Source organism: Macaca nemestrina, chromosome 15 (assembly GCF_043159975.1).
Source record: "Macaca nemestrina isolate mMacNem1 chromosome 15, mMacNem.hap1, whole genome shotgun sequence".
Taxonomy (NCBI): domain Eukaryota; kingdom Metazoa; phylum Chordata; class Mammalia; order Primates; family Cercopithecidae; genus Macaca; species Macaca nemestrina.
In genome coordinates, this window is record NC_092139.1 from 59,918,590 (window position 1) to 59,990,678 (window position 72,089).

The 72,089-nt window shown below is 38.8% G+C and overlaps 1 protein-coding gene, 1 non-coding gene and 2 pseudogenes across 2 annotated transcripts; 2 read left to right on the plus strand and 2 right to left on the minus strand.

Annotated features, from left to right (window-relative positions):
- Nucleotides 1-6,614: 6,614 nt before the first annotated feature.
- LOC139358357 (POTE ankyrin domain family member G-like) lies at nt 6,615-37,141 on the minus strand. Its single transcript, XM_071078907.1, has 11 exons — nt 36,186-37,141; nt 31,673-31,787; nt 31,340-31,513; nt 28,376-28,482; nt 26,908-27,045; nt 24,397-24,467; nt 18,494-18,564; nt 17,081-17,125; nt 15,882-16,048; nt 8,843-8,966; nt 6,615-8,187 (listed from the first exon to the last, which is right to left on the minus strand). The coding sequence occupies exons 1-11, from the start codon at nt 37,094-37,096 to the stop codon at nt 7,984-7,986; spliced, it is 2,127 nt and encodes a 708-aa protein (XP_070935008.1). The 5' UTR covers nt 37,097-37,141; the 3' UTR covers nt 6,615-7,983.
- LOC139358979 (U6 spliceosomal RNA) lies at nt 25,576-25,682 on the minus strand. Its single transcript, XR_011614479.1, has one exon. It is a non-coding gene; the product is annotated as a U6 spliceosomal RNA (small nuclear RNA).
- Nucleotides 37,142-41,042: 3,901 nt separating the features above from the next.
- LOC139358848 (cyclin-dependent kinase 2-associated protein 2 pseudogene) lies at nt 41,043-41,645 on the plus strand (annotated as a pseudogene).
- Nucleotides 41,646-53,640: 11,995 nt separating this feature from the next.
- LOC105466820 (unconventional myosin-Vb-like) lies at nt 53,641-55,500 on the plus strand (annotated as a pseudogene).
- Nucleotides 55,501-72,089: the final 16,589 nt, after the last annotated feature.

The following is a 72,089-nucleotide window of genomic DNA, read 5'->3' on the forward strand; positions in this document are numbered from 1 at the left end:
CTTCCTTGAGTGGGTGAGGTCAGTGGCTGTTCCACCTGTTCCAGCCACAACTTTGCAGACGTGGCTGCTTGCTCCTGGAGCTAGCTTGTCCTTACCTGGCATGCATAGGCCCCAGCTACCACCATGCTACTCTGAGTGAGCTTGTCCTGCCTCGGGTCAAATTCTAAATCTGGCCAGGGGCACAGAAGGCCGAGTCCACTGGGTGGAACTCCTGGCTGCTTTCTGCACTTGAACATAAAGTACTCCTCAAGATGGCCTGTGGTCTCCCTCTTTGCAACGAAGAAGCCCACAGTGCCATCTGAGCCCTGAGGAATGGACTAGAACTCTGAAGGCAGCGCACACCCTGCTCCTGATCCTGCTGCTACTTTTCTCTGTGTGGCTCCATTTGAAGCACAGTTGTTGCACTGCAGCTTGTGCATGCCAGGCAAGGCCAAGCTGGCTCAAAGAGCAACCAGCCATGTCTGCAGGGATCCGCCAGGAGCAGGTGGACCACTCGTCAACCTGACCCACTCAGGGAAGCCGGGAATGCGTGTTTGTACCATGCATTTCACTGCAAGTACCTTTCTCTGCAGTTGGTGACCTAGGTTTTCTTCTATAGGTTTTTTATGGTTTTAGGTTTTGCATTTAACTCTTTAATCCATCTTAATATAATTTTTGTATTAAGTGTAAGGGAATGGCCCAGTTTCAGTTTTCTGCATACGGCTAGCCAGTTTTCCCAACACCATTTATTGATAGGGAATCCTTTCCCCATTGCTTGTTTTTGTCAGGTTTGTTAAAGATCAGACAGTTTTAGTTGCATGGTGTCATTTCTGCGGTCTCTGTTCTGTTCCATTGGTCCATATATTTGGATTGATATGAGTACTACGCTCTTTTGGTTACTGCAGCCTTGTAGAATAGTTTGAAGTCAGGTACTGTGATGCCTCCAACTTTGTGCTTTTTGCTTAGGATTCTCTTGGCTGTGTGGGCTCTTTTCTGGTTCCATATGAAATTTAAAGCAGTTTTTCTAATTCTTTGAAGAAAGTCAGTGGTAGCGTGATGGGAATAGCACTGAATCTATAAATTACTTTAGGTGGTATGGCACTCAGGCACAGAAATGTCCTTGAGTAGGGCAATACCATTCAGGACATAGGCATGGACAAAGTCTTCATCACTAGAACACCAAAAGCAATGGCAACCAAAGCCAAAATTGACAAATGGGATCTAATTAAACTACTGTGTCTGCAGAGCAAAAGAAACAATCATCAGAGTGAACAGGCAACCCACAGGATGAGAGAAATTTATTGCAATCTCTCCATCTGACCAAGGGCTAATATACATAATCTACAAAGAACTTAAACAAATTTACAAGAGAAAAACAAAGAACCCCATCAAAAAGTGGGCAAAGATATCAACAGACACTTCCCAAAGAAGACATTTATGCAACCAACAAACATGTGAAGCAAAGCACATCACCACTGGTCGTTAGAGAAATGGAAAGCAAAATCACAATGAGATACAATCTTATGCCAGTTGGAATGGCCATCATTAAAAAATCGGGAAACAATAGATGTTGGAGAGGATGTGGAGAAAGAGGAACACTTTTACACTGTTGGTGGGAGTATAAATTAGTTCAACAATTGTGGAAGACAGTGTGATGATTCCTCAAGGATCTATAACTAGAAATAGCATTTGACCCAGCAATCCCATTACTGGGTATATACCCCCAAAAATATAAATCATTCTAATATAAAGACACATGCACACATATGTTTATTGAGGCACTGTTGACAACAGCACAGACTGGAACCAACCCAAATGCCCATCAAGGATAGACTTGATAAAGAAAATGTGGCATATATGCACCATGGTGTACTATGCAGCCACAATAATGGATGAGTTCATATCCTTTGCAGGGACATGGATGAAGCTGGAAACCATCATTCTCAGCAAACTAACACAAAAACAGAAAACCAAACATCACGCCTTCTCACTCATAAGTGGGAGTTGAACAATGGGAACACATGGACACAGGAAGGGGAACACCACACACCAGGGCCTGTCAGGGTGGGGAGCTAGGAGAGGGATAGCATTACCAGAAATTCATAATGTAGATCACGGACTGATGGATGCAGCAAGCCAGCATGTTCTGCACATACACCACAGAACTTAAAGTATAATTTTAAAAAAAGGAAATTTGCTTTTAAGTAAACTTTTAATCATAGAACTTTAAAAAAAAAATCCTTTTGAATCTTTTACTACCACATCATAGCTTGGACAAACTGCTGATATTTTAAAAGTAACACAAACATCAAACAGAAAGAACTAGACTTAGGAACCAAACTCAGGTTTCTGTAGTTAACAGGCAGAATCTTAACACTGGGTCACCAAGACTACTCCTTCAGCCTGGCCTTGGCTAGCAAAAGATGGCCTTGTTATGTAGGTGAGCCCGCTTATGTACAAACAAAAAAAATAAAAATAAAAAATATTTTCTGATAACTGGAATTTTTTTTTTTCATTTTTGCAGCCACAGGGCTTTTAGCCAATTCAGATGCCTTGCTCCCCACAATTTGGAACATTCCCTTGGATTTGACCAAGTCAGGAAGAGATGGGAGAAAAGTGAAACAACAACAATAAAACCCCAAACACAAACACACACAAAGCAAAACAAACAAATGCACCATTTATATGATTACTGAGTGTTCTCATGGTAAGGAGAAATTAAAAGTAGCTGGTGGATAATCTTAAATTTTAGTCATTAGAAAAAATTTTAAGACAAAAGTCTAATTCAGTTACTTACCTGGAAATAAGGCTCAGGCTGGTGATTGTTCTCTGCCGTCTTAGAAGCTGGAAAAAACTGACACTCACCTTTCCTGTCAGAAGCAAGCCGAAACTCAGGAAAGGAGGTGCCTGCTCTCCATCGCCATGGAAGCAGGAAAATTTGCCTTCGTTGTTGGAAATGAGTAAAACTTCAGAAAAGGACTTGTACAGCAAAATCAACTTTAGATCTCAACCAAATTTTGGGAGATCAGGAACTCTCTGCAGGGGAGAAGCTCCCCAACCTCAGCAAATTATCCTATTGGTTTGGGCAATAAAGATAGCCCAGGTTGGTATCAATCAATAATGAGATTTATCAAAGGTCAGGACCACCTTTGTAATCTCCTTCTTTTTTTTCTTTTCTTTGAGATGGAGTCTCGCTCAGTCACCCAGGATGGAGTGCAGTGGCACAATCCCAGCTCACTGCAAGCTCCAACTCCCAGGCTCAGGCCATTCTCCTGCCTCAGCCTCCCGAGTAGCTGGGACTACAGGCACCCGCCACCGTGCCCGGCTAGTTTTTTGTATTTTTAGTAGAGACGGGTTTTCATCGTCTTAGCCAGGATGGTCTTGATCTCCTGACCTCGAGATCTGCCCACCTCGGCCTCCCAAAGTGCTGGGATTACAGGCGTGAGCCACCGCGCCCGGCCCTCTTTCTTTTTTTATCTTTATTGCTATAGTTCGTTTGGTCAGGAACTAGGAGTGCAGCACTTGCTTTTTTCTGTTTTCCATTTGATTGAAATATTTTTCTCCATTCTTTTATTTTGAGCTTATGTATGGCACTGTATGCAAGATGGGTTTCTTGAAGACAGCATACTCAAATGGGTCTTGGTTCTTTATCCAGCTTGCCCCCGTGTCTTTCAATTGGAGCATTTAGCCCATTTCCATTTAAGGTTAATCATGGTATGTGCGGATTTGATCCTGTCGTCATGCTGTCAGCTGGTTATTTTGCAGACTTGTGTATGTGGTTGGTTTTTGGCATCACTGGACTGTGTACTTCAGTGCGTTTTTGTACTGGATGGTGATGGTTTTTTCTTTCCATATTTAGTGCTTCCTTCAGGAGCTCTTGTAAGATAGATCTGGTGATAATGAATTCCCTTAGCATTTGTTTGTCTGAAAAGGATCTTATTTCTCCTTCACTTATGATGCTTCATTTTGCTGGACATGAAATTCTGGGTTGAAATTTCTTTTCTTTAAGAAGTTGAATATCTTTTCTGGTTTGTCGGGTTTCAGCTGAGAGGTCTGCTAAGTCTGATGGAATTCCCTTTGTAGGTGACCTTGCCTTTCTCCCCAGCTGCCTTTAACATACTTTTTTTTTCATTTTGACCTTGGAAAATCTGATGACTGTGTGTCTTGGGGATGATCTTCTCATGACATATCTTACTGAGGTTCTCTGGATTTCCTGAATTTGATTGTTGGCTGTCTGGTTAGGTTGGGGATATTCTCATGAATGATATTCTGAAGTACGTTTTCCAAGTTGGTTCCATTCTCCTCATCCCTTTCAGGTACATTAATTCATCACAGATTTTGTCATTTATATCATCCCATATTTCTCGGATATTTTGTTCATTGCTTTTCATTCTTTTTTTCCCCCATTCTTGTCTGCGTATTTTATTTCAGAAAGCCAGTTTTCAAGATCTGAGATTCTTTCCTCTGCTTCATCTGTTCTGCTGGGTGGTTTTGCACATGAGATGGAGCTGGTGAGACCTCTGCCGTCCTTACTCTGTTTGCCTCTCCCAGGGCTCCAGCTTGGGCACACCTGCTTACAGGGCACTCTCGGGTGCCCACACACACTACAATAATTTTCATAATGCCATCACACACAATCACCATGTGACTGCATTATGAAAATTCTTGTAGTGTGGTTTACAGCTCTATAAGGTCAGTTATGTTTTTCTCTGTACTGCCTATTTTGTCTGTCGTCTCCTGCAGTGTTGTACAATGATTTTTAGCTTCCTTGTATTGGATGACAACGTACTTCTTTCACTCAGTGAACTTTATTCCTACCCATATCCTGAACTCTGCTTGTATCATTTCAGACATCTCAGCCTCAGCCCAGTTCTGAACACTTGCTGGAGAGCTGATGTGGTCATTTGGAGGGAAGGAGGCATGCTGACTTTCTGAGTTCTCAGTATTCTTGCACAGATCCTTTCTCATCTTTATGGGCTTATCCTCCTTCAGTCGTTGAGGTTGCTGACCTTTGGACAGGATATTTTTCTTTTATTATATCTGATGACCTCGAGGATTTGATTGTGGTGTAAGGTGGACTCAGCCAACTGGTTTTGTTTTTGGAGGATTTTAGGGGGCCAACATGCAGCTCCCAATTCCTGAACTGTGTGCTTTAACTCTGGGGAACGTGTATTGGGCCCCATCTTTGTTCTCTGGCTCCTCGAGGTTTGGAGTCCACTGCACTGAGGGGATCCAAGTGCGGCAGCTGCAGTGGAATGCTAGCGGATGCAGGAGTCCCTGCCTCCCTGAGAGCGTTGACAAGGGGGTGGAGGCAAGACAGCTGGGGTGTGGGCCAGGGGGCCCCTGCTGACTCTGTGTGCTGTTACACTGGAGGCAGTGCTGGTTTGGGGTGGACTGCTGGCCAGTGCACCTCTGGGTGCCTTCTCTGAGCACCCCCTCCCCCAAAGCAGCAGTGGTCGCTCAGGATATAAGAAGGTCCCTTTTTCTCTGCACAGCATTACCTCAAGGGTGAGATGTTGACAGGGATGGGGTTTTTGGCTCTGTTCCAACCACAGCTTCGTCTTCAGTGGCAGTTGGTGTGGGTTGGGGTGTGTGCTGCACTCCCATGTGCTATCAGGGCAAGTACAGAAAAACCCACCTGTGTAAACACACACAGCAAAGGGATGTGAGAAGTTTCCATATAAAGAGCTGCAGTATGGAGAGGTGATGTGCAGGCTGGTGCATGGCTGTAGGGGCCACCTTGCTGCAGCTCTCCACTAATCAGGCACGGTCCACTGGTACAGAAGCTATAGTGTGTGCACCCGAGAGTGTCCTGTAAGCAGGTGTGGCCTGGCTGGGGTCCTGGGAGAGGCAAGCTGACTAAGGGGTGCTGAGGTCAGACCAGCCTCACCTGATGTGCAAAACTGCCTAGCAGAGATCAGGTCTCAGAGAACTCTCTCAAAAGTGAACCCCAGCACAGCACAACTGCTCTACACAAACATGGCCAGACTTCTTTTTTAAGCAACTCCCCTTTTTAAAGAAGGTAACTCTTAGACCTGATCTGTGCTGGGCAATCTTGCACATGAGACAGGGCTGGTCTGACCGCAGCACTCCTTAAGTGCTGGGATAAAGTGTCTCATAAGAGCAAGCAGAGCTAGAGAGATAGCTGTCCCTGCCCTCTGGGCTGCATATCATCTGACTTGTTGCTCTACAACTTTGTCTCCTGGAGGCTCCACCCGAGAGAGATGTAAGTTAGCAGTTACTTAATATAATCACCCCAGGATGGAGGGTCTGTGCTGTGAGCCCAAGTCAGGGTTCCCTGTCTGGTGATGAACAGTGCAGGGTGTGTTGTACCTGTGGGAAATGGACTGGTGTGTTCCTTGGGTCAACTGCAGCTTGTTGGAGGTGTCGATATGGCACTTAGGGTCTTTGCTCCCTTGATATTCTGAGGGAAGCAAGGGCAGTTCCACTGCAGAGGCAGCGGCAGAGAGGATTTCAGTTGCTCCTGGAAGCTCAGTCCAGGGAATTGCCAAGTTGCTACAGGCTTGATAGTTCCAGTGGGGGGCTGGCTGGAGACCCTGCCAGGAGGGCCTACCCATTGAGGAGATATGGAAATGGGCACCCACATAACAGTCTGGCCACTTTTCTGTGGGGCTGCTGTGGTATGCTGGGGGTCCACTCCAGTCCCCAATGGCCTCCTATTTTCCAGTGCCTGAAGGTATCAGCAGTGAAGTCTGCAAAAAGGCAAAGATGATAGCCTGCCCCTTCCTCTGGGAGCTCTGCACCTCAGAGGTATGAACCAGTTGCCAATCTGTACACACCTGTAGGATGTGGCTGGAGGCAAGTTGAGAAGTCCTGAACAGTCAGGAGGAACAGGAACAGGGACTTGCTTAAAAAAGAAGTCTGGTCACATTTTTGTAGAGTGGCTATGCTGTGCTGGGGGTTCACTTCAGCCCCTGGTTGCCTCAGACACTCTGAAACTTGAAGACTGAAATGGCTAAGTTGTCCAAACGTCAAAGATGACATTCTGGTCCTTCCCCTGGAGCTCTGACTCAGGGAGGTCTGAAACCTCTGTCAGCCAGAGAACAGCAGTGAAGGTGGCTGGAGACCCTGGTTGAAAGCCTGCACCCAGTGTTTACAAATGTGGTCGGAGACTGACTTAAACAAGAGTCTGGCCACGTTTTTGGAGGGTGGCTGTGCTGCACTGAGACACCACTTCCACCCCTGGTCAGCTTGGGCTCTCCAAAGCCCATGGGCCAGAACGGCTAGGTGCCCAAACAGCAAAGGTGGTGGCCCTCCCCTCTCTCTGGGAACTCTGTCCCAGGAAGGTTTCAAATCTCCGTTGGCCAGGGAACACTGGTGGGGGTAGCTAGAGGCCTCAGGTGGGAGGTCCTGTCCAGTGATGAGGAACAGGATCAGGGCCTGCTTACAGAAGCAGTCTGGCCATGATTTGGTAAAGCAGCTGTGCCGTGCCACAGGATCTCTTCTGCCCTTGATGGGTTTGTAGTCTCCAAAGCCCACACACTAGAATGACTAAGTTGTCTGAACAGGAAAGATGGGGGCCTGCCCCATCTTGTCTCTCAGAATTTATCCTGTGTGATGCAGCTTAATGTTTAGGCTGTTAATTTTGCTGTCAACATTAGAGTTGTTCAGAAAGCATCTCACTGTTATCTTTTAGGTTAGATATATGAGAATTCATTTTTTCCTGTAAATAAACCTGTTCGTGTTTGTTCTCTGTAAAGAAGTCTGTTTCATCTATTTGACATTGATCACAGTCATGTAGGGCAGTAGTCAGTCTAAAACGACATGATAGGATTTCCATTTCCAGTGTTTCCTAGCTGTGTCTTACATTCTGCAGTTCAGAACTGAGCATTCTCAGCGGTCAAAATGCTAAGCTGTCCACTCTACTGAAATACTGATTTTTGCTAATGCTTCCTCATTCAATTTTACAGCCTTAAGAAGTTTATCATTATTCTCAGTTGTCAAAATGCTAAGCTGTCCACTGTACTTAAATGCTGATTTTTGTTAATGATCCTCCCTTAATTTTACAGCCTTTAGAATTTTATCTTTCTTTGCTTTCACACTTTGAATTTCCTCCAAAAGTTTCTTTTCCCTTAGCTGGCTCTGCTGTTTTATTCTGTCTACTTCCAGTCTCAGCATGGCAATTTCTTCCTGCAACATGCGATTTTCATGCAAGAGATCTTTTTCTTTCTTATTGGTAAGAGAAACCTAAGTAAACAAAGGGAACTTTTAATTAGCACTCAAGAGAATGACATATCATGATTTCTTCTGAAATTAAAGTATGACATTTATATTTGTATAAGGAAAGAATTCCCATAGTGGATATTTAACTGGAAAAAAGTTGGACAAAACTTCAAATGTAAAAATGTGTAAATTCCAAAAAGTTGAAATACTTATTTAAAGACCATGAAAAATAAGTCACTAGAGGATTTTTAGAATTTCAGAATTGGAAAAGCCTTTCTCTGAATTATAAAAAACCCAAATGCATAAAATATAAGATTAATATGCTTGAGTATATTTTTTAAATTGGGTTTATTCTCTGATATCTAATCTATCAACTACACCATTGTAAGAACCTTAGCTATGCATATATTTGGACAGAAGCAATTTCTTAAAGTTCTTTAAGTTCCTTTTTCTGAAGAAAGTTTTATCAATATACTACTTTTCTAATATTTTTACAGTCAGTTATAAGAATTGCATTTATTCATAACTGTTTAAGCATTGTACCCTTCCACAATGTACATGTAGGCATCTAAACATTGCACTTCTGTTTTAAAAATCCTGTGTACTTTCCAAAATACATAAAGTTGTCTTTTAAATAAATACACATATTAAAACATTTGAAAATGACTAAAGAAAATACCTCAGAATTCATTTTCTTTTCAGCCACTTCCATCTGCTCTTGTTTACCAGTCAGAATCTCTTCTTGTGATATTCCAGCATTCTGTTCTTCCGAAACTTGCTTCTGGGTATCATTTTGTTCATCACTAGAAGAAATTTTGATTTTCATGAAATACTGGAGGTGTCCCTAAAATGATCTACAGGGCAACATGGTGCCATCAGATGTCATTCACACAATGCATAACTGCACATTAATCCAAGACAAGGCAAAGGGGTCTCACATCTCTTAACCCAGTTCTCCCCAACCATGTTGGCACCAGGGACTGGTTTTGTGGAAGGTAATTTTTCTGTAGACCTGAGTTGGGGGATGGTTGCAGGATGACTCAAGCACATAACATTCATTGTGCATATTATTTCTATTATTACTTATATATAATGAAATAATTACATAGCTCACCATAATGTAGAATCAGTGGGAGCCTCAGCTTGTTTTCCTGCAACTAGATGGTCCCATCTGGGGGTGACAGTAGATGGTGACAGATCATAAAGCATTAGATTCTCATAAGGAGTGAACAACCTAGATACCCTGTGTAAGCAGCTTACAACAGGGTTTGAGTCACACTCCTATGACAATCCAATGCCACCACCGATCTGACAGGAAGAGGAGCTCAGGCAGTAATGTGAGTGACAGAGAGTGGCTTTAAACAGATGTAACTTTGCTTGCTCACCTGCCACTAGCCTCCTGCTCTGTGGTCCAGGTCCTAACAGTCCAGGGACTGGTACTGGTCCATGGCCTGGGGATTGGGAAGCCCTGTGTTAACCCATACTTTTTATATTTATTTTTGGGAAACACTTTTCACTTATATTCTTGATTCCTCTGTATTTTATAGACAACTTAGAAATTCCTTTTGGAACAAAACAGGGTCTAATATTGTGTTTTTAACATACAACTTTGAATTAATTTTATCTGTGTATGCGACAGAGATGTGAAATAAAGTAATCATTAATCACTTTTGATTTTACTTTTATTTCATGCATGTTAAGAATAAAACTGGGAAGTCCTAGGCAGAGCAATTGGGCAAGAGAAATAAAGGACATCCAAATTGGAAAAAAGAAAGTCAAATTATCTCTTCACCAATGATATGATCTTATCCCTAGAAAACCCTAAAGACTCCTACAAAACACTCCTAGACTTGATAAATGAATTCAGTAAAGTCTCAGAGGCTACAAAATGTACAAATACCAATGAGTAGTACCACTATACACTACCTACAACCAAGTTGCGAGTCACATCAAGAACCCAGTCCCTTTGACAATGGCTGCAAAAGAGTAAAATACCTAGGAAAATATGTAACGAAGGAGGTGAGTCAACTATAAAAGGATAACTGGAAAACACAACTGAAGAAAATCAGAGATGACACAAATAAATGAACATACATCCTATGTTCCTGGACTGAAAGCACTGATATTGTGAAAATGATCATAGTGCCCAAAGAAGTCTACAGATCCAATACAATTTCTATCCAAGTACCAATGTCATTCTTCACAGAGTTATTTTAAAAAGCTGCCATTCATGTAGAACCACAACAGAGCCTGAATGGCAGCACACACACCAAGCAAAAGGAACAAACATGTTGGCATCACATGACCTGAAAACTGTAATTATTTTTAATGAGGTAAAAATGCATAAGAATATTACTGTTATTGTACAGAGAAGACAGTGAACAAGAAAAGGAATTTAAAAAGAGAATATCACTACCATATACATATATTAACTGACAAAGAGACTAAAACCTCCTACTGGAGTTTATGTTAGGACTTGAACAAAAGCTTCTAGAAATACCAATAACAGAAACAAGGCAATTAATTTTAAGGAATAAATTATGCAAAGAAATATGTATTTTAAAAAATGTAAATAGATCTTCCTGAGAGCTATTATTAACCAATTCATCGTGACCACAATTTTAAAATGAGGTCTAAAATTCTGGAATATAAAATAGTTTCATTTTGAACATAGTTAATTGAAGGCAACTTTTAAACAGAAAATGTTCAGTTAAAGTTGAGTGTAACTTAGGAAAGAAATGACCTGTACCAATGGTAACAAGAAGCCACCCAGAGCCAGTTTGAAATCTAATCAACCAATCAATGACCACTGGTCTTGCTCACCAACCAATACAGATGTGAGCAGCTTGCTTCTGAAATACAGCCAAGCAGCAGCACCTGCTCCATCAGAATAGCCAGTGCCGGACCAGTATTCCTCTTACTATAGGAAGCAAAAAATTTCCAACTCTGTCTTTTTATTTCAAATACCAAAGGTTCATAATCCCTTGAAAAGAATTTGTAAGTCCATTAAATGTGCCACCCCATTTTTTTTTTTTTTTAAAGCAGGTGGCCAGGTGCAGTGGCTCATGCCTGTAATCCTAGCACTTTGAAGGGCCAAAGTGGGTGGATCACCTGAGGTAAAGAGTTCGAGACCAGCCTGCCCAACAAAGTGAAATTAGTAGTCTCTACTAAAAATACAGAAATTAGCCAGGTGTGGTGGCATGCTGCTGTAATCCCAGCTCCTCAGGAGACTAAGGCAGGAGAAATACATGAACCCAGGAGGCGGAGGGTGCAGTGAACTGAGACCCCACCACTGCACTCCAGCCTGGGCGATAGAATGAGACTCTATTTCAAAAATCAAATCAAATAAAATACTAGTAAAGTTTGCAATTCCTCTGACTCAGTTTACCATAATTACAATTATGATTACAAATAAAAGAATAAATAATGAATAACCACAATATTGGGCTTTTCTCCCTAAATAAAAAAATTAATATAAAGAATGTAGCTTATTATAAAAAGCCAAAACAATTATTAAAATGCATATAATTACCAGACAAAACTAATAGAATGACCCATGTCAAAATTTTAAAGTGAGAATCAATCAAACAACATACCCAGGATAAACTCCATTCACTCATTTAATAAGGATTAATTAGGTAGCTACATCCAATACGCTAGGCCTTTTTCTAGGCAGTGAGGATATAGTAGTGAAAAATAAAATCCTTATTCATGAGAGTGAGATAAACACACAATAACAACAGACAGAGAAGACAAAATATACAGTACGTTAGAGGAGAAAAAACTAAAGCAGGAAAATGAAATGTTTATGTGTTTGATGGGGAGGGTGGTGGGAAAGTTGGGATGGTCAGAAAAGTCTCTGCTGAGAAAGGGGATTTCTTTCTTTCTAATACAAAAAAACCTTTTATTTGTATATCAAAGACTCTAAGAAATGATGATATAAGGTTAAGAGTGTTGATGTCAAGATACAAATGGATTTGAAGTTAGAGATGATAAATCACTTTGTTTCATTGAACCTTCCCTTGGTTACATTAGAGAGCCTCCCTGGTACACTCCCAGTTGAATCTTAAGCATGATGCATCTGGGTAGTGCATGGTTCTTCCTCAGAAAGTGGTTGTTCCATAATGTGTTTCTTTTTACCCTTTTTCTACTTCTTAGCAGAAAGGAGGTTTTAAATAAAGAACTGAAGGACTGGAAAGAGTAAGCTAGGAGGATATCTGGGGAAAAAGCATTCCAGACACAGGGAACTTCCAAGTACAGAGGTGTGCTTGGAGTCTTTAAGCACTAGGGGTAGAGAAGGGATGGCAAGAAGTTCAGTGTGGCTAAAGCAGAGCAAGGGAGATAATTAGGAGGAAATTTGACACATACTCAGAGTGAAATGGGAGGCAATCAGAAGGGCTGGGGCACAGGACTGACACAATTTGACTTATATTTTAAGTACATCCACTGAGTTAAGAATTGATGAAAAGGGAAGTTTTTAAAAGCCAGGACTATCAATTACCAGTCTATGACACTCATGTAGACTGCAGATGAGGGTGGCTCAGATGTAGAAGATATGACTGGCTTCTGGACATATTCTTCAGATAGACCTGACAAGATTTACTGAGAGAATAGATGTAAGGTGTCAGAGATGGAGAGAGAGATGAGTCAAGAATGACAACGAGATTTTTGGCAGAGCAACTGGAAGAGTTGCCCTTAACCAAAGTAGGAAAGACTACATGAGGGGTAAATTTCAGGAAGGCCATCAGTAGCCCAATTTTGGGTCTGACAAGTGTGTGATACCCAATAGCTAACCAAATAGAGATATCAAGTAGGCAGGCTCATATGGAAATCTGGAATTAGGGAGAGAGATCTGAGCCAGAGACATACATTTGGAAATCACTAGCATATACACGGTAGAAAAAGTCACGAGGGGCTGGGTGCAGTGGCTCATGCCTGCAACCCCAACACTTTGTGAGGCCAAGGCAGAGAGATCACCTGAGGTCAGGAGTTTGAGACCAGGCTGGCCAACATAGGGAAATGCTGTGTCTACTAAAAATACAAAAATTAGCCGAGCATGGTGGCACCAACCTGTAATGCCAGCTACTCAGGAGGCTGAGGCAGGAGAATCACTTGAACCCAGGAGGTGGAGGTTGCAGTGAGCCGAGATCACACCACTGAACTCCAGCCGGGGTGACAGAGTGAAACTCTGTCTCAAAAAAAGAAAAAGTCATGAGAGAGAAGATTGAGGACTGAGCCCTCGGAAAAAACAATGTCCAAATGGAGAAAGATGAGGAGGAGCAAGCAAAAGAGGCCATGATGAATGGATTAGAAAGGCAGGAGGAAAAGCCTGAGGGACTGAGGTCCTGGAAGCCAAGTTGAAGATGCTGTTAGAGGGGAGATGTCCTCCATTGGCTCAAATTCTGCTAACAGATTAAATAAAATGAAGTGTACGAAAAATGCCTAGATTTATTACAGAAAAAAATTAGTGATAATCTTGAGGAAAAACAACGTTGGAAGAGTACTGAAACTGAAGACTTACTGGTGTGAGATCAAGAGTGAATGAAAAGATAATTGAGTTCATGAGTTCTTTTAAGGACATCATACTTAGACAGTTCTTTTAAGGACATCATACTTAGAAGTCATGGCTGAGAATGTTGTAATTTTCTTCCACAGTCATGGAAAATAATAGACAATTAATTTCTAATTTTATATAACAGGTGTAGTCTTCAAATTTTACATAACAATTATATATTTTAAAAGTTATAAAATTATAGACATGTGGCATTAAAAATGCCAGACTGAGGTGTTAAATCCTTAAAACTATAGAACTAAAAGTCACCTTAAACAATTCTAGATTCCATAAGCTGAATATCACTTTGTTCATGCTTATACATAAAGACCAAGAAACACTAAACGTTTCAAGGAGAGTATTTCTGGCTTGATAAAAATCAGCCAATTCTAGAACAGTTGATACTCATCAAATATACAAAGTAATTGATCACAGTAAACTACTGAGTTCTATTAACAGGAATAAAGTGGCAGAAATGCAGAAAATAGTCTTATGTTACAAATGAAATTTTAAAAATTATATGAAGTCACTGTGGAAAAATGTGGTGTGGTGAATACTGAAATATATCCTTTTCTAAAAGGAAGGATAATGTCACACATGCAGGACACTTTTATGAATAAGAGTTACTGCATTAGCAGCACCTTCCTTTTAGCACAAGGCCAGCACATTAGCACCTGTGGGCCAAATCCCACTGCCTGTTTTTGTAAGTCAAGTATCTTGGAACCCAGCCACGCTTATTCACTCTACAGTTCACAGAGTCAATTAGCTGGGTGTGATGTTGCACACCTGTGGTCCCAGCTAGCAGAGAGGCTGAGGTCGGAGGATCACTAGAGCCCAGAAAGTTGAGGCTGCAGTGAGCCATGATCACAAAACCGCACTCCAGCCTGGGCAACAGAGACCCTGTCTCAAAATTATATATACAGTCTGCAAAGCCTAAAATATTTACTAACTGACTCTTTGCAAAAAAATCTGACCAAATCCTGGTTTAGTAGATGAAAGATCCTTTGATACATTTTAATAAAAGTTTTACCCAATATACTGAAATGTTTATATTAAATATAGATCCCCATACAATCCCTTGGCAATACTCAGATTGAAGATCCAATATTTCAGCACTCAGGCACTGACAACAAAAATTTAATAACTAGCAATCAAGGTACAGTGTCAATGGAGCATGCAGCTTCCATTGGCAACACAGCAGATATTACAAGAATTCTAACAAAATTATCTTAAGATGTGTTATCAAAGTAAAGGTTTTAAATACATTTTAATTGTGAAATAATCTGTATACTCTAGATCTAACCTCATTTGTAAAAAATGGTTCCATACTACATTATTTTCTGGGAATGAAAATTGAGCTATTTCCTATTGGTAAGGATTTGCTTTTAATAATGATAAATTCCTACTGATAAGGATCCATCTTTTGATATAATGATGCTGTAATAAATGTTCTTATATGTAAGTATATACGTAACAAATCTATACAAGTATCCTTAATATACATATATATCCTTACTATGTTATATATGTGTGTGTGAATATGCTACTCAATTAATGTTCGAAATGCATTTACCAACAGTGTTCGACATGTCTTTTTCAATGAGACCATTTCCTTTGCAGCAACACAGATGGAGCTGGCGGCCACTATTCTAAGCAAACTAATGCAGAAACAGAAAATCAAATGCCACATATTCTTACTCATTTAGTGGAAACTAAACAATGAGAACTCATGGACACAAAGAGGAGAATAACAGGCAAAAGGGTCTACTTGAGGGTGGAGCATGGCTGGAGAGAGATGACCAAAAAACTACCTTTTGGGTATTTTGCTTATTATGTGGCTGATGAAATAATCTGTAGCCCAAACTTCCATGATACAGTTTACCTATATAACAAACTGCACATGTACCTCTGAAGCTAAAATAAAAGTTCACTAAAATGTAAAGAAATTCCTTTCCCCTCACATTTGCCAATACTCGTTATTTTTCAAATAAATAAATGACTGGAAAAAATGGTAACTCATTTTTTGCTGATTTTCATTTTTCTGATTACCAGGCAAGGCTGAATATCCTAGGAAAAATATAAAATTTTTAATCACGAATATTAGCCCAAATTAGGATTAGTTTGACAGCATATGGCTGTCTCCTATTAAATGTTGCCATAGGCTTACCTGTGATACTCTTCATTCTCAGTGTCAGGAAATTGCTGACTTTCAGGTGTTCTGCTCTTGCTTTGTGGAATTAATCCATCATCACCATTGCCAGCAGCGGCATCATTAGTCAGGTTTTCTGGTAATCCCATATTATTACTTCCGTGCTTCTTCATGTCTTCTTCAGCCTTGAGTGGAAGTTTGATATTAAGGATATTAAGGATATTCACTTTATTGAATAAAAAGAACCTTTTTAATTGATTTTATCAATTGACTCAGTTTGTCATTATTGTAGTCATTAAAAATATTTCACACTTAAGTTTGATCATATATACAGAACAATTACCCTCTAATTTTAAGATGTAATTATCATATCATTGTAAAATTTGCTTCATTTCTGTTTGACTGAATAAAATAGAATTTTTCAAAATTCAAAAAGGGCCCTCCTTCATTTTGTGCTTTTATTCCCAATGACTCTTCAGAATCTTATATATATATTTATCCCATTTGACTCGTGGGAACACACAAATAAAAAGACAAAGATGCAAAATGTGTCTTCTTCTGTCTTTACCACCTAGATCTCACATTAAGCAGTCAGATTTAGAGGATGAGACACTGTGGGGCTTCAGGAATAGAAAGGAAGATTGCCCTTTTCTGCACTGAGATATTCTTCTCCCCCACTGCCTTTGATCATTTTTTTTTCATTTGGTCCCTGGGATATCAAAAACATGATGGTTCTCACTGAAACATGGGAACCAAAGTTCACCACAACACAAGGAGCAGAGCAAAACTGCTGAGGTACAAGCGTGGATGCCCAGAAAATAAGATGCTCCCCAAATTTCACATTCCATAGCCATACAATTTTCTAGCTGGAAGATACACAGAATAAGAAATGATCTTCTTTAGCCACATTAACTATTGATAATCAGATTAAAACCAAGAAAGATAAAATGATTGATCCAAAGCTCCTAAAGTCACATGACCTAGCACTTTACGGCACCATTCAGGATTATTCCATAATAATGAAAGAATATCTCTGGGGTCTGTATCTCTTTAAAACTCAATCTACAGAATCCTTTCTGAGTTAAATATTAAATTTTTCACTGATGATTTATGCTACTTACATGATAGGATCATGTATGCCTATACTTACAACACTTTATTAAACAACATAATGTAAAAATCTAATTCAACAGAAACATTTGAATATAATGGTATACCTCTCTATCACAATCCTTGTTTATTTCCGGTTCTTGAGACATTTCCTGCAAATGAAAAAATAGAAGGTTAATTTGCTTGTTGTAATTCTGTGATGTTTCCTCTTTTGGAATGTGTGTTTTAAAAATAATTTTATTTTAAGTAATCAAGTATAGACAATGAAAAATTAGAAAATAATTAAAATTAAAATTTAACTGTTAAAATAATTAATTAAAATTAAAAATTAACTTTTTAATCTACGTTCAGCTACTGCCACATCACTGGCTTCTGACTAACATGAGAAAAATAATTCACCTTAGCCAACCGGAGAAGATAAACATGAACCAGCAAACTTAACTTTGTCACCATTTGTTTGGACTCCACTTAATTTGTTACGTGTTAAATCTGCCAAAAATTCATCAGCGGATGATTTGTAGTGTTGCAAAGTCTTCCTCACTTGAAAAGAGTTTACCTCACCAAACCCTAACCAGTGAGCCTCTACAGATTACTAACTGGATTGTAGGCATGCTTTCAATTATTAGGAGCTGAAATCAACACCAAACAGAAAGAAATGCAAATTCTTAAATTTTAATTGAAATTATATGTTGTAATACGATAGTGTTATGTATCTAGTTTATCTGCTTAAGTCCAGTTCTAATATATTCTAATGTGTACTAATGACAGTGGATAAAAATTTTAATAATCTGTACTGATTTTCTGCAACTGCAGTAAGTTCAAATGTTATTGTGTTTCTGCACTAACACCAAAGGTCCCATTCTGCAAGATACGATTCTTGTAATAGGCATTTGGGTTGCTTTTATGACCTGGTTCCCTCCCTGAAGAGAAACGCTGAGGTCAATGAGAGATCACAAGGCAGAATATATCTTTCACCTTGCTATCAGTGACTGCAATATAAAACTGCAGATTTTCAATCACTGGCCATGATTACTCTTCAACCACGAATCCAGCTCAGGGACCATCAGTGTTACATTGTTCATAATTCTATTGCTTAATAATATAATCCAATAATTGATGTTACTTTCTTTATCATGTCAGGGTGTTGTAAGAATAAAAGAACAAAGTTCTGGAATTTCTTTTGCCTCTATTCCAAAAGGAAAGATTACCTATAAGCTAATCAAAAAGGCAGATAAGAATATTTTAAATAAGAATATTGTAAAATAAGAGTACTTTAAAGTTTATAGTGGTTATGTTTTTTAAGTTAAGTTTCAAATGCTAACTTGGAATCTATTGATTCTTCTGTTAATGAGATTGCTGAATTTATTAAATTTTATGAATCTATTAAAAAGTTCTTAGAAAAAAGAATCTATTGATTCTCAAAACCTAGTCTGAAAGATAATTTCATTTGGACTGCCTAATATTATTAAAGCAAAGAAAACAGCATTAAATCAAACATTTAAATGTAAAATTTTCCATGCCTCTGGCTGGCTATTTTCACTGCCTTTAAGCCTTTGTGATTCTTCCTCTGATGTCAGCTTTAAGTCTTGTTCTGTTGAGAAATCCATATATTCAGTTAAAATGAACCACTTAGAACAGTTAAAAACTATTGCATTTATAAAAATAGATTTAAGACAACATTTTATTTTATCTCATAAATTGAGTGTTTAGTGTTTCATGAAATAGTTACTTAGGAAATCACTCTCTAAGACTTCAACAAACCACTTGGGGAGACGCCTGATGAGATTCACTCACAAATTCATCCACCCAACATAAATGAACAAAACCACCAGAAACACAACTTTAAAATACAGTAGAAACATATAAGGTAACACAGTATGTTGTTCTCCACATCCTAATCATGAAGCAGTAAATGTAATGGAAAGGAAATTTAGTTTTAAAGAGAAACAAGTTTTCCTGCACTTAGCTACTCTGACTTTAAGGATAGTAACAGGCAGGGCCCAGGTAAGGTTGTGTTGACCCTGTCCAAGAAGCCAGAGCCCACAGGTATGGGTCCAGACATCCCAGAGCAAGGTTCAGAAAACAAATTCCTTTATCGTCTCCCCTTCCCCTCAGCATTTACTCATAGCTATTTGTACAAATGCATATATTTTGCAAGTTCCTCTTTTCCTTCAATGTAGTTGCAAAGTCACAAGCTATGCTGAGGTTGCAAAACTGTCACTATATGATTAACTGCCTTTGTTCTGCTTCTGTAAGCTTGCCTTTATAAGCTAGGCTCTGTCTTTGTTCAGGACTCAGCATTTGGATGCAAATCCACTGAACTGGTGTGCACCTAAATAAAATCCTGTTTCACCCGCTGGGTCTCTCCTGCCTCCTGTTTTCTGCAACAATAGTACCTTATAGATGATTTCCAAAACTACTACTGACACCTTTATTAGTGCACAATGTCTTCCTAATATCTAAAATGTTTCCTCTACTATTCTGACAAATTTCTTTTCTTTTCTTTTTTTCTTCTTCTTCTTCTTTTTTTTTTTTTTTTTTTTGAGCCAGGGTCTTTCTCTGTCACCAGGCTGGAGTGCAGTGGCACAATCTCAGCTCACTGCAACCTCTGACTCCCTGGTTCAAGTGATTCTCCTGTCTCAGTCTCCCAAGAAAATGGGATTACAGGCATGCACCATTATGCCCAGCTAATTTTCATATTTGTAGTAGAGATGGTGTTTCATGATTGGCCGGGATGTTCCTGATCTTTTGACCTTGTGATCCACCTCCTCCAGCCCCCCAAAATGCTGGGATTACAGTTGTGAGACACAACAACTGGCCTTATTTTCATCTTTTAAAACAATGATATGTGAAGTCTTCCTTGATTCTGCATGTCTTTCCCCAGATAAAAAGGTACCTCCTTCTTGAGGCTGCCTTCTGACTTCACTGATTTTTCTACCGAATCTTTACCACCTGAACTGTACATTATTCCCCCACATGTCTGTCCCCTCTGCTCCAAGACTGCAGAGAACAGTCTTGCACATCATCTTTGTAAAAACAGTCTTTATTTTACTCAGAAATTTCTTATTGAGTCCTGCCACATACATGCTAGGCATTAGGGTTTAAAAACAATGAAAATAAAGCATATCAGGGATGGCTTTTCTAGAACACATGCCCAAGCACAGACTGAAATATTGAGGCTAGGCAGATTAAAAGCAGTAGAGGGAAGAAAAGGGTAACAGCATTCCACACAGCAGCAAGAGCAGGAGTGAGGCCTGAAAGAGTGAACGAGTGAGTAGGACATTACCAGCAGCTCAGTAATGCCAGAGAAAGGGCGCACAGGGAAAAGGGCTAAAGATGGAGAGTGGGGCAGAAGTCAGATTATGAAACCTGATGTGTAATTTTAAGATGCTTGGACATTAATGTTCAAGAGTGATCCCTGGTCCTATCTGCATTTAGAAAAATATAATTTTAATGCCAAAACCAATATTCCTAGTGAGCCAATAGTCATTAAGACAAGGTAACAGATAGCTCTTGTGGACACAGCTGAGATGTTACTATGTAGCAAATTCTCAATAATTCTCATGAACACTTGGAAAGTCAATTCTATAATAAGTCAAAGAAATTATAATAAATCACTTAATATTTGGTTTGGGAAGGTGCTTTCTAAAGTTATAGTGCATATGAATATAATTCACAGTTGTGAATTCAGAGATGTGACAATAAAGCAATGAAACTACATTGTGTTTGAGTCAGTAATCTTCAGATTTCTATCTCGTCTTCCTACCCGGTCTGTAAATTCTAAGTATAATCTTGGTACTCACTCTCAAGTTTACGTTAAATACTAGCCTATAAAAAAACACTCTTTCTCTTACTTCTTTTTGTTATTTATATGTTGCTGTTTTTAAAGGAAGAACACAAAAATGTCCCACTGAAGGGATTCTGTTTGGTTGCAGGCTACAAGAGGGGAAAAACAGAAAGCATATTTTGCAGAAAATAGTATTTTAGAAATCAGAACTATGACATGAAGTCAAGCAGGGCACTCTAGGACTGAATTTGCTGTGCTTCTTTAATACACTCCTTGCTCTCTTTCTTTTCTGGCAGCCGTGACTCACACAGGTCATGGAGACTATCATTCCCTAAGAGGAACACAATTCTGATATTCATCTTTATCTATTAAGTTCACCTATCCCAATTCTGTGTTCTGTGGATGCTGACTTTCGGTCACTGATGGTGATACACATGGGCATTTTCATCAACTTTCAGATTCTTTGATCTTTGATAAGTCTTGTTACTGAGAGTCAAAGTAGTAGGATGTGAGTTATAAATGCTGGTTATCCAATTACCTACTCAAAATATACTACATGAATATTCCATTAAACATGCATAGGAAAAAAATGGTCATTTCTGCTGACCTGCAGCTCTTTGCTCTTCTGTATTCACCAGAAAATTTCCTACTCCTTCCTCATGTCCAGGTTAAATACTAGTGTATGACCTGGAAACCTGTAAATCATCTGACATTTCTCTCAGTCCCCCAAGCCTTTCTCATTCAATTATCACTAAATCATATGGACTATACCTCTCTTCTGCCTCTGCTTTATATTCCCACTGCCACTGGGAACATAAACTTTACAAAATGGCTTCTATTTAAAAGAAAACCATCAACTACTAATGTTAGTTCTTACATGAAAAAATTAAGCAAAACAAATAAAAAGGCATAACACCATAAAAACAAAGACCAACATATTAAAATGAGTAACTGAGATTCCTAACTTTATTCCACCATGGATGGGTAAAAACCTTATAATACATTGATACTAGTCCAAGGATGTGTGACAGAAACTATAGCTGACTATTGCAAAAGCTTCCTTTGTCTCCTGGTTTCTTTCCATGGTAACCTTCCACCAATCCCAGGAAACTATAGGCCACAGTCCAAATTAAATCTGCCTTATGGCTTGTAAATAAAGTTTTATAGGAGCTCAGTCATGCCTGTTTGCTTACATAGAATCATGGTGGCTTTCACTCTACAACAGCAGACAACAGCAGGAGTAAGTAGTTATAACAGAGACCACATAGTCTAAAATATTTCCCACCTGGTCCTTTACAGGAAAAGCTTGCTAACCCATTTTACACCATAACCAGAATGCCTTAATACTCACATTTAATCTTGTGACTCCCCTGCTCCCATATCTCCAATGAGCCCCTGCAGCAAACCTTGTCGACTCCCTACCAATAGCCATTCCTTATTCTTTCTTGCAGAAGAAACACAAGTCTATTGGGATGTTTATTATCCCAATCTCCCTCCTCAGCCTCAGAAAGAGAAACGTTAATTCTAAGCTAATCACATATTTGCATTCCCAGTGCCTGGTTTGGGAATGAGCAGGTAGTGTAACACAGCCAATGAAATGTTACAGGAAGCCCCTTGTGTGTTTCTAAGTTTTCTCCCTGTTTAGAAAACACAGGTGAAGAAAAGAAGCCCTCGAGATGTTGTGTTGTGAGAACAAGATGTTTGGAGCTGTTGCAGATTACCCAACCATGAAAGGAGACATGAATAAAACACTGTCGACAGCACAGAAAGAGGGACAAGAGTGATCCCTAGGATATCACTGAACAAACAAAACAACTCTGGTTCCTACTGTTTTCACCACTGTTCATCAGTATTTGCAGTCCAAAGCATTCTACCTGGTAAACTTCCCATGGCCCACAGGATAAAATCTACTCATTTCTGTAGTATTAAAAAGTCTGTCATAAACTTGCCTTACCTAAGTATTCACCTCATTCCCAACCTCTGGTATCTCACACTTTTGGTGCTAGCAGAACTGAACTGCTCAGAAACCCTGCAAAGTTCACTCAAGCATCTTGTCTTTTGCACTTGCTGCCCTTCCTGCCAAACAGGCAATCTCCTTAGATGTTCCTTCTGGCCAACACACAATCTTGTTGCATGTTCCTTCTGTCAAACATTATTCTTCTGCTTCTTTACCTAGAAAACTTCTTCTCACTCTGCATGCTTCCCTTGAATCATACCTACTTTTTTTTTTTTTTTTACCAAAACTTTCCTTCCTCATCACTTATGTCTGGCACATAATCAATATATAATAAATTATAAGCTTCCAGTGGGCATCTAGCATACAGTAAGAACTGAATAAAGTAGTAAAATAAAAAAATAATGACAATGATAATAACAAACTCCTGTCTGTGTTTTTAATGTGTTCTATTGCATTAGAAAAATGCTTAGTATCTAAAAGACATTCAATAGTTATTTGTTAAGTGAAGTGAAAACATAAATGGAAATATTTTCTTTGTAAATTTTATTGAAAAAGCACAGAAATGAAATAGAGACAGCTCTATTATGAGCACCTTAAGGATCAAAACTACATCTGCTCCATCTTTATCTCCTGCAACTTATAAAACCAAACTTATAAAAGTTCTTTGATAAATTGATGGCTAAATTAAAGGTGTTCTCATATCGTTTGGGTTATACAATGTATTAGGTGTCCACAACCAGGTAGCATACTAGCATTTTTGTTATTGTGAAACATTTTTCTAATTTTATTATAATCTCCTGAGCCTAGAGTTGAGAAATTTGTATATTTATTATGACAATCTTTTGGCAAATGGTAGCAGAGCATTTGTTCTAACAAAATTGCTGTTATCATGACAACTAACCAGCAGGTAGAAGAGCACATCTTCCTCCAACAAAGTAAATGTGTCTCTTTCCAACTTCAAATGAGGAGGAATGAAGTCAGTAATAGTGAGACCTTGTTGGGACAAGCATATGTAACATAACTTTGCTCCAGCATTCTTTTGAGATCAAAAGTTCCTTACTTTTACTTTTTTATCTATGGTAGGACCACCCAGAGCAGGGGTCCTCAACTCCCATGCTACAGACCGGTAGCAGTCCATGGATTATTATGAACCCATGGATTATTATGAACCACACCACACAGGAAGAGGTGAGCAGTAAGCAAACCAGGGAAGCTTCACCTGTACTTACAGCCAACCAATAATAATGGCTCATATTATTGCCTGAACTCTGCCCCTTCCTAGATCAGTGATAGCACTAGATACTCATTGGAGCATGAACCCTGTTGTGAACTGCCCACCCGAGGGATCTAGGTTGTGTGCTTCATATGAGAATCTAATGCCTGATGATCTGTCACTGTCTCATGTTGCCCCCAGATGAGACCATCTAGTTGCAGAAAAACAACCTCAGATCTTCCACAGATTCTACATGATGGTAAGTTGTATAATTATTTCATTATATATTACAATATAATAATAATATAAATAAAGTAGCACAATAAATGTAACATGACTGAATAATCCTGAAACTATCCCCACCTTCCCCCAGCCCATAGAAAGACTGTCTTCCACAAAACTGGTCCCTGGTACCAAAAAGATCAGGGACAACTGACCTAAAGTAATTCACTATCACAAGGGTTACCTGGATTGCTGTTTTCAGAAGAGATTTTTAGCATCTGTTTTTCTTCATAGTCAGAAAGTAATTGGCAAATTCTATGTATAAAAATGTAATAAACCAAATTACTATTTTAATACTGATGTAAAACACTTACCAAATGTAAAATTCTTAGAGTATTTCAAACAATATCATAATATCAGAACTTAACAGTATTATCCCATCCACTTATGAGTACATTCTACAAACTTCTCTTGAAGCTTCTAAGTAAAGAAGACAAAAATGTAGGGTGAAATGCTCATAAATCGAGAGCAGTGTGACCCAGTAAATTAGCTTGCATTAGCATGACATAATAGAAAGCGTTCCAACTCTGCTTAAGTCCTAGCTCCATAATGAACAGCTGCTATTTGTTCTTGGATGACTTGCTTATCTTCTTCAACAAAGTGAGGACTTTGCTACCTTCTTTCACTAGGTTGTTACAAAGATTTAACAAGATAACATTTTTTAAATGCTCAGAGAAATAGTAAAGCAAAGAAATAATCTGTTCCTAAACATTATAACTAAAATTATCTTGGAATCCAAAATAAAACCCAATGCATATTTTGTTCATAGGTTCTAATATGCAAATGTTATAGTTTTCAGCAAATGTTATTAAGTCTTAATTTTGCTTCTTAGTTTTCCTGCTCCTTAGGGCTTATAATTCTGGGCATCTCAACTACGTCTTAGTTTGTGACTAAATTTACTCATAAATATCTCATTAAAGTAGATAATGTGAGTGTCCACTATTACGGAGTTGACCAATCACACCAAGGGCAGAAAAACCAATGGATGTTAAGACCTGGCTTGGACCAGTGATCCTTCTGTACTGACTCCAACTCTGAGCCAGCAGATGTTTCTTAGGATAATGGTTTATATTGATGTTCAATTCCACCTGACATGGAGACCAAAACTCTACCTATATGTTTTTTAGTTTCCATGAAGAAGTTGTAAGTTGACATTCTCTAATTTTTGACATACACACTAACAACATATTTTGCACCAAACACATTATTCAGCTCTGAATCACCTCATAGACCATCTTACATGACTATTTTTTTAGTACAAATCACAATTTCAATATTTTGGTGGCACCCATTTTTTGCTTTGATTCACACTGTTTCCTTAGAGCTAGTCAGCAAATAGTCAAATGACCTTCCAGTGACTGACCAAACTATGGAATGCTTCAAAAATTTGTGCTGCTTCCTTATGCAGAAGCCATGCTAATTTTCTCTGTATTGTTCCCATTTTAGGATATGTGCTGCGGAAGCAAGCACAAAGCCCTATTTTTACACATGATTAGTGATGAGTCATGCACAGGGCTTGGTTCTGTTAAGTCCAACTAACCTACTTGAGATTCTGAGAATTCTCTTCAATGGCTCCCTGTGAGGTAGAATTTGAAGATATTTTAAAATCTTGAGTTACAGATGAAAGTAGCTTGGACGATTTTCATTATCATGTAAAACAGATCACTCAAGGGCCGACCACAACTGGGAGCCACTGCTTGGAGAAGGTTCATATGGGACTTTCTACTGCCTAAGGTTCTATAGAGAATATAAAGGTGCCTCATAGTACAGATCTGATAGCAAAGAAGAAGAAACAAACACTGATCTCTTTCTGTCACATTATTTGAACCCCTCTGACCCTTTAGAACAAGCCCAATTAATATCTGCCAGAGAAAAGACCAACAACGGCCTCAAAGGATTTTGTACCATGAAGGTCTCAGCTAATTCTTGGCTAAGATATGGTTTCCACATTAGGTTCTGAATATGGGGGCAAGTGTCATTTTGCTCACTTTGTCTGCAGATCAAGTCAGGATGCCCAGCTGCCAGAGCAGGGTGCTGGTGCTTTGGGAACAATGGCTGAGCATAGAAGCATAGATATGGGAACTTAAAGACTTGAGGGATCTGAATCAGTAAGGGCATCTTGGCGTCAAATGTCAACCATTACCAGGCAACAGGACCAGTTTGAGTGGCAACAACGCAGCAACAGAAACAAGGGAAACATCAGAATGACTGGAATGTCCTTTTTATTCTCCTCCTTCTGACTTGATAAAAGGGACTGTCTTCCTTGGATTTAGTGAATCCCTTCAGTTATTGAAGAATTCAAGGAGTATGTAGGAAATAGTCTCCAGAAGACAGTACAAGGTTTTCTGTTAAGCTGGACATTTCAAGACTCAAATAACTAATCAGAAAAATGAAAGATATGACACTGTTTTTTAATCCCATCAATAGGTGTTATACTTGGATGAAATGAACAGTGTTGGGATCTCTAAGTATCAAGGTCTTAAAAGTCCGGAGATAAAGAATCCTGTATCCATTGGTACTTCTAAATCGTCTTGCTTTTTTTTTGATTTCTTGCTGATGCAGGGGACTAACTGACTGCCACTCTAAAACTAGCTGAACCGCACTATGACATCTCACCTGATATGTAAGATGCTATTGTTATAATTATTTTAAACCTCAATTTAGCATTAACTCGCCTTTTAATGTAAATACTTACACATTATGATGACTAGAAACAGCATAGTCTCTGGCCGTCTGTCCAGATAGATCTTTAGAAGAGACATCAATATTTTGCTCAAGTAGAAGGCTGACTATACTTGCTGATCCACAACGTACAGCAAGTATGAGAGCATTTCTAAAATGACAGAGATAATTTCTCCCTTAGGAACTGTAATAAACTTATTTTAAAAGCTAATTTGATATACTTTATCAACTTAACATCTTACCTGTCCATACAGAATTAAAGATTTACATGCACTAAAACACACAAGCACTTGGGTGCTTAAGTGTTCATCTTTGTAAAATACCAACAAGGTTTAAAAGAAGGGACAACAAGGAAACCTCTTATCTCGGTGAGGTATTGGAAAGTAGAAGACATTAATTTAAAGTCTTTCAATGGGCAAAAAACAATGCTAGGGCCACTTATCTGAAGTGGACAAAGTTATAAGTGAAAATTTCCTTACAGCTTCCCTAGACTGATATGCTGTAATAGAAAATCAGCTAGAGGGTAAGATAAGTAAGACCTCTCTGCTTGCTGAAAGCAGTAATATTAATAATAATGGTAAGAATAGTCATAGGAGTTTCAGTTAATGATGCCAATAAGCATGTGCTAGGCACTGAATTAAATGCCATATATATCTTCCTTACTTATGCACAATCAATTTGAAGGATATATTCTCCTACTTTTCATATATGACAACACATTTGGTGGTAAATAAGATTCCCAAGGTCACACACTTACCAAATAAGAAAGCTAGGGATTAAACCCAGTCTTGTGTGAATTCAAAGCCTAGCTCTTTTCTCTTTATCACCCACTTACGGCTTGCCTTCATTAAAGGAAAAGTGTATCCACTTAAAACTATCTTCACTCCCTCTCTCCATACCAATTAAAAATAAAACCATCAAAATACACTGGAAATAAAAAAGGAAAAGCTGTTGGACCCACAGTATGTGGGAATAGCAATTAATTGTCAAGTAGGGATAAGCTAACATTAATATTCTTCAAACAAGGCAACTTAAAGCAGAGTCATTGAATAGAAAAAAGGATTTTCAACTCCTATTTATGTTTCATGCAGCATATTTAGCAGAAAAGCATATAAGACACAGAGGTTAAAAACTACTAGAAAAGGTTAAGAAGTTCAATACTGGGTCATAAAGTAAACTAAAAGCTAAAGTTCACATTTCATAAAATTAACATGAAATCCCTTTAACTAACATAATCTCATCTAACCAAAAACATCATACAACAAATAACATCAGTCAATACAATAAGAGAAGATGAATCCTACTAAAACTGTTCTTCATGTTGCCCAGTCCAAATAATTGTTTTTCTACTTAACTGATTTGTGTTGATACTCATCACTATGTCCCAATAAGTATAATTTAATCTTACTAATTTATTATTTATGACTTGAGTGACTGCTATCAATCTCGAACAACACACAGATTAAAAGAAATAACTATACCTTCCACATCTGTCATGTGCACTTAAATTAGCTTTTTTCTTGATTAAAAATTTCACCACTTGCTGTTTTTGTCCATGTACGCCAAGCAAAAGTGGTGTGAGGCCATGCTGTAAAACAATATAAAACAAAAACAATATGTAATTCAAAAAATTACCTATTTCTCAGCTGAACTGGAAACTTTATATAAGATCCCGTGGACTTACACTCATAGAAAGTAAATCAAATGTAGCTGCTTCCATCTTACTCTTCTGTGCTTTCCCACATGCTGCTGCTTCCCTTGGAAACACCCCTTCGCTGCCTGACCACATCAACTCTGATCATCTCAAAAACTCACTTTCAACATTTACTGCTTCCAAGACTCTTTGCTTCTAACCCAGCATTTGGCATGGCACTTTTGGATGACGATTTTTTTTCCATTTAAACAAAGAGCTTCTTGAGGGCAGGGGATGTATCTTTTATCTCTATATTATCCAACCCTAAGACAAAATTCTTGTGTATAAAGCAAGAATTTGAATGTAAAATATTTCTTTAGTTTCACATGTTTTACCAAAAGTTCAAGCTCCAATGTGCAATAAAAATTGCTATTAATACTCCTACTGCCCATTTGAAGAATTTTTCCATTCATTCATTTAAAATCTATTTGTATTTACTTTTTCCAGATTGTTAACTAAATCATCAGTTCATAGGATTACTGAAACTAACAGAATTCCCGTCTGTATTCTTAATAACTCCATGGGTTTTAGTGTTTAAACCTGCCATCTTGATTATGTCAAAGCTCTGCAAACATAAGAGACATAATGGATAGTCCACAATACAGCTTCAGTTGATTAAAAAAAAGGTTTAGAATTTGCTACAATTCTAATTGAGAAAACTCTGCTCTTAACAATGACTTACTGACCTAAGCACTTGAATAAGTGAACAAAGAGACACAAAATCCTGAGAGGGCCATTCTCTACTTAATGAAAGACTACTCACTGCAAATTTCTAAAGACCTTCTGATTGGCAGGGAATAACTGAAGGTATAAAGGAAAAGGTATTATTCCGTAAGCTGATAGTGCCAATAATATTCATTTTAATGTCTCATCCACATATAAAAGTCAGACTTGGCCAGGAATGGTGGCTCACACCTGTAATCCTAGCATTTTGGGAGGCTGAGGTGGGTGATTCACTTGAGCCCAGGAGTTCAAGGTCAGCCTGAAAAGCATGGCATTAACCTCATCTCTACTAAAAAACAAAAAAAAAACAAAAAACAAAAACAAAAAAAACACACTGAGATTGGAGAACCACCTGAGCTTGGGGAGGTCAAGGCTGTGGTAAGCTGTGATCACACCACTGCACTACAGCCTGGGGAACAGATTGAGACCCCATCTCAAAAACAAACCAAAAAAAAAGTTAGATTAATGTTATTGGAAAGGAAAGATTGAAAGGAATTAGCACATATGCAACTCCAACTCTTCTGGAAATATCTTAAGTTTCTGAGACATAAGAATTTACATATTACACTTATGTATTCATGGTTCTTAAGCAGAAGTGTATCCAGATTTTGAGAAATTTGTTGTTGTTGTTGTTGTTAGAGACAGGGTCTCATTATGTTGACCAGGCTGGACTCGAACTCCTGAGCTCAAGCAATCCTCCCACCTCAGACTCCCCAGCAGCTGGGACTACAGCCCTGCAACACCACGTCTGGCTTCAAGGAAACATTTTTAAATGTACATATTAGACTTACTCTATCAAAACCTTCAGGGGAAAGCCTAGACTTGTGGATTATTTAAAAATTTTCCTGAGGTAACTGGAATGCACAACTCTAGCTGGAATCTAGTACAATAGATGATTACTTCAGTCTCAGCACTCATCCACATAACCAATTCCCTTTATCATTTGAGGATTTGGCCAAAAAGAGGAAAGAGTAGGAGAGAGACTCATTTGCTGAAAACATCACATAATTTTCCCCGGTAAGAGTAGAACAAGGTCTAGTAAACTCAAAATCCAACCTGATCTTGCTCCTTATAAGCCCCTTATCACCCACCTTCCCATCAACATATTCTAGAGTTGAAAGCAGAGTTGAGACTCCAATTGGCCATTTTTACCAGAATAGGACACTAAGTCAGTTAATTACTTGTCGTTCCCTCTGCTCAAGTGTTTCCCACTACATTACCACCTATTCACTGCCTATCTGGATCCTCAGAGGCTTCCTGAAATTGATCTCTAAGCAGTTTACAACCCACTAACTCCCTCTCCCAAACTGAAAACTGTCATTCTCTAAAATTGAAAAGAACCTTGTCTCACCATACAAAGGAAACAAATGAATGATCAACAGCAACACACACACACACGTGCAGAGACACACACACACACAGAAAACCTCTTCATGGTCTTTCCCTCCATTACCCAATTTCCAAATTGGCCTTGATATTTCTGATTGCTGTCTTTTTCCCTTTCCGCTTCTGCCTCATGTGCAATCAGAAATATCTTAAGACTTGTCACTGAGAAAAAGACTTGTCACTGAGAAATCCATCACCTCATATCTATTACTGTTTTTTTTTGTTTTTTTGTTTTTTTTTGGAACTTGCCAAAGGGGCAGGATTACTATTCACTGAACTCTGTTTGAGTTTTCTTGGAGTTTTAATGTAAAACCTATTTCCAGGGCAAATTTTGTCATTTTACATTTATTAGGGGAAAAAAAAACCTGCCATGAAAAAAAAACAAAGTATTACCTTATACAAATTCAGTGTTTTTAAAAAAAAACATAAACCACAAGAGCATTAAAAAAAAAAAACTGTACCCTCGAATGCTTCTTTAAAAGTAACAATATTTAAAATAAAGTCTTAGATAATTAACTCATTTCAAACTATTTTCATTCAGGTTATGCTTGAGCTTCCAAATATGGAAAACTGGCCCTTACCCAGGTCAATGTTAAAATGAATGCATTTCAGTATTTTGAAGATGAAATTGGTAGACCCATACCTTGTTTTTTGATTCAATATCAGCACCGTATAAGAGCAGTGCTTTCGCCATTAATTTATCTTCATTGTAGATAGCATAGTGTAGAGCAGTATTTCCATACTCATCTGGAATATTTGGATCAGTGCCATGTTCCAGCAACATTAATGCACATTCATCTTCTTGGCATTGTACAGCCTGTCAGTATTAGACCAAAAATAAATTATAAGTCCTGAGAATTAAAAGTAACATTCCACAGCTTTCACCAACTAGTTCCATTTAAATGAGAAAACTCATTTTTATGCTATGTATTGAAATCAAAGCCATCTCATGCTGATATAGTTGACTACTGCATACCTTGATCAGAGCTGTCCTCTTTTTGTTGTCAAGGACATCAAGTTGGCATCGTCTGTCCAGCAGGAGTTGTACTATTTCTGAATTCCCATTGGCAGAGGCCAGATGTAGAGCAGTCCTATGAGAGTGAGAAGACTTTTTAGGAAATTGTAGTGCACTATCTACAGCTACATCAATGATTCATGCAATAGCAAACACAGAAAGCCTGCTATTACTCTGCCTTCAAAACAAACTTAATTTCCCTTTGAAGAAAGCACACTACTTATTACCTCATGACTCACTGTATGAATGAAAGAGCAGCCTATTTGAATAGGAAGACCAGAGCCCTTGAATGGCATTCAACGTGGGCTGGAATCCTACTTGAAGCTCTGATGCTTCCCAGCTGTTGCTTACCTATTTTGGCTCTCAATTTCCTCATCAATAAAATGGGAATGAAAAGAGTCGATTTCTCAGAGGAAACCACAGTAATGCTTAAATAAGACTCTACACGAAAGATATAGAATAGTTCCTAACACAAATAACAGCTCAGTAATTGTAAGATATTATAATTTTTACTAATACCACTAAAGACAACATTTGAATTCAATGAGATGATACAATTATACCTACACTTTCAGGTATGTTTTAAAGATTACAGGTAACGATGTATTTTAGTGATTCTAAGATGATCATTGTCTCTGTGTTTCACCATTTCTCACACTGAAATACCACTTATAATTCATGATTTACTATAACTATAATTGGCAGCATTTAAATAATTCTCTTATTGAGACATACAATAATGGGGCATCATACAATCCCTGGTGCCTTACATTAAGTAGAATATGTTACAATATAACACGTCTGGGGCGGTTCCAGTCAGATGACTAGCATTTAGATAAATTTTAGTTCTTAAAAGAAGTATGGAATAAGAGGGCTGAGGTGAAAACACAAACAAATTTCTAAAATAATCTATTTCTTACTTTGGTTTTCAAAAACTTTAAGCCAAAGAAAGCTTGAAATTCAAATGAATGGCATGGGCTCATTTTTATCAATACTTAGATTTATACAATGTATGTACATTAGATATTTCCAATCATTCATATTAGGATTTAAGACTGTTATAATTCTTATCCTTTTAAAATGAATTTATGAAACTATTTGTGGAGCTTTTTTTCAACGTTTACTTTCAGGGGTACAGGTGCAGGATGTGCAGGTTTGTTACATAGGTAAAAACGTGTCAAGGGGGTTGGTTGTACAAATTATTTCACTACCCAGGTGTTAAGCCCAGTACCCATTAGTTCTATTTCCTGCTTCTTTCCCTCCTCCCACCATTCACCCTCTGATAGGCCCCAGTGTGTGTCGCTTTCCTCTAGATGTCCGTGCGTTCTCATCATTTAGCTCCCACCTATAAGTGAGACCATGCGGTACTTGGTTTTCTGTTCCTGTATTAGTTTGCTAAGGATAATGGCCTTCAACACCATCCATGTCCCTGCAAAGGACATGCTCTCGTTCTTTCTTTTATGACTGCATAGTATTCCATGCTGTTTGTGTGCCACATTTTAGTTCTTAAAAGTACTAAAACAGTCTTTACCCAAGACTTATACATTTTCAGAAGGGTAGTTGAGGGTTATCTTTTACTATTGTCTACCTTCAGAAATGCTTTTGTTTGAAAGGAGGGAAGAAAAGTTTCAATTGAGATTACCTCCTAATGCCCTAATTTTAAATCTCTCAACTTGCTCAGGCCCAGCAGGTAAATATGAAGTTTTCAAAGACGGAAGGATCCTGGGAGATGGTAGAATATGCCTTCCACATAATAGGTGTCTGGCTTATGTTTGATGACTAAACGGATTGAAAGAATGCATAAACACAGCTTGGGAGTTCAATATTTTTAAAGAATGCTCCTGTTGAGTAGAGCAATACATTTACAATAGTAATGGTCATTTATATTTGCTATTTTAGTTTTCATAAATATATAACTAAACTAAAATAATTCATACCTTTTACACATGTTTATATATATAATGAAAATATAATTTTATAATAAAATGTATATACAATAAAATCTACAGGAACAGGTAAACAGAAACCCTCTACTTCTCAAGAGGGTAAAAGTTCACAGAAGATAGCTATCCACAGGAATAAAAATAAATAACAAAATGTGAGAAATTATTTGTATCTATGCAAGTAGTACATTCCTTCTCTTCCCAAGGATTATTTAATTACTAGTGAAATTTAACTAAAACTTTTCAGATATTCATTGCAGAAATCACAGATAAGAGAAAGGGAAGAACTTCACTTACAAATCCCCAGAAATAAGTTTGATTATGTTTTCTACATGTTTTCAGGTAACACAAGAGCAGATTCTGTTTGTGTAGGTGTATAACAAACTGATTTTTTCCTCACTTGATATAGCAAAGCACATCTTTGCACGACAACATATCTCTGTATCTACTGACACCTTCAATGGTTACATGTTATTCCATCCTATGGATGCACTGAAATTTTTTCATAAAATCTTTATGTGAGCTCTTCTTAATACACTGCTATTTTAAGCAATACTAAGAAAAACATATGTCTCTATTTCATATAGATATTTCAGTATAATAGAGTTGATAGGTAAAAGGCATACACATTTTTAACATGTGGTTCTTATCATCAAAGTGTGTTAGAAAAGTTGCAGCAGCTTAAACTTTCAGCAACTACATAAGTACCACTGTTCTTCACCCTCACAAACTTTGTGGATAGAAGACAGTATTTCATTCCTTTATTTATTTATTTTTATTATTAATTAGTTTATTTATTTTTGAGATGAAGTCTCATTCCATCATCCAGGCTGGAGTGTAGTGGTGCAATCTCAGTTCACTGCAACCTCCACCTCCCTGGTTCAAGCAATTCTCCTGCCTCAGCCTCCTGAGTAGCTGGGATTACAGGTGCATGCCACCATGCCTGGCTAATTTTTTTATTTTTTAGTAGAGACGGGGTTTCACCATGCTGGCCAGGCTAGTCTCAAATTCTTGACCTCGTTATCCACCTGCCTTGGCCTCCCAAAGTGCTGGGATTACAGGCGTGAGCCACCGCAGCCGGCATTTCATTCCTCTTCTAACTTCAATAGAAAACAGTATTTCATTCCTCTTCTAACTTAAATTCCTTCTCTTACCAGGAACACTACGTTTTCCTATGTGCACAGGTCACTGGTAGATATGCAAAAAAGTACCTTGCCCAATCTTAAATTGAGCTTATTTTATTATATCTGCATATATATGCTTGGTTCAGTGGCTCAGGCTTGTAATCTCAGCACTTTGGGAGGCTGAGGCGGGTGGATCACAAGGATAGGAGTTCAAGACCAACCTGGCCAAGATGGTGAAATCCTGCCTCTATTGAAAATACAAAAAATTAGCCGGGTGTGGTGGCGGGCACCTGTAATCCTAGCTACTCAATAGGCTGAGGCAGAGAATTGCTCGAACCCGGGAGGCGGAGGTTGTAGTGAGCTGATATGGCGCCACTGAACTCCAGCCTGGGCAACAGAGTGAGATTCTGTCCCAGAAAAATAAATAAATAAATAAATAGTTGCATATATAAATAGGCTTTTGTGTTTTCTTCTGGTATTTTTCTCCTTTTGTATATTTAAAAATTTTAATCTATACTCCAGGAACTTACTTTTGTGACATAAAAATCTAGCTCGTTTTCTCCAAACAGCATGCATTTCATTTATTAATGATTAATCTTGCTTTATCAATATGAAACATCACCATTATCAAGTGCTAAATTCTTACATATATTTGGGTATTTCTGGATTTCCTATTCTGTTCTATTCATTGATATTTTTTCAGCTGTTAGTAAACAATTTGTGGAAATAGCACATTCACATTTTGATATCTGGAAAAGCAAGTCTTTTTCCGTTCTGTTACAAAAAGTTAACTTATTACAGCAATAAAATACAGGATGTGCAGTGTAAAAATGCTAAAACTTTGCTATTTTTATTTGGCTTACGTAAAAGTGATAAACACAGAAAAAGCTCACATCTTAAGAAAAACGAATCTTCCTATTCAAGGACACAAACCATCTTCCCATTTCAGTTTCCTTGTAAGGTTCCTCAGTAAAGGACATATTTACATAGGGTACATTGATATCAAATCCATATTGGATTTTATTTGAAAAATATTTAGCCCAGAAGTGGATATATTATGGGACTTAGTTCTCAATATACACCTTTCTATAATGTATAGAACATTGTTTTAAAATGTGTACGTTAAAAATAATCTGCTGCATCGACTTGATTTTGCGAGTTAAGTCACTTTCATACAGTCTATTAGTGTTCTATAAGGGAAATTATAATCGGATAGGAAATCAGCTAAAGTTTTGTTTCTGTGTTGTTGTTCATAAAGGGCCTGTGCCCTGACCTCTCTGAGGTTTCCACACCCAGGGTGGTGTGGGGCCTGCGGAGGAACAGAAAGCCAGGACCCCGATCCCTCCAGGAGGGTATGCCCCCATCATCCCCCCACGTCCCGCCTCCTCCCAGCCCAGGCCCGGTTACCTCTTTTGTTTGTCCGTCTTGTTCACGTCAGTGTCCCTGAGCATGACGATGAGATCCTTTCTGGGGACTTTACCCCACCAGGCAGCTCTGTGGAGCTTGTCCAGGTCTTCTCCACGGACGTGGTACCTGGGCTCCATGAAGGCGCTGTCGTCGTAGTCTTCCCAAGCTTCCACGTTGCTCTCCCCGCGCCCCTTGCAGCTGGGGACGTGGTACCTGGGCTCCATGAAGGTGCTGTCGTGGTAGTCTTCCCAAGCTTCCACGTTGCTCTCCCCGCGCCCCTTGCAGCTGGGGACGTGGTACCTGGGCTCCATGAAGGCGCTGTCGTGGTAGTCTTCCCAAGCTTCCACGTTGCTCTCCCCGCGCCCCTTGCAGCTGGGGACGTGGTACCTGGGCTCCATGAAGGCGCTGTCGTGGTAGTCTTCCCAAGCTTCCACGTTGCTCTCCCCGCGCCCCTTGCAGCGGGGGACGTGGTACCTGGGCTCCATGAAGGCGCTGTCGTCGTAGTCTTCCCAAGCTTCCACGTTGCTCTCCCCGCGCCCCTTGCAGCGGGGGAAGCAGTGGCAGCACCACTTGGCCATCTTGCTCCTAAGTGTCTTCATAGCAGAGTCATGGTGGTCCCCAGAAGTGCCCACGTTGCTCTCGTCGCTCCTCCTGCAGCAGGGGAGGCAGTGGCAGCACCACTTGGCCATCTTGCTTCTAAGTGTCTTCATAGCGGAGTCGTCCTGGTCTCCAGAAGCACCCACGTTGCTCTTGCCACTGGCCCTGCAGCAGGGGAAGCAGTGGTGGCACCACTTGCCCATCTTGCTCCTGAGACCAAATGGCTTCTTCACAGCGGAGGCAGCGGGTATTGAAGAAACCTCAGCCACCATCTGCTTTGAACAGCCAGGGGAGGCCGGTACTAGCGAGCACATCGCGTCTACCAACCAGTTTCACCAACTAGCAGGAAATTCTGGGTTTCTGATCTGTTTGAAGAGAAAGGTTAATCCCAGCCAAAACCTGCCAACCCCAGCAGGGGAGCCCAGCCCACCCCACCCGGGAAAACCCACACCCAGCCGGGGAAAGCCCACGCCCACCCGGGGTGATCCCACGCCCCCCCCCCAGGGAAGGGCCAACCCCCGCCCCGCCCCGCCCAAAGGAAACACCCAACCCAGCCAAGGGAATGCCAAGCCCAGCAGCGAAAAGGTCAAGCCCAGCAAAGGAACGCGATGGAGGAAACGTCAATCCAAGCGAGAAACACCGGGCAGAGCGATTAACGCCGAGCCAAGCGAGGAACGCCAAGCCAAGCCAGGAACGCAGAGCCAGGCCTAGCCGTTACAGGCTAGCCAAGCCGTTACGCGGGTGCGCGTGCGGTGTGCGCGCCTCAGGCGGCATCATTGCACGTGGCACAGACCATGGCCAATGTGTGCAACCTGCGCACAAGTCTTGGTGCCACGAATATCAGTGACAGCCTTGCGTTCCCGGCAAACTTCGTGGGAACTGGCCGAGCCTTCAGGCTATGGAGGAGAGGCCTCTGGTTGGAAAAAGCCTCTTGAAGCAGGACAGGGGCTAGAGCGCCTGGAACTGGAGGATGCTGACAGGCTCCTCTGAGGAAAGCCCACAAGACACTCGTGGTAGTGCTGTTGCGGGTGGCCACGGCTGCTGGTCAGAGCTCGGGCTTCTTTCTTATATTTGTTTTGGTTTTATTTTGCTACTATTTTCTACTTTCTTGATGTGATAGCTGAAATTTTATTTGAGAAATTTCTACTTTTCCGTCATACACATTTAGTGAAACACATTTTCCTGCCAGCACTGGCTTTACCTGTGTTGAATCAAGTGTGATATGTCGTATTTTTATTCAGTTTAATATATTTAATAGTTTCCCTTGAGACGTTTCCCTTAGGAGTGTCCTTGCTGTTTAGCGCTATTCACAATAGCAAAGACATGGAATCAATCCAAATGTCCATCAATGATAGACTGGATGAAGAAAATGTGGTACACATACAACATGGAATACTATGCAGCCATAAAAAAGAATGAGATCATGTCCTTTGCAGGGACATGGATGGAACAGGAAGCCATTATCCTCAGGAAACTAATGCAGAAACAGAAAGCGAAACACCTAATGTTCTCACTTATAAGTAGGACCTGAACAATGAGAACACATGGACACAGGGAAGGAAACAATGCACAATGGGGCCCCTGGATGGGGGCAGGAGAGGGAGAGCATCAGGAAAAATAGTTAATGCATGCTGGGTTTAATGCCAAGGCGATGGGTTGATATGTATAGCAAACCACCATGGCACAAATTTACCTGTGTAACAAACCTGCACATCCTGCACATGTACCCCAGAACTTAAAATAAAATAAATAAAAATGTAAAAAAGAAAAAAACCAACAAAACTAAAATGTGTGCTGTTTATCTTTCAAGTATTTAAGATTTTGCTGTTATCTTTTTCATTTTTAATTGGATGCCATTTTGGCTGGAGGATACATTCTACATGATTTCAGTTCTTTTAAAACTCTAATGTTTGTTAAAATGCAGGACACAGACCATCTTGGTTTATGTTCTGTGGGTACCTAAATGTTCTGCTGTATTCTGATGTTAGGGGGTGGAGGAGCAGGGGTTTTTGTTGTTTCGTTTTGTTTTGTTTTTTTGAGGCAGAGTCTCTCTCATTTTGCCCAGGGTGGAATGCAATGGCCTGATCTCGGCTCACTGTAACCTTCGCCTCCCGGGTTCAAGTGATTCTCCTGCCTCAACCTCCCCAGTAGCTGGGATTACAAGCACCCACCACCACACCCGGCTAATTCTAGTATTTTTAGTAGAGGCAGGGTTTTGCCATATTGGCCAGGCTGGTCTCCAACTCCTGACCTCAGGTGATCCACCCGCCTTGGCCTCCCAAAGTGGTGGGATTACAGGCGTGAGCCTCCGCACCCAGCCAAGGGTGGAGTACTTTATAAATGTCAGTGAGCGGCAGCCGCCAACATCAGTAGCTGCTGACACTGCTAGCGACTGGGGCGGACAGCGGTCAGAGCCGGGACCCAGGCTTCCTGCCACCTGTGCGTGCGGCGCACACCTGGAAGCTGTCCTCCCACAGCCTACACCGGGGGGCACAGCAAAGCTGGGACTCATGTTTGAAGGAAGGAAAAAAATCGAAGGAGTAACCCAGCACTGTTCTTTCCAGATCCATCCCGCTGGCCCTCTTGTTTCCCACGTTTTTGAAAACTGGCTACTCTGACCTCAGATCCCTAAATCTGCAGCCACTGAGACCTGGCTCTCAGAAGCCAAAGCCCTGGCACTTTCCAGGCTGAGCAGGAGGAGGTGAAGGCAGGCTGGAGGCTGGTCCAGGACAGCTGAGGGCTGACCATGGGGGGTCGTGCAGAGGCCACCACTGGGGCCGCTACACGTGACATGGGATTTGGGCCATTGGGTAGAAGGCGTGGAGATGGGGCACTGCCAGCGGAGCCAGGGAGGAAAGAGAACACTCTCCAAATTGTCTTCCAGGGTTTCCGTGAGCATTTTATTAACTCAGAATCTGTAAGGAATAATACTAGGGAGTTACCTTTCCCTGAAGATGGCTCTTGTCAGAGTAGTGAGATAGGCGTGGCGGGGGGGCGGGGGAGAGGAAGAGGAATGTGAGGCTCAGTTTATACATATTAAGATCAGCAATGGTGTGCCGCTGGCAGGAGCAGAGCGAGCCTGGAGATTTGGGTGGCTGCAGTTGGTAAGTGGTTGCAATCCAGAGAGTGGGACTGAGATCCTCCCTTGTCATGTTAGCATCCCGTTTCCTGGGCGTGGCTCTGACATCCTGCAGGTGGTCATTTCACTCATGGAGGCTTTGTCTCTCTTCTATCACCCCAGACTCAGCTTCACACTCCAGGGCTGCACACCACCAGCCACCGTCATGTTAACCCCTTCCTAGGTCAATGTGTCCCTCACCTGGAGCCTAATCTGCTGGACAGCCTGGGACCGTCCATTTTCGGGGTGGTGGGCAACCTGGTGGCCATCGTGTTGCTGTGCAAGTCGTGCGAGGAGCAGAAGGAGACCGCCTTCTACACACTGGTATGGGGCTGGCCACCAACGACCTGTTGTTCACTTTGCTGGTGAGCCAGGTGACCATCGCCACGTACATGAAGGACGGGTAACCGGGGCCAGCCCCTGTGCCAGTACAGCATCTTCATCCTGCTCTTCTTCAGCCAGCCCGGCCTCAGCATCATCTGCACCCTGATATCTATACAGGTAATTTGTGTTCGACATTCTCAGAGGAGTTTCATAAGCTTTATGTTTTATCTGGGTTATAAACCAAGTCCTCAAATGCATAAAAAAGAAATCATGCCAGGATTGAATTTCAGCAGGAATAAGTTTATTTTACCTATTCAAAATTAAAATACTTTTTTGTTTGAAAATGTGTTTTTGTTAAAGATACGTTTTTGAAAAAATTTAGGTAAATATTTAATAATGTCCCCTTTTCTATCCCAAGAAGTAATTTCATAGTTTATTTAAATTTTTTAACAAAAATGTAGCATAGATTTTTTTAAAAAAATAATTGCATATTTTAACTCAATATATCCAAAATACTGTGTCAACATGTAATCAATGTAAAAATTACTAGAGATAGTTTGCATTCTTTTTTCATATGAAATCTTTGAAATCCATTGTGTATTTTACATTTTAGTATGTCTCAACTAACTCAAATGTGAAATTTTCATCGAGAATATCTGAACTGTATTTAGATTAATAAAAACTGCAGTTAAAAAATTCAACACAGATTTAGTAGGGGGGCCGTGCAGCCAGCTTGCAAATCAGATCTCTGCTGAGCGGCCAGGCAGCCAACCCCCGAGGAGCGGCCTGCTGGCATCCCCAGCGCCCAGGAGTTGAGGATGTCCTACAAACCCATCATGCCTGCCCCCAGCAGCACCCCAGGCTCCAGCACCCCTGGGCTGGGCACCCCGGTCCCTACAGGAAGTGTCCCGTCGCCTTCGGGCTCAGTGCCAGGAGCTGCTGTCCCTTTCAGACCGCTATTTAACGACTTTGGACCGCCTCCATCGGCTGCATGCAGGCCATGAAACCACCTGGCGCCCAGGGCTCCCAGAGCACCCACAGGGAACTGCTGTCGGTCACAGGGGAGATGGGCAAAGGGATCCGGACCACCTTTGCTGGGAGCAAGACCACCACGGAGCACCTGAAGAGGGACATCATCCATCCCTAGTCAGAGTGCCTGGCAGAGACAGGGCGGAACCCACGCACTTAACAGGAAGCTCCTAAGCCTCCGTGTCTGGACTTTTCCCGGCCACTCCAGGGCACCTGCTTCTCCCTGGCCCTCATCCCTAGCTGCACTAACCATCCTGGGCTTCCTGTCCTGTGTCCCTTGATGGTGCCCTCAGGAACCAAGGGGCGGCTCTCACTCCAGGTGGCAGCACTAACGATCCTCCCTTCCCCCCACCCCACTCTGCCAAAGCAACAAGAGTTAGCAGCGAGGTCCCCGTGAGTCCCACCCATGATCTGCCCACAATGTTGCCCACTGGAACTTTCTGCGGCCCCCACCACTCAGCCCTTCCCAGCACTTCTCCCACGTGCCCCCAGCCTCCTTCTCCCTCAGCAGGGGCTCAGGCCTCAGGCCTGACACTTCCCTGCCTTGTGTCTTTTGCCAAATATGACCTTTCTACATTAATAAAAGATGATTTGGAGTTGCGCTCTCTAAAAAAAAGTTTAATATAAAAGAGAAATAAAGGGAAATTTAGCAACGGAATATATAGATGAATATTTAAGTACTCAGAGATGACATTACTACCAGACATAATGAGATCATCAGATATTTCATTTACTTATGATTAATATGTTTGCATTTACCTTTTAATTTAATTTTATTTATGTATTTATTTTTATTATACTTTAAGTTCTAGGGTACATGTGCACAACATGCAGGTTTGTTACATATGTTTACATGTGCCCTGTTGGTTTGCTGCACCCATTAACTCATCATTTACATTAAGTATTTCTCCCAAGGCTATCCCTCCTCCCGGCCCCCCACCCCATGACAGGCTGCGGTGTATCATGTTCCCTGCCCTGTGTCCAAGTGTTCTCATTGTTTAATTTCCACCTATGAGTGAGAACATGCTGTGTTTGGTTTTCTGACCTTGTGATAGTTTAAACAAACTAGGAAGTTCAGAAGTCACTTTATAAGAGAAATAATGAAAAATAAAGTATTACTGACATTGGTAACAGAATAAAAATTAGAGTTAGACAAAGTATTAACAAGCAAGCTTATTTATTTATGAGATAGGAAAATATTAAAAAGGATTTAATCATGTCTTGTCAACACGAAGAAAAAGCGTATTATATATAATTCCTTTGTTAACTTATTATTGTGTTTCCTTGTATAATTTTCACTTGGTGTTGTTGATTTTACTACTTGCTGCATTATTTCAAAAACTACATCTTCATCAACCATTTCAACTTTTGCTATGTGGACAGAATTATAAAACCCAATTTCAAAATTTCAACTGAACATTGTCACCACTTTTCTTTGGGCTTTTAATAATAAAAAAAAAAACCGAAGTAATTGTGTGTGTGCATGTGTGTATTTTAGCATTATCATGAATCTAATAACAATAAAATCAAACAAAAGCAAATGGATAAGCAATATGTTGGACTAGCATCTCAAGTATGAAAATGGCATTGCAAACAGTGATATGATTTTTTTCAAAATGGTAAACTTTTTAAATTATGATCTTATTTTAACCTAAAATCTTACTATCAGAAAATGCAGTGTATATTAAAATGTTCAGAAATGTTTTTATTCACATTTATTAAATGGTTGTACTCACTCAGATATCTACAAATTGGTTTTTCTCTTATGTAATTGTCTTATAGAATGTTCAAAAGTCATGCAGAATGTGAGATAATATTCTATTGAATAGGATAATTTTATCATTGCAAGACATCAAACACCCCTGTTTCCTGCCAAATCAATGTACAATAGCAATAAATGTAAAGATGTGTTTTTTAAAAAAGGCACATTTTAGAGTTATAAAACAAGGATTTTAAAACTTGAATTGTTACAGTGAATATGTCTTAATATAGGCTACAGTCACTTTAGATAAAAAGTTACCTCACATCTATTTTCAGTATTACTTAAATGTGTTTATGTAATGGCAAAGTTTTTTTTTTTTTTTTTTTTTTTGCCTAGAGGCAGGTATTTTGCCACATGGCTATTTATGGTATGAAACTATATTTAAATGCATGTACACATGTAAAAGCTGCCACTGTGGCTGTAAACTATTAAAAGTTATCAAGATTAAAAAATAAACAAGTACAAATATTTGTTTTTCTATGAAATGTCTTTACTCCAGTCCAAATTTAGACATTTAAAATGCTTGAAATTAATAAAACCAAGTGTTTCACATATTTAAGTTTAAATGGCCTTTGTCCTAGTTTTATTAGTGAAACAGCACACTGCAGTTTTTTCACTCTCATACAACCTTAAAACGTAGACCGAAAACTTTGATAAAACTTGTAGGGCATTATCTGATGAAACACATTAAACACTAAAGGAGAAATACAACCTCATTGTTTATAAAAGACGTATAAGAAGGAACCCTTCATACATATATCCATCAGTTTTGTATTTTCAAGAAATATTTGCCTTAAACTGAGCTTCGTAAGAGTATGTGTTCTCACACAAAGCCAAGGAAAGCAAGTTTGACACAAGGATCTGGAAGTCTACGTGTGTGGCATAATTACATTGAATACATTCCACAAGTAAGGCAGAAATGTATAGTAGAGTGTCCATTATGGAGGAGCACTCAGTACACATCGAATAAAGTGCTTAAAAATTCTCATTGTTGACCTGGACAAAGAGCAGACTTGTTAAGTTTGCTGGTGACAGATATTAAAAGTGAAGATTGAAGGAAAAATGATGTACAGAAGAGAGATTTTAATTTCAAAGTAACATAAATAATTCAAAGAAATCTAGGGAAGTGACTTGCTTAAGTATTCATGCAGTAAATATTTATTGTGTGCTTACTGTATGCACTGGGAATTAAGCAGTGAAAAAAATACAAAGGAAAACACCAACAACGTCTCTTCTATCATGGAGTTTACATTCTAGCAGCAAGAGAAAGACCATAACCAAATACATATGTAGTACAACATGACTATGGATGGTATGGAGGAAAACATGAATAGTAAGGGGGATGTGGGGGCCTGGGGATTTATTTTGTGTAAGAATAGACAAGAAAGGCCTCATTACCAAGTAATTTTACTCAATCATTTGTTCAATTTATTTATTTGCTGATTCCATAATATTTATGTATTTATGTGTTTTTAATTTATTTTTTATTTTTAGAATCACGGTGTCACTCTGTCACCCAGGCTGGAGTGCAGTGGTGTGAACATAGTTCACTGTAACCTTACTCCTGGGCTCAGATGATCCTCCCATCTCAGCCTCCCAAGTAGCTAGATCTACAGGCACCTGCCACCATACTTGGCTAATTTAAAAAAACTTTTTTTTTGAGATGGGGTTGTGGTATGTTGGCCAGGCAGGTCTCAAACTCTTGGCCTCAAGCAATCCTGCTGCTTTGGCCTTTTGAAGCACTGGAATTATAGGCCTGGGCCAGTGTGCCTGGACCCATAATATTTACTTAGAGTATACACTGTGATAGGCATTGGAAAGTGTCTGATAGTTCAGTAAAAAACTGCAATGATGTTTACAACAGGTAATTAATTTTGGCCACGATTCTTTTGACTGTCATAACACTGTTTTAAGAAAAAGTCTATATTTCCACTTTACTGTGTCTATGAAACTCAAGCTCAATGTTAAAAAGCTCTGATTTGTGTTTGAAATCATAATCCAGCTAAAAGCCAGAAATGTGGAGCTTTTTTTAAATTTTAAGTGAATCATAAGCAGTCTTGTATTTAAGACAGATAAGATTATTATACAGTATTATGTTTTTCTGTACTTAAAAGGAGAGAAAACCATGAGGGCTGTTAATGTTTGAAAAAAGAAGGCAACTATGAGGAAGCTTTATATTAGGAGAAAGTGTGATACGAAAATAAAATCTCGGGACCCCAAACTCACTATGACAAAGGAAAATTAAGTTTGGAACCTGAGTCATGCAAAAACTGCCATCCTTTTGTTCCTAAACAGATAGCTGTAATTTCACATGCTTACTTTAACTTATGTAAAATGTAGATTTATTGAGAGCGAGGATGCATGCACAACTGACTCCTTCCTCTTTTTCTTTTTTGCCACATGTAACATACAGATTCACTGAGAACTATCAGAGCCTTGCAAGAATGTAGCGATTAGCTTCCTTGCCTACTCTCTCTCTTTCTTTTCCTCCCCGGTTTTAATTTCCTGCCTGCTTGCTCTTTCTCCTTTAACACTTAAGTTCCCAAAACCCTCTTTAGAAAAAGCACAGGACACCAACTACTTGTGACTTGTGCTTCTTTTTTCTGGCCATAAGGCACTATTTTTATCTCTATTTAAAAATGTAGAAACTGAGCCGAAGAGGGGATATGGTATTTGCCTGGGATCATAGGATTAGTAAATATCTGAGTTGTGATTTAAAGCCAGGCTCCGCGATTTCATAGCCCACCCACCGTTGCATGCCACTCAAGTCTCCCGGCTCCAAGATCTCTGCAATTTACACAGCCCTACACTGCCTACGTCCTAAACTCTCCAACCTCCTATTTTCCCTTTGCAAGTATCCTCCACTTTGCAAAGCAAAATCTCTAAATCACTTGAGATCTGCCTCATTCACTTTTTGGCTTACAAAAGGAAGTTGGAAAAAACCACTCTTCTTGCAGTGCACAAATGACTGTTTTAGAGTAACTTTATTGCCTATGCAATCAGTCATATATTTGATATAATTATAGCTTCAGATGATAAATGTAGATATAAAAAATCTTTCTGTAAAAGTGACTTTTCTTATTTCTCTTCTCTCCTTTTCTCCCCTACTGTGCTTCAAATTCTTTATTTTCATATTCACTTTGCTGGCTTCAATAATTTCCAAACCTATTCTAATGGTAGGGTGATAGCATCCAGTGAGTTTCTTGTTGCTGTCCTGATAGGACCACAGAATTTCACATCTGGTTGTGATATCACATGCTCACATTGTCTAACTACTTCATTTTACAGTTGAAGAAATTGAGACACAAAGTAAGGTGACGTACCCAGTTCCAATCTAGTTATATAATAAAAATGTGGCTAATATTTAATAAATAATATGAGTCAGGCACTGAGAAAGTAAGGCACCGTTTTTATTTTTTTATTTTATCTATGTATTTTTTGGGAGGGAGTCTCGCTCTGTCGCCCAGGCTGGAGTGCAGTGGTGCGATCTCGGCTCACTGCAAGCTCCGCCTCCCGGGTTCACACCATTCTCCTGCCTCAGCCTCCCAAGTAGCTGGGACTGCAGGCGCCCGCCACGCCCGGCTAATTTTTTGCATTTTTAGTAGAGATGGAGTTTCACTGTGTTAGCCAGTATGGTCTCAATCTTCTGACCTCGTGATCCGCCCACCTCGGCCTCGAAAAGTGCTGGGATTATAGGCGTGAGCCACTGCAACCGGCCGTAAGGCACTATTTTTATCTCTATTTAAAAATGTAGAAGCTGAGTCAAAGAGGGGATATGGTATTTGCCTGGGATCATAGGATTAGTACATGTCTGAGTTGGGGTTTAAAGCCAGGCTCCCCGATTCATAGCCCACCCACAATTGCATTCCACTCAAGTCTTCTGGCTCCAAGTTCTCTGCAATTTACACAGCCCTACACTGCCTTCGTCCTAAACTCTCCAACCTCCTATTTTTTTCAGCTCTAAACTTGGATTCCCTAAACACAGCAGTCAGGGACAGGTGGAAAATTGTTGTGAAAAGAACAGGCAGCAGCATTTTTGTTTAGCCTCTTTTTATACCTATTTTATTCTACAGATTAGGGTACTTTTCTCAATTATGCATACTTTTGCATTCTGCCAAAAATTTCTTTGAAGGGTGTTAAAGCTGTAGTCAATGTTCTTACTTTGTTGTTCCAAAGGAACCTGCTGTGTCTTTTTTCATTCTATGCAAAAATAGGCATGCTAGGATTCACTCAATGCTCAAGTCATTGAGTAGCTACAAACTTTCTATTTGTTTTCTCCATTGTATTTTCAAAGTTTTAGAATCTGAGCAGCATTTAATTTGTCTATGCTTTATATTTTCCTTTAGAGAAAGAACACAGTGAAACTTGATTGTAGTGTTAGAGGAATAATCCGAAAGAGAGAAATTCTTCTTCAAATATCCACCATGACTATCACTAAGTAATACTGAAACCTACTTATAAAACAAAACAGAAAACCTCCAAAAAAACCAAATAAACAACAAAATTATATAAAGTTATATAATTACTGAATCTCATAACTTGTATTCTAGTGCAATTAGAAAAATGTTTCCTTTTGGATAATGCAACAGCCTTTTAAATAATCACTGTATTTCACCCTTGCCTCATGAGTTCACTCAAAATTCATATGCTGAGTTCCTAACTCCCAGTACCTAAAATACAGTGACAGTATTTGGAGACATGGTCTTTAAAGAGGTAATTAAGCTAAAATGGAAATTTGAACACAAACAGGTACAGAGGGAAGATGAAGTGAAGATGCATGGAAAAGATAACCCTCTACAAGCCAAGGAGAGAGGCTGGAGAAGACACCAACCTTGACAGCACCTTGATCTAGGACACATCCAGCCTCTAGACTTGTGAGAAGGTATATTTCTTTTATTTAAACTACCTAGTCTATGGAAATATGTTATGGCAGCCCAAATTAAAATAATGTCCTACTCTAACAGTAGTGATATGCTTTATTTATTTTTTAGTATTTTTAAGTTCGAATTGTATTTTAGATACAGTGGGTATGCAGGCAGCTTTGTTTCCTGGATATTTTGTGCCATGCTGAGGTTTGGGGTATGATGGATCTCATCACGCAGGTATGAAGCTTAGTACCCTGTAGTTTTTCAACCCTGGCTGCCCTCCCTACTGCCTCTAGTAGTCTCCATTGTCTATTATTGTCATCTTTTCTTTTTGTTTTTAATCTGTTTTTCTGATTTTTTTGTTACATAAAAAATGGAAAAACAAAAGATAATTTTCATTCAATACATATTTCATCCTTATGCACTTTTTTTTTCAGAAAGTGAAGTCAATTTAGAATGACAGCAGTTTATCAACCAAATAATTCATCTTCACACAGTTTCATTCACTTCAGAAAGTTTCTTCATCTCTTTCTCTGTAGAAATTCTGAAACTGTGGAATGGCCATCTTTATAGTCATAAATATTGTCATCTTTATGTCCAGGAGTATCCAAAATTTAGCTACCAACTACTACCCAAATCTGATTAATAGATCATGTTGATTCTGTCACATTCTACTTGTCCTATCAGATTTTTATTAAAGAAATCATTAGCTTATCAATTATTGCTACTGGGGCTGTAAGAAACTTATAATTCATTTGGATCAATGTTCTTCTTTATGGTCTTCTTTGAGAATAAAACTTGGTTCTGTCTTAGCCTGTCATTTAATAAGCCAGTGACCTGGGCCGAATCTAACTGCTTCATCTGTAAGCTTTGAATAATAATAGAGGTCCTGCCTGTCACACATGGGTGTAGTAAGGTTCCATTTTAACACTGGCTCTTTTTATGTTACCTGAAAGGCATTCTATAATCATGAGTGGCAAGGTGGTCTCAGCAACAGTGCAGTGAAGATTGGGACCATTTTCTGTCACTATCATTTCTATTTTTGTGATACCCTCTTTAAATTAGCCTTTAGATGTAATTCAAAGGAGTGACTTAATTGGATTTTCTTTTTTTTTTTTTTTTTTTTTTTGAGATGGAGTCTCGCTCTGTCTCCCAGGTGGGAGTGCAGTGGCCTGATCTGGGCACACTGCAAGCTCCGCCTCCTGGGTTCATGCCATTTTCCTGCCTTAGCCTCCCAAGTAGCTGGGACTACAGGTGCCCGCCACCATTCTCGGCTAATTTTTTGTATGTTTAGTTGAGATGGGGTTTCACAGTGTTAACCAGGATGGCCTTGATCTCCTGATATTGTGATCTGCCCGCCTCGTCCTCCCAAAGTGCTGGGATTACAGGTGCTAGCCACCGTGCCCGGCCCATAATTGGAAATTTCTGTACTGTTAGATCTAAGAATATTTTATGTGGTATAATAAAATATTAACTTAGTGAACTTCATTAGATAATTAGCATGGAATATATTATGCACTGCCCTGCAAGGGCCTAAGAGAAAGGTCCACAGGTCTTGCGAATTTGATATGAAGACAGGCAACTAGACAGTCTAGCTGAGTAAAAGTCTGTTGACATCTCTAGGGAGGAGCGGTTAGAGAAAGCCCTGACTCTCTGGATAGCTGGCATATTTTACACCAGAAAAGAAGAGCAGAGAGTGGCAGAGAGTACCTGAGGTTTAAATAAGAAAAGAAGATGAAAAAATTACTTTGACTAACTACAAATTTTCTCAAGAATGGACTTATTCTCTACTCTCTATTGTCTCTTGAGAAATCATTATTTTGCATTGAATCAACATAATTAGTAAGACTAATTGTGGAGGGTATTCAAAATAGAAAAACAGCAGTCCCTAGGATTGTATTTTATTTATGAATGATCCCTCATTTGTAACTTCTCCTTCAGCTACATGTTTTTCAATATAAAAATACCTTTTTAGCACCAGTTCAATTTGTGAAACTAAATGTGAAATTCAGACACATACATAATTTTTATGCATAAAATATTCCATGTTTTTTTCTGTTAACGAAGTAGGTACGTTTAACATGAGACATAGCCTCTTAATAAATTTTTAACTGCACAATAAAATCTTGTTAACTATAGGTGCTCTGTTGACAGCATACCTCTAGAACTTATTCATCTGTTATAACTGAATTTTATACCCATTGAACAGCAACCCCCATTTCCCCTCCTTCCAGTCCCTGGCAACCAGTATTCTACCCTGTTTCTAGGAGTTTAACTATTTTAGATACCTTATGTAAGTGGAATCAGGCATTATTCAAACATACTTTCAATTAGTAATGACTATAATTCTGATAGTTTAAATAAGAGAACGCAAACATCACTACTAGCAGCTTTTGGGGGAAAAGATTACAAATGAGGATGTTGTGATAAAAGCGTACAATATTTTTTACATTCAGGCACTTAGATCCACGTTCAAACTTTGCCACCTACACATGTATAGCACATTTGAATATGTGCTACAGTTTGCCATTTATAAAGACTGAAAATAATATTTTATAAAACATTATTATTTTGCAACCTCATGAGCTTTGGCTTCAAAAATACCTGAATTACATAGCATAATCCTAGTGATGGAGAACAGATCAGTGGCTGCCAAGGGTTAGGGTTGGTTGGAAGATGTGATTAGTGCGGGATAACCTGAAAACATGGTGCATTTTCTTTGTGGTGATAGAGCTGTTCTGCATCCAGATTATGGTAATGGTTACATAAATCCACACTTCATAGATCTATACACACATCACACATGCACTCACACACACCTACACAAGAGTACATGTAAAATCCTTCAAAATATGAATAGGGTCTGAATCTGAGTTAATGGTATAGAAACAATGTCAATTTCCTGATTTTGGCAACGTACTAGGTTACGTTAGATATAATCATTGGGAAAAGCTGACTGAAAATAACACGGTCATTCTTTTTAGTAGTTTTTAACTTCTTCTGAGTTGAGACGAATTATTGAAAAATAATAGGTATTAAACAAAAAATCTCAAAGTTCTAAAATCAAAGCCCTTATGAATTTGAACATATTCTTTGATTTATTTTGTAGACCTCGATTTCTTTCACCTGTAAAACTGGAATAATAGTACAATTCCTATCTCATTAATGTCATGCTTAAATCATAGCACTTATATATGTGCCCAGTACTGTGTCTGGCAGAACAATAGTGCTTAGACACTGAGTTCCTCACTTATTTTGTGGCTATTGGTTTATAAGTGGTTTTAAAGTTCCTAAGTGGAAGTTTGTTTAAAAATAAACGGCAATGTCTCAGAGCATCATCTGAACAAGAAAGGAAGGTGTTCTCCATCCCTTGAAATGGTCTCAGCCCTTTTTTACTGTTTAGCTCTCATGTGAGTCTTCAAAAATAACCTCGAGAATTGCTACACCACCAAGAGAGAATTAATTCTCATTGAGTTTTTATCTCAGTAGATTCTGGGTCCTAAACTTTATTGACTCACCTGCTTTTTAAAATTTTCCCATTTAGAAATATTCAATTTAAATCTTCCTTCAGTAAGTGTTAACTATTGACAATCCTAACATTATAATAAAGTCATAAGTAACATTTATTACTTTTGTTTTCCACTCATACTGCTTGTAGTCCACAAGCATACAGCATTTGGGTCTTTCCAAATATCTGAAGGTAAGATAATCAAAATCGAGACTAAGAAATCCTACTCTGAAGTCCTATCTCCCTAACTAGATTGTATATTTATTGAGGGTAATGACTATACTTTCTTTTCCAGAAGAATAAAACAAATACAAGTTTGGGCCGAACTGAATTCAATGGGGGATGGAGAGGGGAAGGAGTCAAGGTTCTTCATCCTTTTCCATGCTTTCATAACTTTATCTGTGGATTCCAGTTAAAACAACATGACTGTCTAAAGAAGTTAGTGCTTGGAAGGCCCACTGTATTAGGAGATGAGGAATTGTTAGCTTGAAAAGAGGTAAATGGAAAGAAAACATAATACAAAGAGACAAAATACATGAAATTTATATTGTGGTACACATGTGCTTTGTGGTCATATTTCTATGTCATAAACAAAAAAAAAAACTCTATAAAGCTTAACCAAGAGAAATTTATGGCAAATAGAAGCATTTATATATTTTCGTACTATGTACTAGGGCTAAGGTGTCCTTTACCATGACAGTTGGTGAAACATAAGAACAAATCAATTGTTCTTATTGAATTTGTTCACAAAATTGATTTGTGAACAAATCAATTCACAAATGTTCTGGTAAATTCCAATTTCCGCATCTTAAGTCATAGACCTAAGTCAGTCATATATATAGACGTGTGTGTGTGTGTGTATGTATATAGGCACTTAAATGGTATGATTTAAGCATGACAATAATAAGATATGAATCATACTATTATTCCATTTTTACAGGTGAAGAAATCAAGGTCTATGAAAGAAATCAAGTAATATGTCCAAAGTCATATGGGCTTTGATTTTTGAATTTAATATTTTCTTTTAAAATAATTTAACTCATATGAAGTTACAAAAATATTAAAAAGAATGACCATATTATTTTCAGCCAACTTTCCCCAATGATTATTTCTAACTCAACCTAGTGCACTGCAAAATCAGGAAATTGACATTGTTTCCATGCCATTAACTCAGGTTCAGACACTATTCAAAGGATTTTACATGTACAGGTGTGTGTGAATGTATGTGTGATGTGTGTATAGATCTATGAAGTGTGGATTTATGTATCCATCACTATAATCTGGATGAAGAACTGCTCTATCACCATAAAGTGCGACATGTTTTCATGTTATCCCTCACTAATCACATCTTCCAACCAACCCTAACCCTTGGCAGCCACTGATCTGTTCTCCATCACTAGGATTATGCTATGTAACTCAGGTATTTTTGAAACCAAGCTCATGAGGTTGCTAAATAAATAATGTTTATAAACTATTATTTTCAGTCTTTATAAATGGCATATTGTAGCACATATTCAAATGTGCTTTACATATATAGGTGAGCCAAAGTTTGAACGTGGATCTAAGTGCACAAATGTAAATAATATTGTACACTTTTATCACACTATCCCTATTTGTAATCTTTTCCCCAAAAAACTAGTAGTGATGTTTGCTCTTATTTATCAGAAGCTTTAAACTTTCTCTTAAACTATAGTCATTACTAATTGAATGTTTGAATACTGCTTGATTCCACTAAGGTATATATGTACATATACATGTATCAGTCATATAAATGTGTGTATATATTTATATATATGTCAGTCATACATGTGTGTATGTATATATCTGTCATATATGATGACATGATCTATGATCTCTGTATATATTTATATACACACATATTTTGAAAGTATTACATGAAGGAAATAGTAGAGTTGATTTCATATAACAAGAGTTATTGGATGTATATGGGCAAAAGTTAATGCACATGGGCAAATAAATTGATGAACTTACAGACTCATTCATTTGACATGTATTTATTGAATGGTCTCTCTTGAATGCTGAGTATCTTCCAGGAGCCTAAAATTCAGCAGTGAACCTAACAGGCTCAAATCCTTGCACTCAAGGAGCAAATATTCTAATTGAGGGAGAAAAAAATAAACAAAGTTAATAAGCAAAATATTCAACATACTAGCTGATAGGAAGTTCTGTGGTGAAAAATAAAGTGAGAGGAAAAGAATGAGAGAAAGCTCTAAAAGTAACTGAAGGTTTACATGAAGAAATCGCATGACCTAGAAGCTGCCCAGGCCTTGGCCCAGAGTGAGAGGAAGCGCCATGAGCTCAACAGGCAGGTCACAGTCCAGCGGAAAGAGAAGGATTTCCAGGGCATGTTGGAGTACCACAAAGAGGGCGAGGCCCTCCTCATCTGGAACCTGGTGACAGACTTGAAGCCCAAGATGCTGTCGGGAGCAGTGCCCTGTCTCCCCGCCTACATCCTCTACATGTGCATCTGACATGCGGACTACACCAACGACGATCCCAAGGTGCACTCCCTGATGACCTCCACCATCAACAGCATTAAGAAAGTCCTGAAGAAGCACAAAGATGACTTTGAGATGACGTCATTCTTGTTATCCAACACCTGCCGCCTTGTTCACCGTCTGAAGCAGTACAGCAGGGATGAGGGCTTCATGACTCAGAACACTGCAAAGCAGAACACTGCCTTAAGAACTTCGACCTCGCCGAACACCGTCAGGTGCTGTGTGACCTTTCCATTCAGATCTACCAGCAGCTCATTAAAATTGCCGAGGGTGTGTTGCAGCCGATGACACTTTCTGCCATGTTGGAAAATGAGAGCATTCAGGGTCTATCTGGTGTGAAGCCCACTGGCTACGGGAAGCGCTCCTCCAGCATGGCAGGTGGGGATAACTCATACCGCCTGGAAGCTATCATCTGCCAGACGAATGCCTTTCACACAGTCATGTGTGACCAGGGCTTGGACCCTGCGATCATCCTGCAGGTGTTCAAACAGCTCTTCTACATGATCAATGCAGTGACTCTTAACAACCTGCTCCTGTGGAAGGACCTCTGCTCTTGGAGCACAGGCATGCAACTCAGGTACAATATAAGTCAGCTTGGGGACTGGCTTCGGGGAAGAAGCCAGAGTGGAGTAGTTCAGACTGTGGAACCTCTGATCCTAACAGCCCAGCACCTGCAATTAAAGAAGAAAACTCAGGAGGATGCAGAGGCCATCTGCTCCCTGTGTACCTCCCTCAGCACCCAGTAGACTGTCAAAATGTTAAACTTTTATCCTCCCCTAAATGAATCTGAAGAACGGGTAAGAGCGGCCTTTATACCAACGATCCAGGCACAACTACAAGAGTGGAATCGGCCGGGCGCGGTGGCTCAAGCCTGTAATCCCAGCACTTTGGGAGGCCGAGACGGGCGGATCACGAGGTCGGGAGATCGAGACCATCCTGGTTAACACGGTGAAACCCCGTCTCTACTAAAAAATACAAAAAACTAGCCGGGCGAGGTGGCGGGCGCCTGTAGTCCCAGCTACTCGGGAGGCTGAGGCAGGAGAATGGCGTAAACCCGGGAGGCGGAGCTTGCAGTGAGCTGAGATCCGGCCACTGCACTCCAGCCTGGGTGACAGAGCGAGACTCCGTCTCAAAAAAAAAAAAAAAAAAAAAAAAAAAAAAAAAAAAAAAAAAAAAAAAGAGTGGAATCACCCTCAGCAACTGCTCTTAGATGCCAAGCACATGTTTCCTGTTTTGTTTCTATTTAATCCATCTTCTCTAACCACGGACTCAATCCCAGCATGTCTCAATCTGGAGTTCCTCAATAAAGTCTGAAGATGCCTCTTTCCAGCATTAGTCTGATTCCCAATGTGAGCAAGAAGGAAGGATATACACAAAAGTAAATTCAAGGATCTGTTCAGTCTGGTAAAGGTAGATCAAATCAGAGACTGACAGCTGTGGAGGGTGCTGAACTATACAGAATTAGACACAACTATGTCATTATTTTCTGTACCTACTGCTTAGAACAGAAACACTTGAAATATGGAAGACTTTAAGTTTGATTTCAGTCCAACAATTATACATAATAATTATAGACACCAAGCAGTCCCCATAGCCATATAAAAGGTGCCAGTTATATAAAATGACACTGCCTAGTTTTAATCTTTGCACATAACTGGAGAATATCCAAATTAAAATACTAACTATATATATAAGTCACATAAAATTGTCTTCAAAGGGTTTTTAACAAATAATAGTACTAATAACCATGATAATGGCATATACTGACATTTCCCAAAGTTTGCAAACCATAGGTGTGGTTGAGTTTGTGGTGAGATGTGTTAAGAACAAAAATACGGGGGTGAGACTTCTGAGAAATGTCCCCAAAATATTTTTTAATGACTGATTATACAAAGACAGTGATGTAACTGACCTCCAAACCCCATATTTAGAGTACTGGTTTCTGAAGCAAAATTAGAAGTGCCAGTCCCCAATGTCCTCAAATGCTTTTGTGTAATCTTGGTTTAATGGAAGAGATGATTAAAATGCTGCTATGTGAAATTCCAAGTGAGAAAGATGGAAAAATATTTTGTTTCTTATGCTAATCCATAACACTTTCCAAGTCCCACAGAATTTTCACAAAAATGTGTATAGCTAAATATTAGAAAATGATATCAACTTGTTTTATTTATAGATGTAAAAACCAAACAATGTGAAAGCTTTTAATCTCTTAATCCCATTAAGCCTCCAGTAAGAGCATCATATAATGCTCTACTATTCCAAAGAACTAAATAGTAAAACAAACTCAACTTGCACATCAGATCACCTGAAAAGCCTTCAAAAATAATCAGTTCAGGGATTACTATTATACAAAAGTTTGGGTTTTTTTAAGAGAATAAAATGGCCTAGGTCAACTTTCCCCTTTCAGGTTATTTTCAACGTTTTTCAAACATTGTAATTCAAAATTGTAAATATCTCTCCTATGAAATAAGAATTTTAAAAAAGAGTAATTCAGTAATATAACAGAGGAAGATGTTTGCTGCTCTTAGGATTTTCTGTTTGTTTCTGGCTCTTCAAAAGCAAGCATTCAGTTAGAAACCCATTATTATTCTTTCCACACATTTTTTTTTTACTGTCTTTTCCCTATTTCTTGATAGCAGTATGCTGTTCCAATGATAAGTATAGTGTTTGCAAATCATAGAACAGCCTCTGTATTACACTGAGAAAATAAGATTTCTCCATGAATTGGAAGAAGAACAGCCTGCCTCCACCCTCTTTTACTCAACCACCCAACTTAAAAGGCCCTTGGAAACACAGCACACTCCAAGCTACCTTCTGTACTGTGCCCTTAGAGCACCGCTTCCTCAGTCATTCTCTGCATCTCCTGGGGCTTAACCCAGTCTTAGCCTGTGTTAAGGCTGCTGACAGTTGTGTTCCAATCAGTTGTCATGGGCATTATCCCCTCTACATCCACATTAAACATACCGGCTTCTCTTGGGCGTCTGTAGAGCTGTGCCTTTTTCTTTCAGTTACAGTTACATAATCACTGACCTCCATGACACTTACCCGTGTCATGGGTAATGACACGTGGATCCATGTGCTGACTTCATTTACAAGGCCAATCTAAAACAACTGGGTTTTTGGCTACCTCTTTAGAGTTGTTTCTGAAGTATAATTTGCCTTTTGATGCACTTTAGTTTGAAACTGAGTCTCTTATGTAAGGACTGTCCTTAATCTTAAAGACCAAAAATGCCTTGTTAGAGTATTAAGGAGTTTTGACATGCGGTGGTTCCACAAATACAGTGGCTTACTGTCGTTATATACTGTCTTACACCATATTCTCTCCATCTCTCTTGGTCACTAAATTCTGCTGTTACTGGTTAATCACTAGGTGTCAAGAGCTTACTGAATTAAAAACTTGGCAATTAGAATAAATGGGAGGGAAAGACCTTAGGAATAGTCCATTTAGCCCAAGAAATGGTAGGTTTAGTTCTTCTCTTCCAAAAGATAAAGGTATATCACTGGAATTGTACTCAAAATTTATAGATGACTAACAAATATATACTTCATATGTACTTAATATTTAGATCTGTCTTATTTAATACTTGGGAGGTTAGAAGAAGCATCTTTAGGGGAACTATATAGTATTTTGTTAGCATTTTCCCTGCATTTTAAAAAATCATTTCAACTTGATTGAACACTTATCAGCGTCATGAAATCAGTAATGACTCTTTAACAATTCAACGTAAAGGTTTGAACTCTGCACTAGATGTCTCTTTAGTTTTTAATATGTAAAATTTAGTGGATGCTTTTCTCACCAGGTGCCTTTAGTAGTTACTAACATAACTGACTTATCAATTGTTTCTCTGAAATAAGTGTTGCTGTGTGAATAATTTTAATGTTTAATGTGATATCATGGTGGAGTTTTGTCTTTTAAAACATTGGAAGCATTTTAAATATTAAGTGACATATTTATAGATCAAACACTTGTGTTTTAAGTATTATACAGAACCTGTTTACTTATAGTAAATGTGTATGTATCCCTCAGTTGTTGCTGAAGCTGACAAGCATATTACACACATGCATTTTCCCTGTGCCATCATAGTTGCAGTTAAGAGTTCTAGTACCTGTAGCCTCGCCTGGGAGGCAGATTAGACCCAAAGTAGACATTTTTCCCTTTCCATGAAGCACGGCAGTGGGAATTGATTTCTTTGATTTCCCTACTACTAAATTTTAAGGCTTTTGTGAAAACAAAAACAAAACTAGGAACTTTTAAAAATTAACGCTGCTACCATCAATTAATTAAATATTTACTTAGAGCCTTCATACATTAAGATTCCAGTAACCAATAAATTAGAATTTATTTCTTCTGCATAAATTTTCATACACTTGACTAAGACACCAAGGGTGTCCTAAATTGAGACATTTGGATAATGCCTATATAAGTAAATGGTCACTAAAATGGGACCGCATGGGGTAAGACCTTGTAGTTCTTCACAGAACATTTGTCATCAGTTTCTCCAATTAATTTGCTGCACGAACCAAATAACCATAATTTACCTTTTGTACCCACTGGTGCCATAATTAGAGAATTAGAGGGTGTAGACAGAGGTTAATGCCAATGACAAACACAGGACAGGGTTTTTTATTATAAAGTTCATTAGATACAAAACATTGTTTTTCAAAAACAAGTTTCTAATTCTAAGAAAGGGGATCAATCAGAAATGAAACTAAGCTACATTCTGAAGTGATACTGTATCAGAACAATCCAGATTTGAATATAACATTTTGCCACCACCTGACATTTAGATGAAGAACTGTCTCTCCGAAAGAGTTCAGAACATATTCAGGGGTGAACCTAACACCATGGAAGAAATACTGATGAAAATATTTTCCACTTTGAACAAATCTGTAAACTACACCTTTGTTTACAGAAAAATGCTTGGAATGCTCACTGTAATATTTAGCTGTGGATAAAAATTTATGGAAATAAATACTTTTGAATAAAAAAAAGAAAAATAAAGCAAGGAAGAAGAATGGGATAGGATGTGTATTTAAAATAGAATATCCAGGAACAACTGAGCTGAAGTTATATGTATAATTATATAGCACTATACATAATAACTGTATCTTTACATCTGGTGCAAGTAATTAGATAACCCATGCAAATATCTGCGGGAGGAATAGTGCAGGCACTACAGGAATATCAAAAAGGCCAATATGATGAAAGCAGACTAATGACAGAGTGATACGGAGTGAGGAGCAGATGAAATAATAAGAAAAGTAGGCAGGTCATTTTGAGGGGTATGCTTCTCAATTCTAATTTGCATATAAATCACTTAGGTTTCACATTAAAATAAAGATTCTGATTCAGGTGGTCTGGAGAGTTTATATTTCTTACAAGTTTCAGGTGATGCTGGTGTTACTGGTCTATGTACCACACTTTGAATACCAAAGGACTGGAGATCTGTGCATGGTAAGGGCTTTGGACTTGAGTACTGTGGGTTGAAATGTGTCTTCCCCAAAAAGATGTTCAAAGCCCAACTCTCAGAATTTGTAAATGTGACCTTACCTGGAAATAAAATCTTGCCTGGTCAATCAAGTTAAGTGGATTCACATGGGCCCTTATCAAATGACTAGCGTGCTTGTAAGAACAAGGATATTTGGAAAAACACACAGTGGATAAGGTATGTGAAGATGAAGGAAGAGATTGGAATCATGTAACTACAAGCCAAAGAATGCCAAGGATTGATGGCAACTATGAGAAGCTAGGAAAAGACAAGGAAGGATCCTCCCCCGGAGCCTTCAGAGAGACCATGACCCTGATGACACCTTACTTTCAACTCCTGGCCTCCAAAACTGTGAGAGAATAAGTTTCTGTACTTTTAAGCTACTCAGTTGGTGGTAATTTGTTATAGTAGCTGAGGAAACTAATACATTGAGTGGGATGGAGAATGAAGTCATTGGAGGGTTTAAACAGAAGAATGGCTCTTCTGACATATTCTTAAAAATCACCCTAATTGCAGAGACAAGAATAGACCGAAGGCAAGGGGCTACAGGGAAGCAGGAAGACCAGTTAGGCGGCTATAGCAGTAAATCTAACTGAAGAGTGCAGAGATGGTGGTTTGGATCAGGGTGGTAGTGATGGTGGTGACACAGGAACAGAATCTGAAGATGTTTTGAATTACTATTGATAAAACTTATTAACATGCTATGAGCTATAAAAAAAAAAAAAAAAGAGGGTGACTGGGAGTGGCAGCTTACTCCTGTAATCACAGCACTTTGGGAGGTCGAGATGGGTGGATTTCCTGAGGTCAGCAGTTCGAGACCAGCCTGGCCACCATCGTGAAACCTTGTCTCTACTAAAAATACAAACATTAGCTGGGCTTGGTGGCAGGTGCCTGTAATCCCAGCTAGTCAGGAAGCTGAGGCAAGGGAATCACTTGAACCAAGGAGGTGGCAGTTGCAGTGAGCCAAGATCATGCCATTGTACTCCAGCCTGGATGACGAGAGTGAAACTCCATGTCAACAAATAATGGAGAATGATTTATAATACTTTGGGTAGAAACCCAGTAATGGGATTGCTGGGTCAAATGGTATTTCTGGTTCTAGATCCTTGAGAAATCTCCACACTGCCTTCCACAATGGTAGAACTAACTTACGCTCCCTTGAACAGTGTAAAAGCATTCTTATTTCTCCACATCCTCTCCAGCATCTGTTGTTTCCTGACTTTTTAAAGGTTGCCATTCTAACTGGCGTGGGATGGTATCTCACTGTGGTTTAGACTTGCAATTCTCTAACGACCAGTGATGTAGGATGTCAGTCAGGGTGGTGGGAGAAGCTATAAGGAAAGACGAAAGCCTTCTTGAAAGGTTGGAAGGTCTTGCAAAAGCTTCGTGAGAGAATAAAGGTGAAGGCAGCGAATTCTCTTACCCTGAGGCTAAGGACGAGAAATAGGTGCAAGGAAAAGTAAAAGAGTTTATCTAAATAGTCTTGTTTACTTGTGTCATCCGGAAACTGACTTTTGAACTTCTGAGCATGAGACTGCCCCTGTTAGGGGAGCAATAATGTTAATTACCCAGCAATTATGTTGGCTCCAGGCCTTGGACATTATACCAGTACTGAATAAATACAAGCAGCTCCGGCTTATCGAGACTGCTAACTCTCCTCTGTCCCTAGTGCTGGCAGCCCCCTAGCCTGCTCTTACCCTGTATACTTCTGTCTGAGTACTCCTTTCTTCTGTTACTTGGCCAGGGTCTGCAGGATGGACTCAGCCCAGTGATGATGAGCTTTTTTCCATATGTTTGTTGGCCGCATAAATTTCTTCTTTTGAGAAGTGTCTGTTCATATCCTTTGCCCACTTTTTGATGGGGTTGGCACATGCACACCTATGTTTATTGCAGTACTATTTACAATAGCCAAGACTTGGAACCAACCCAAGTGCTCATCAATGATAGACTGGATAAAGAAAATGTGACACATATACACTATGGAATACTACGCAACCATAAAAAGGAATGTGTTCACATCCTTTGCAGGGACATAGATGAAGCTGGAAATCACCATTCTCAGCAAACTAACACAGGAACAGAAAACCAAACACTGCATATTCTCACTCATAAATGGAAGTTGAACAATGAGAACACATGGACACAGGGAGGGGAACATCACACACTGGGGCCTGTCAGGGGGTAGTGGGCAAGGGAGGGAGAGCATTAGGAGAAATACCTAATGTAGATGACAGTTGATGGTTGCAGCGAACCACCGTAGCACATGTATACATATGTAACAAGCTTGTACATTCTGCACATGTATCCCAGAACTTAAAGTATAATTTTTTAAAAGGCGGGGGGCAGCCTAGGATATAAGCAAGGTGTTTTGTGGCTTAATAACTGTATAACTATAAGGACGGAGTCTATTACCTCCTGACATGAGGAACGTGATGAGAGAAGGTGAGAATGGACAAGATGCTGGGTAAGTGGGGAGCAGAGTAGAGGGAGATTAAGAGCTCTTTTCGAGGTATGTTCACTTTGAGATGCCTATTTTGCCTCCAAGTGGAGACAGTACTTAGGCTACCTGGCATGAGTCTGGAGGCCAGAGCATAGTTCTCTGCTGGAGATTTATCTGATATGAGTTATTAAGAGAAATTATGATGTTTGGCAAGCATGTCCTTAAGTGCTGAGGTTAGCACCAGGAAGGACAATCATGTACTACTAAAACATGGTGTTCAGTGTCACTTATTTGAAAACATACTGGGCCATTATTTGACCTGTGACAGTTCTGACATTCATTCTAAGACTACCAGATGTGAAAGGCAGGAGACTCATTATTTTCTTTTTTGGTGCTTTTCTCATTCTAAACTTCAACTTTCCATATCATTAAAGCCCCTAAGGTAAACAATTAGCCTAAGAGGTATATTCATTATTTTTTTTTTTGCTGTCTTTAAATTTGACATCTCATTGTAAAAAATATGTCCTCACTTGTATTTGTGTGGGTGATATTTTAAAAGATCCTACTGGGCAGAGAATATGGACACTTTAATTATTTAATGCTTTGGACTAATGCCAATCATTCAAACATGAATCCTTCATTCACCTGTCTTGTCAAAGAATCAGAGCTCATATTGCGTATGTGAAATACCATCCAGTGTCTATTTCAATCACATATGCTTTCTGTCTGTATCTTAGAAAGATTCTTTCACCTCAACAAGCATATGGCTATCTGGAATTATCTGGATATAGTGATGATTATTTTCATAAACATCTAAAGAAAATGCCTATACATACTTGCCACAAAAATAGTTTTTAGTGACTATTGAGGAAGAATAAATGTTTATTTATAAATAAGAATAAATAATGATTATCATTATAATGTACACATTAAGTCCATATTAGAGTTTAGAATTGCTGTTTTTCTTTCTTTTTGGTAGACATAAAACCGGGGTATCAAGACACAGATATTTTAACAACAAAATTTCATATCTATAAAATCTATGAAACTCATAAAATTAATCTGAGAATGCATCATAGGTATGCTTGTAAACATTCTTTTTGTCTCACTTTACAAAAGAAAAGAAAAAACCTTATCCATCCTGAATCTTAATCATGCTTTACTCTGGAGTGCAAAATTTTATGAGGCATCAAACAAGTAGACAATTCAATATATTGATTTCAGGTAACTTCTTTTAATCAATACTTCTTTGTATATAACATATTTATGTTAAGGGCAAAGAGCTGCCTTAGAAAATGTGGTATTTAAAACTATATTAGGATGTTATTAAATCAGATATATTACAGAGTGAGCAATGCAAGTGGATAATTTTCATTTAATGATACATGCTCTTCCATTTTCTGACTGCAGTCAAATAATTTAATCGCTTGAACCCAGGAGGCAGAGGTTGCAGTGAGCTGATACAGAGGGCACTGTATCGACTCACTGTAAGCCTGAGGGAAAGGCTTATTAAAGGAAAGAGCAGGAACATCAGAAAGAAATGTTGAATAGCATGGTTCATTAATTCTTCTATGAAACAAGCTCATGGCAAGACCATGCCTTGGCTAATTGCGAATTTATCCAGGAATTGGAATTTATAAGTGAGATAAGTGCCAAGTTGTCACATTTCAATATCTACATTTGAATTTAAAAATGATATCTGAATTTTTTTGACAGAGAATAAGCCTGATTAGCTTAACTTAAGCATTTGGTCTGTCAAGTAGGTAAGGTATTACACACTTTCTGCAAATTGATTGATCTAAATTTGTAGCCCCAAGGCTTTTGTATTAATATGTTTAAGGTGTATAAAGACACACAAATTTTATTTAAATATGACACTGGTAAAAATGTATTAAAGAGTTGTTTTTCCTAATTACCTATTAATTTACTGACTTTAGTAAAATCCCTCTGAGTGAAAAAACAACGTGCGTAAATAAAGCATGTTTAAAGGTCTTTTAAAAACTTTTTTGGTGTAGGCATTATTTTAGTGTCTTCTTTAAAAAAAAACTTTACTGAGGTATCATTGACATACAAACAGCTGTCCATATTTTATGTCTACAAATTGTTGAGTTTGGGGATAAACATATACCTGTGAAACCATTACCACAATCGATGCCATAGACATCTTTGTTCACCTCCAAAACCTCCCTCCCACTCTTTTTGAATTCACTTTTCTATGATAAGAATACTTAACATACGATCTACCTTCTTAGCAAATTTTAAAGTGCATATTACAGTACTGTTAACTATAGGCAGTATGCTGTACCTTCATCCCCTAGGATTTACTTATTTTGCATAACTGAAAGTGTGTGCCTTTTGACAGACACCTCTGTTTCCTCCTCCTTCTTAGTCCCTGGCAACCACCATTCTGCTCTCTGCTTCTATGAGTTTGACTATTTTCGATTCCTCCTATGACTGGAATCATATAGTATTTGCCCTTCTGTATTAGATTTCACTTAGCATAATAATATCCTTCAGGTTCAGCATGTTGTCACAAATGGCAGGATTTCCTTCTTTTTAAAGGTTGAATAATACTGGTTTCTATTGCTGCATGACAAATTACTACAATGTTGCTGGCTTAAAATAAGACCCATGGATTATCTCACATTTTTCATGGGTCAGGAATGTGGGCACAATCTAGATGGATCTTCCGCTCAGGCTCTCACAAAGCCACCATCAAGGACATGATCAGGGCTGCAAACTCATCTGAGATTCATCTGAGATCTCCTTCCAAACTCAGTGGTTGCTGGCAGAATTAATTTTCTTCTGGTTATATGATAGAGGTCCCAGTTTTCTTGCTAGCTGTAGGCCAGGACCACTCTTAGCTTCCAGAGGCTGCCCTCTGGGCTTTGTCCCAGGAGGCCCATCTCTCAAAACATGACAACTTGTGTCTTGAAGGCCAGCAGGAGAATCTCCTTTCATAAAGGACTCAGTCCCCCTTTTAAAAGCTTTTTTAGAGGAAATAATATTTACCCAGGATAATATCCCCTTCTATTACTTGAAAACCAACAGATTTTGAATCTTAATTGTATCTGTAGAATACCCTAGCCTTGGCCATTTAATGTAAACTCATAATGAGAGTAAAATCCATCATATCAACTTTCAACCACACTCAAGCGGGGAGGATGAAATACAGTGTGTACATCAGGTGATGAGAATCTGCCTGCTGCAGTATGTTTCCCAGAAAAAGAAAAAGAAAAAAATATTCTCTAATGATTGGTAACAACTTTCTAATCATGAACTACATTTCCAGTCAGGTCCAATAAAGAAATTAATGGATAATCTAAACAAGTGTAGCAGTTGATTAAAAATAAATTTTGATGGTCAATCAATATGTGATTTTTGGATAGGTGACAAAATTTGGAAGAAGTTCAGAGATCCGAGTGCCATCAAAAAAACAACACTCTTTATTCCCTTGTGCTTACATCCTGTGTTTCCATTAATATCTGTCTGTTTTCTCCTTTTTCTGGGATCAGTGATTTCTGGTTAGGTGCAAAGCTGCCCTGCTAAAGACTATACTTCTGTTTCTATTGCCACTGGGAGAAGTCAAGTTATTAAATACTCATTGATGGAGTATGAAATTGATGTATGTCATTTTTTGTCTGAATGATATTAAGCATGAGAGCCTCTTCACTATTTATTTCCTTTATTAACAAATGAAAATAGGAAGTGCCTGAAACTCAGCTTTGGCCATGCTTCGAGGATAATACCTAGAAGATAGCAGAGGTACAAGTTGGAAGAAATTGGGATATTTCCATGACCCTATTGGAGCAGACTTATTCAACTAATTTGCACTCTCATCTAGGAACTATTTCATGAAAGAAATATTAGCATTTCTAGCCATTTCTCATTTATCTAAATCTTCACTACCTGTCTTGAGAAACTCAATAGAGTCGGATGAGTTTTTTGAGACAAGTTCTCCTGGCCTTGCCTCAAAATACTCATCCAAATCTAGTGCTTTCTCACAAGAATGAATTGCAAATGACTTTAATTACTCAGAGGTTAGATCTGTTGTACTAAACTACCAATCTCCTAAGAAGCACCAAATAATAAATATTAATTATAGGTGTTTCAATTGAAATTCAAAATAGGCAATATGTTGTGAATTGATTTATGACATCCTATCCAACTTCTTTCTAGTGACATTTTCTGAACTGCCAAGGTGAGAAAACTGAAAACCGTATTTCTTGAATTTCTTTGCAGGTAAGATTCCAGAGTGATTTGGAAATATTTGCACATATTTCAGAAGGTGAAAACTGAGGTGAAAGCCGGACATTTGCCGCTTCTGAGGATTTTCTTATAGGTACTGCTGTGGAAACTTTTAATTTTCTTATTAAATTATTTATTTATTTTCCTGTAGAATGATTAGCAGTGGTACCAGTGTCCAGTAAGCAGCACCGTAGGCATCCAGAGGAGCAAGTGGGACATCTGTTCTGAACATAACTGTTATAACATGGTTCCGAAGCTGAGCGCGGCAACGACAGCTTCTCAGTCATTGAAGGCACTTTTTAACTGCAGTAGTGGTCTGTGGATGGACAGGAAACAGCTCTCATGTGAGCTTCTCAATTGAGTATGTGGCTTCCTGATCATAGACAAGGTGGATCCTGTGGTGGTTCATTCTCTATTGTACCTTTTCTGGAAAGCACAATCTTGTTTTTTTGTTTTCTTTTTTTCCCCAGCACTCTCCATGATTCTATAATCCATTCATCACCTTGCACTGATCTCTTTTGGCTTTAATCAGCTAGAAGGTACTCTGCTCTTTGATGACGAACACCATCCAATGAAGGTAGTATTTCTTTATCTTTCCTGATCATCCCTACTCCTAGTGAGAGACAGAATCACATGACCATACAGAATAGTAATTATAATTGCTTTTCTACTTAACTCTCAGGCCCTATGGATATGAATGGACGAATACTACTCCTTATTGATGCTCTTTTTCTTTCACTGTGAAAGATTTGGAAGGGACTTCCTATAGTGTGAACCTAATTATTTTGTACTGAATGGTGTTTGTTCTCCAATCTACTTGATGGAAGAGAAAGGGTAGTTTGTTCTTAAAGTTCAATACCAATATCTTAAAAACCTTCACTGATAGCCTGCAGAGCTGGAATTATTAACAATTATAGATTCATGAGGAATTTTTGAATTTTCTGACCTTTTTGCATAGTTAAAATACGTAGGTTTAAATATTTGCTCATATTTATTTTTCTTTCAGGCAAATAAATTTTCTTCTTCTTTTTTTACTAGTTGCTACTTTAAAAATTTGGTCCCATAAAATCTCCAAAAGTGCTTTAAAAAGAATGGAATATCAATGCGTCTGAAAAATAAAGTTGAGTCATGATTTCTTTTAACAATATCAGTATCTTTTCTGCATCCAGTCTGTACTAGAGGAAACTGACTTACACAGACGAGACATTTGGCTTTAATATAATGAGGACTTCTTGGAAGAAAGTCTATTTCAGTGTGGTGCCTACCTTAATATCATGTCATGAATGCAGCATGATTTCATCCTCAGAGAATAGTCAATGTTTGAATTTTGACAAAATTTTGGATGAATTGCTGAATTTTTTACCCTTTGCCTTAAAATATATTTCATTCAACCATATCATGCATTCAATAACATGTCCTCTGTGCTTTCTCTTTCATAGCACTCATTATTCTTGTAATGCTTTGTGTAATATATGCATCTGCCACTCAACTGGGAATTCCCTGAGGTTCAGACTTTTTTGCATCAATTTTATGTGCCACTGTTTACTAACTCATTATGTTAAATGACTGACTGAAGAGATGCATGAGAAAATACCTTGAGTGCATTTAAACATAAAATGGTAGAACATAAATGCTGTAGAATTTTATGACCTTAAGGAGATTTCAAATCATCTTTTATTTTATTTAACAAATAAGTAGTTAACACATATTACACGCCAGGCAACATTTTAAGTGAAAGTCAATATTTACTTATCCTCAAACAATCCTTTGAAGCACTATTATTTTTGAAAACCCTTTATTGAGGTATGATTGACATAAAAGGCTACACATATTTAATGTATACAACTCAATGAGTTAGGGAATCAGTATACACCTATAAAACTATCACCACCATCAAAGTCACAAACATCTCCATCACCTTCCAAAGTTTCCTTCTTTATTATTATTATTATCGTTACTGCTCTTTTTGTACGTGGCAAGAACACTTAACGTAAGATCTAGGTATACAGCAGAAGTCCCCAACCATTTTGGCACCAGGTACTGGTTTTATGGAAAACAGTTTTTCTGGAGACCAGGGGTTGAGGGGGATGGTTTCAGGATGATTTAAGCACATTACAAGTCTTGTGCACTTTATTTCTATTATTACTACATTGTAACATGTAATAAAATAAAATAATTATACAACTCACCATAATGCAGAATCAGTGGGAGCCCTGAGCTTTCCCAATCTTTCACTGGGAAAGATTTGGAAGTGGCTTCCTATAGTGTGGACCTAATTATATTTGTACTTAATGGCATTTGTTCTTCAATCTACTTGATGGAAGAGAAAAAGAATAGTTTGTTCTTAAAGTTCAATACCAATATCTTAAAAACCTTTGCTGATAACCCATAGAGTTTGAATTATTAACAGTTACAGATTCATGAGGAATTGTTGAATTTTCTGACCTTTTCTATAGTTAAAATATGTAGGTTGAATTGTTTATTTGCTCATATTTATTTTTCCTTCGGGCAAATAAATTTTCTTCTTGTGTTTTCTGAGCTTGCGTTCCTTCAGCTAGATAGTCCTATCTTGGGGTGATGAGAGACAGTGAAAGATCATCAGCCATTAGATTCTCAGAAGGAGACCCAACCTAGATCCCTCACATGCACAGTTGATGGTAAGGTTCACGCTCCTATAAGAACCTAATGCCGCTACTAATCTGACAGGAGGTGAAGCTCAAGCAGTTACGTGAATGATAGGGAGCAATTGTAAATACAGATAAACCTTTGCTTGCTCATCTACTACCCAACGTCTGCTGTATGGCCTTGTTCCTAAAGGCCATGGTACTGGTCCATGGTCTGGGGGTTGGGGACTCGTGGTTATATGGTGCAATATTGTTAGCTCTAGGCACTAATGCTGTATCATAGATTTCCGGATTGGGGTAAGCAAAAATGACTCAAAAGAGAGGTTGTGCAGACCTCACTGGAGCTCATTGAGATATCTGGGGTTTTATGGAAACTGATTTTATTTTGCTTCTGGGAACATGCCCCTTGGAGATAAGAATGGCCATATGGTTTGTGTTGGTCAAGATAATGTGAACCTAAGTTGACATACATATTTTCTCAGAAGGATTTAAAAGCCATGAATGATTGTCCACGTACTCTCCTTCTGTCATTGCAATAATGAAAGCACATGTTTATATGGACTGCCAAGAAATCAAAGCAGCCTGGAATATGAGTTGACACAAAAGCCAGCTGCTCTGGAGAGTCATTCAGAAACACAGGAGACTGCATGACTGAGAAATAAAGTTTACTTAAAGTTTTTGATCCCTTGATAATGTTACTAGTGTAATATAAATACGTCTACCTATGCTAAACCCCTAGATTCTCAAAAATTTGAGAAATAAGATTAAAGGTTTCAAAATAATCTATTCATTTTACTCATAAAATGTAAGGTGGGGGAGAAAATCTAATCATGGCATGGGGGAGTGCAAGTAGACCTCCTAAATAAACTGAAATAGACAGTCTTCACTACCTCCAAGCCACAGGTATAGGTGGAATCCCTACCTGGAAACCTTCTCAAGGAAACCTTAGGGAACAGGTCAGTGGTGAGATGTCTGAACCTTGATGGCAGATTCACTACCAAAGGGAAAAGAGAGAACAGAGTTGAACATGACCTTTATCGTCACCAAATTTCCTAATTAGTTGAAGTCATTCCGTGTCCCCTGAGCTTTAAGACAATAAGGAACAAAGGCCAGAAATACACCAGGAGCTCCAGCTGAAAGAAACCAGGATGGAAGAGAGTTCTACCTCACGGTGCCTTACAGGACTCTCTAGCCCTGACCTTCTTCTCCAGTTACACATTATATTCTTATATTTTATTTTGAAGACATATGCACATGTTGTTTCCTTTGAATTAAGATGTCTTCCAGTCTCTCATTATTCAAGCATTTCTTATTTATCATTCAAATCTCTACTCAATAGTCATTTCCCCAGTTAAACTTTCCTTGCCTTCTTAATTAGTTCAATTGTCTTTACTGAAAGGATTTTATAGCATTATACATCTCTTATGCATCTATCACATTTGTGATTTTGTAATTATATAATTAAATTAGTATGTTTCTCTCATATGGTTATTAATTGAATAATATTATGTCTGTTTTCTCCATAATTTACTTTGCATCCCTAGCATGTTGGAGCCATCTCTCTCTGACTCCCTCACTCTACCCGTTTCTTTCTCTCTCTCTCTTCCTTCCACATTTGATCTCTCTGCCTCCTCCTCCTACCTAAGCCCAGGTGTTGGTGCAAGAGCCTGGTGGGATGGCAATACTGCACAGAATATATCAAGGACAATGATTTCTTTCATCTTTTTTCACCTAGCCTTCCTTTTTTCTGTCATCCTTGCTACATGGTCAAAGTTGTGTCACTGTCACAGTGTTGTTCAGGGCCCACTCAGGAACTAATAGTGGAAGTATAAGAAAACCGATTTTATTTGAATTGAGTGACCCAGAATCTACCCACAGCAGGTGTGTTAAGTGTTGCCAGCTCCCAGGGAGGTTAGGGAACATTATCTGGGCAGGCAGACAGTTAAAACTCTTACTAATAGAGAAATGCATAATGGATTTTGTGGAACAACTAGCCATTTGCCACACAGCCTAGTTAGAAAAGATGATTCTGACTGCAAGAATCACAGCATTCTTTTAAATATTTATTCCACCATCTTTTCAATTTTTTCAGTTACTTGGTCTTAAATTTTTTTTTAAGTTTGCTTTTCTCTTAAGTTATTCACCTTTGTTTCAAGAATTTAATTTTAAATTTCATAACGCAATTTAATGGATAATATAGGAATTCAGGAATAATATTACATTTATATAAAACTGTTAGGCCTCGCACGGTGGCTCATGCCTGTAGTCCCAGTACTTTGGGAGGCCAAGGCGGGCAGATCACAAGGTCAAGAGATAGAGACCATCCTGGCTAACACGGTGAAACCGCGTCTCTACTAAAAATAAGAAAAAAGTTAGTCAGGCTTAGTGGCACGTGCCTGTAATCCCAGTTACTCGGGAGGCTGAGGCAGCAGAATCGCTTGAACCCAGGAGGCAGAGGTTGCAGTGAGCTGAGATCATGCTACTTGCACTCCAGGCTGGGCTAAAGAGATTCCATCTCAAAATAAATAGATAGGCGGAGCACGGTGGCTCACGCCTGTAATCCCAGCACGTTGGAAGGCGGAGGTGGGCGGATCACGAGGTTAGGAGTTTGACACCAGCTTGGCCAGCACAGTCAAACTCCGTCTCTACTAAAAATACAAAAAATTAGCCGTGCATGGTGGCGGGCGCTTGTAATCCCAGCTACTTGGGAGGCTGAGGCAGGAGAATCGTTTGAAGCCGGGAGGCAGAGGTTGGAGTGAGGTGAGATTGCACCACTGCACTCCAGCCCAGGCGACAGTGCGAGACTCCCTCTCAATAAATAAATAAATAAATAAATAAATAAATAAGTAAATAAATATTCAAAATAAATAAAATAAAAATTAAGAATTAAACGGTTAATCCTATTGCATTAAATAAAAATATTAAAAAATCAAACAAACAAGAAACAGTTTCCAAAATGGTTGGCTAAATTAGAAGTGAATGCTGATAAACCTGTTACCCTACAGCACGGGTTTTCAAATTCTGTTAAGCAATGTTATGTAATTTTGAGAAGAACCCTAAGGGGTCACTGTGTATGTGTGAGGGTGGGGAGCTGGAGTTGTAGCTCATCTTAAGGAAACTGAAAATGCTGAGCTTTGAACTTTTTCCTGGAGTTTTGATTATTGCAAATATAACTGCTCAGAACTTCAAGTGTAAATATATATGGGTATGTGTGTATATAGATATCATATATTATATATTTTTTTGTTGAGAATGTACATGCAAATAGAATTGCTGGATCATAATCATATGTTTAATTGTTGAAGGAACTGCAAAAAGCCAAAATGTTTCCCAAAGTTGTTGTAAAAATTATCTACTGAAATCATCTGGGCCAGGACATTT

Excerpts from the sequence above, each read along its gene's own strand:
- LOC139358357 (XM_071078907.1), bottom strand. The coding sequence starts at position 37,096 with ATGTGCTCGCTAGTACCGGCCTCCCCTGGCTGTTCAAAGCAGATGGTG. Across the intron at positions 27,046-28,375 it reads GCACATGACAGATGTGGAAG|AAATGCTCTCATACTTGCTG; the intron begins GTATAGTTATTT and ends CTGTCATTTTAG. Across the intron at positions 24,468-26,907 it reads GTTTCTAGTCATCATAATGT|AATTTGCCAATTACTTTCTG; the intron begins GTAAGTATTTAC and ends TTTTATACATAG.